This window comes from Esox lucius, chromosome 13 (assembly GCF_011004845.1).
Source record: "Esox lucius isolate fEsoLuc1 chromosome 13, fEsoLuc1.pri, whole genome shotgun sequence".
In the NCBI taxonomy this organism is placed as follows: domain Eukaryota; kingdom Metazoa; phylum Chordata; class Actinopteri; order Esociformes; family Esocidae; genus Esox; species Esox lucius.
In genome coordinates, this window is record NC_047581.1 from 7283320 (window position 1) to 7349762 (window position 66443).

Here is a 66443-nt window from a genome sequence, read left to right on the forward strand (position 1 = left end):
AAAGCTTCAAAACTTTTTGGAGCAAATTCCAACACCAAGGAGCAACATAACTAAAAGCAGTCTTACCAAATTCAGTTGTTACACGTGGGATATTCAGAGTCAGAATGTTATTGGAGCGGAGATTGTAAATGGAATGTTTCCTGGTTAACAAGCTAATAAGATAGCTGGGTAAAATACCATTGATAGCTTTATAAATAAAAATGTGCCAATGGAACCATCTACGCAGACCTAAAGAGCTAAAACCAGTCGCCTCATAAAGATGACAATGATGAGTGCGTGTCTTGGCATTAGTAATAAACCGTAATGCACCATGGTAGACTGTGTCAAGTGCATGCAGCATGGTAGAGGCAGCATGCATATAAATAACATCCCCATAGTCCAAGACTGGTAAGAAAGTGGCACTGATCAATTTCTTCCTAGCTTGAAGAGTAAAACAGGATTTATTTCAGAAATAAAAGCCAAGCTTTACTCTCAGCTTTCTCACTAATTTATCAATATGAACTTTGAAGGTTAGCTTTTCATCAATCCACAGACCAAGATATTTATAAGATGAAACATTTTCAACACACTTCCCATCCAGTGTGGAAATGGCTAGGGCGGTTGATACGGGTACTATGCGAGACTTTGTGAACTGCATCACCTTTGTTTTACCAATATTTAATACCAGTCTAAGTTCAATGAAGGCGGCCTGCAATAAATTAAAAGACTGCTGTAGTGATTGATAAGCTAGAGCTAGGGTGGGTGCAGAACAATATAGTACGGTGTCGTCTGCATAGAGGTGTATTTTGCCATTATCTGCTACAGAGGCGATAGTGTTTATGTAAATGGTAAACAGGACCGGACCAAGAATAGACCCTTGAGGGACACCTTGCCGGACCCCCAGTGGGGCAGAACTATGCCCATCGACAACTACAGTTTGTGTTCTGTTGGCGAGATAGTTTCTGAACCAATCAACTGCCTTAGTCCCCAAGCCAATGTCCCGGAGCCTCTTGAGCAGGATACAGTGATCAACTGTGTCAAAGGCTTTTGACAAGTCAATAAACAGGGCAGCACAGCTCATCTTATGATCGAGGTCACAGATGATGTCATCAAGCACCTTAGTAGCTGCTGTAATGGTACTATGCTTAGCCCTAAAGCCTGACTGTTCTGGGCAAAGTATGTTATGATTTTGTAGGAAGCCTTTAAGTTGGGTATTTACTAAAGACTCTAGGACCTTTGCAAGTACAGACAATTTAGAGATTGGCCGGTAATTATCGAGAATGGAGGGGTCCCCCCCTTTCAGCAGGGGTAGCACGTGGGCTGATTTCCAAACATCTGGTATGTCATTTGAAGACAGGGACAAGTTAAAAATGTATGTAATAGGTTCCACTATGATAAGTGCAGATAGTTTCAATAAAGCAGGATCTAGGCCATCAGGGCCAGCTGATTTCCTAGTGTCAATTTCCTTAAGAGCCTTAAGCACTGCAGACGAGGGAATGGATTCAAAATCAAAACCTTCACTGACCAGAGAAGCAGGTGAATTGTGTTGGAGGGGTGAGGAGACATAGCGGTGTAAGATCTCTTCAGGATATGATTGTTCAAATATATCCCCTGCCTTAATAAAATGATCATTGAAAGCATTAACAATATCATTCTTGTTAAAGATCTGTTGGGTATCTTTAACTATATGCTTGGGGAGAGCCGAGTCACTGGGAGGTAGTTCAAGGGATTTTATTGTCTTCCAAAATTTAGATGGATTATTTAGGTTTGTGGTCATTGATTTGAGATAATAGTCAGATTTGCACTTTCTTACAAGGTAAGTGCACTTGTTCCTAAAATACCTAAAGTTAGTCCAGTCAGATTGGAGGTTTGTGGTCTTTGCCAAGACCCAGACTGCATTTCTCTCATGGATCAGAGAAGACAGTTCATTGGAGAACCAGGGATTATCACGCCCTTTAATTCTATAGCATGTGAAGAGTGCGTGTTTATCAGCAATCGAAAGAAAAAGTGAGCAAAAATAGTTCCATGCCACATTGATATCTGGTATAAGACTAATTCTAGAAAAATCACAGATGTTTAATTCATGTAAAAATGCTTGTTCTACAAATCTTTTAAAATTTCTTTTAATGAGAATGCGAGGCTTGTATTTAGGGAGCTTGGTGTCCCTAACACATGCTACGGTGCAATGGTCACTAATGTCATTAGAGAATACCCCTATTCCTTTATATTTCTGTGGGGTGTTAGTGAGTATTAGATCTATTAGGGTTGACTTATCTGGAAATTTTATATTAGGACGGGTAGGGGAGGAAACAAGCTGAGTAAGATTTAGCTCATTACAGACATTTTTCAGGCAATCAGAATTAGCCGAGAGCCAGTCCCAGTTCAAATCTCCCATAAGCACAATTTCCCGATCCTGTAATTCGACTAATACATCAGCTAGAGAATTTAAGGCCTCCTTAGCAGCAGAAGGAGGCTTATAGCAGGCAATGACAGTAAGAAGTGATGTGGAGGAGAAAGAAATATCAATAGACAAAAACTCAAATAATTTAGGACGGGAGATAGATTTAGTTACTCTGCAATTAAACCTGGTTTTAATGTAAATGGCAACACCACCACCCTTACTTTGACGGAATCAGAAACAGATTTCTTCAACCAAGTCTCAGATAAAACCAAAACATCAGGGTCTGAGGTAGACACCCCAACCCTGACTAGGTCCATTTTTGACACAAGACTTCTAACATTCATGTGGAGGAAGCCTAGACCATTTCGTTCTTTAAAATCAGATGGAGTAGGTAAATTAATACATGGGGGTGTAGGCCCAGGATTTGGCTTAATGTTACCTGACATTAAAAGAAGTAGAATTATTAAAAGACGATATTTTAATCTAACAGCTTTGGAACAGTGAGAATCATGATTATGAGATTGGCCGATTGATATTAAAACATCAATGCTTTCCATGACAGTCTTACCAAGAACACAGAAATGTATATTACAAGAAAATAAATTGTATTTAATGACTGGCTGGTAGAATGCAGTGCAAGAAAAATGCATAAGTACAATATAGGAGAGTTCAGGATGGAAGCCATTTATATCGTCAGGGACTTGGTCAAATGAAACCGTATAAAATGAGGTAATATTAAAAGTCATTAATAGGAGAACAATGCGAAGCAGGAGGTATATGGCATGCATTGTTGGTCTTTAGCAATGTGCCCAGGATAATCCACAGAAACAGGAAACAACTAATTGAGTTTGTTCTGTGAAACGTGGTCGTTTGCTTTTCATACAAGTTTGAGTGCGAAGTTAAACCACTCCAGATAGACGATTAGCCCAAACTTTGTGTTGAGTGCAAGGTGGAAGATGCTCACGTGTCAGCTTAGTAAGAAGAGTTTGAGTGCGTTGATAATTCATCCATGAAATGCTAACAAAGTCAGCCAGTTTTCGTTACATTCCACAACAAGCGTTTCTGTAGCGAATGTTGTTTTTGTTGCTCCTCATTCAATCGTGGTAATAACTTGATGTTAGCAAATTTTCCCCAGCCACGACAGCTTCCACTTGCTAGCGAGACGAATGGGTCATGAAATGCAGGTGTTAAGATAGCATACTTAACTGTAGTTAAAGTATTCCATAGATAGTGTCACATATGAGAAGGCCTTGTCGTCCAAGCAACATCTTCAATTTGGTTAAAGGAACAAGAGAACATGCAGGTGACTCCAAATAAAGGAGAGGGTGTTGGATCTCACTGGACGTGACAACAATAGTAGGAGGTCCCTTATCTTTCCTTGCTGATAAAACTCACTCTCATCCATATGTATTCTAAGCGGATATTGCTCCTTACTTCAACACTGTGGCATTATACAGAATCAAAGAGCAGCAGGAAAAACCTTTGCGAACAGGCAAGCCCATTTTTTTAAGTTTAAAAGACCAATATTGTTGTAGTGGTTGGGTGGGTGGGAGATAATATTTATTTTATAAATATATATATATATATATATATATATATATATATATATATATGTACATATATATAGATAGAGTTTGCAAACAGTTTGAGCTAATTTCATTTAGTTACTATTTTTAGATATAGTTCTATTAAAATAGAGAAGTTCCAGTTTAGCATGTGGATAGAGAAGAGACACACTGTGAACCTCCTACACAATACCCAATTTCTTTATCATTTTCATCTAGCATTCAACCTTGTACGATATCAAATTTCCTAAATTACGTTTATAAATTAGGTAACCTTTCTCTTTGGATGCAGTGGCTCCCACAGAAATGTAAATGTAAAATAGAAGCGAATTGCACTGTAGCTATGAAAAGCATAGACTTCACCAGCTGTCTCCGTAGAAATAAGAGACATGGATCCGGGTTAAACTGTTGGAGGGAGGGATACTTGTGTGTTTGTCTATGTGTCTCATGTTTGTTCTGGCTTTTGTTCACCACTTTTGTTTACTATTGGCTAACACTACTAATGTGGGTATTGGTGGGGCAGGTACGCCCAGGTTTGCCTCCTATACAGTTTATATCTTGGAATGAACATCCCTGACAAGAGGAATAGAATATTTTCGAATTTGAAGAAGCTTGATGCAGATCTTTGAGTCTCCTTAATGTGAATGTGAACATTGTTCTTTAATGTATCTGAATGGGAATACCTATTTGGAGTTCTTAAAAAGTTTGAATATGGGTTTAGTTTTAGTTCTTTGGTTTCTTGTATGCATTTTCTCAGGCCAGTGTCTCCACCAATGACTCCCGATCACATTATTAAATATTGAACATAGGTTTTGAGTATATGCAGATTATTTAGTTCAAGTTCATTTCTGCTTCTTGGTTGTTTCATTTCAAATCCATTGTGGTGGCATACAGAGCCAAAATAATGAAAATTGTGTCAATGTCCAAATATATCCGGATCATAACAATGTAAACAGGCAGTCATTTTAAAGAGTATGGATGGGAATATGAAACAATAATGGGTAGAAGTATTGTGACGTTCTCCTCCGGCTTGCGTCCGCAACCTAGCTCCCACGCCCATGAACACACCTCAAGCTCCAATGCACCTGAACGTCATCAGATCCCAATCACCCTCATTCTAATCACCTGTTTCCCCACCGGCATATGGTTTATTTCCCTATTTATTTCTGTTCAGTTCTCCCTAGCCTTCGTGAGGTATTCTTTGTTTTCGCCAACTCTTCTGAGCCTGTTTATTTCCGCTTACTGTTTATTGATATTGTTGTGTACAAGTTTCTGCCTGTTTAGCTTCTACTCCGTTATTGCCTTGCCCTTACCTGTGCCATCACCTCTCCATCCTGTGTTTATTGGGTATGACCTATTGCCTGCCTTTGGACCATGAGTTCAGCATTCTCCTGGGAAATTAGCTAATAAAGCTGCTGCGCTCTGCGCTTGGATCCATACCTGCCCTCCTGTGTATTCATTACAAGTATTGAATATTAGCGATATAGCAAGTATAGCAATAATTACCATGGCAATGTAACTAGCAGCTATTTTAAAAAAGAGTATGATGTAAACTATACAGTACATAACAATATACACCAATCAGCAATAACATTATGACAACCTCCCTAATATTGTGTAGGTCCCCCTTTTGCTGCCAAAACAGCCCTGACCAGTCGAGGCATGGACACTAGACCTCTGAAGCTGTGCTGTGGTATCTGGCACCAAGACATTAGCAGCAGATCCTTTAAGTCCTGTAAGTTGCGGGGTGGTTCTTCCATGGATCAGACTTGTTTGTCCAGCACATCCCACAGATGCTCGATTGGATTGAGATCTGGGGAATTTGGAGGCCAAGTCAACACTTTGAACTCATTGTGTTCCACAAAACATTCCTGAACCATTTTTGCTTTGTGGCAGGGCTGAAAGATGCCAACGCCATCAGGGAATATCGTTTTCCATGGAAGGGTGCAGATGGTCTGCAACAATGCTTACGGCCATCCACGTGATGTAAACGTGATTCGTCTGACCAGGCCACCTTCTTCCATTGCTCCGTGGTCCAGTTCTAATGCTCACGTGCCCATTGTAGGCGCTTTCGGCAGTGGACAGGGGTCAGCATGGGCACCCTGATTGGTCTGCGGCTACTCAGCCCCATACCCAACAAACTGCGATGCACTTTGTGTTCTGACACATTTCTATCAGTACCAGCATTGACTTTTTCAACAATTTGAGCTACAGTATCTCGTCTGTTGGATTGGACCACACGGGGCAGCCTTCACACCCCGCGTTGTCACAATTCCCGGGACTCAGGACAGAGGTAGGATCCAGAAGCAGATACAGACACCGGGGTAAAAGGACAATGATGATGATTGTAGCAGAGGTACGAAGTCCGGGAGGCAAGAATGGTCGAATAGTCAGGCAGGGTTCAGTTAACAGAGTGGGGAGTCAGTCCAGGCGAAGGTCGATAACGGGAAGGCAGAAAGGTGGTTTGGGAGGGAGGCACAGGACGGGTCTCGGAACAAGGGGCTGGAAACGAACGGGGGAGAAAACACGGTGAGCAGAAGATAACAAAAACAAGATACTCAGGAAATAGGATAGCTTGCTTAATTAGGTAGAGACCACTGTAATAATTACATGGCTGTACAATAATCCGGCAGGGACTGAAAGCAGAACTCTCCTATTTATAGGGAGAGTGGCAATCCGCCCCCCAGGTGTGTAGACTGGTGCAGGTGCTCAGGATCAGTGGTGATTATGGGTGCCTTCGTGGAGTGCTGGGAACAAGGAGACTGGTACTTGGGGAGATGTAATGACAGACACAGCTCAGGAGGGCTGAGTCCTGACACATGTATATCAATGAACCTTGGCCACCCATGACCTTGTCACCGGTTCTCCGCTTTTTGCTTAACTAGTTGTTTCATTTGGGAGGATCCAAGGAGACTGGGTCAAAATGAGTCTACTGCAGGGTGTCATTAATTTTGTCAATTCCATTTCTGTTGATTTTCTGATTTAAAATGATGTATTAGGTTCTGTAATATTAACAGCGGAATAAAAATATTGGTGACCAAATATTCAATGTGATTTAGAGACAGTGTGAGCTATATGAATGATGTGCAAGGGTGACAATCATTTTGGCTCAACTCTGTATAGACCATAAGGCATACATAATGGAGCAGCCAGTCTACATGGTGGCTCTCCCATTTTTATTATTTGGAGTAGAACCATGTATACTGTATATCCTATATACAGGTGCTGGTCATAAAATTAGAATATCATCAAAAAGTTGATTTATTTCAGTAATTCCATTCAAAATGTGAAACTTGTATATTATATTCATTCATGACATGACATATTTCAAATGTTTAATTCTTTTAATTGTGATGATTATAACTGACAACTAATGAAAATCCCAAATTCAGTTTCTCAGAAAATTAGAATATTGTGAAAAGGTTCAATATTGAAGACACCTGGTGCCACACTCTAATCAGCTATTTAACCCAAAACACCTGCAAAGGCCTTTAAATGGTCTCTCAGTCTAGTTCTGTAGGCATCACAATCAAGTTTTACTTATTGAATAGAATTACTGAAATAAATCAACTTTTTGATGATATTCTAATTTTATGACCAGCACCTGTATATGTTTTATCTTCATCTGCTGTACATTAAAAGTGTTAATTTATCTTCCCCATCTTACTTTTCTTCCTTTTACTCACAGGGTTTTGACTGAAGGAGAGGGATGAGAATCAACGTTTCTCATATGTTCTTTGTGACTGGTCTGTGTACAGGATTTCTGTCCATTTATTACTTTGTATACTACAACACCAGCACTGCAGAAGCAGCTTTGTTCTCACTGGGTCACACCAGTGGAGTTGATTATGACAGATGGATTCAGAAAAACTTACTGCCAGGTAGGTAATTGAATTTTTAAAAAGATATCCAAAGGCTACCATGCCTCTCAGTAGCAGTCACAACCTTGACTTTTTATTGACTGACAACATGAAATCATAATGGATAATAAGGACATTTTGCCAGTGACCACAAAAAAAGTACATAATGTCAAAGGGAAAAATAAAACTGGAAAATTGTTCTCAGTTTATTACAAATATAAAACCGCATTTACAAGGATTCAGGCCTTTTAATATGACAAACATGAATGAGCTGTTGTGCAACTAATTTTCTTTTGAAGTTATGGAATTACTTGAATGGAGTCCACCTGTGTTCACTTAGGGTGTTTCACTTGATTTCAGGTGAAATATACCCGTGGCTGGTTGGTACCAAAGTTATTTAATTTTTGAAATTCCTTTCAAAAACTATATCATAATTAATACCAGGTGAAAGAAGATTATATGGTCTAATGAGACAAAATACTGTGTTTGTATAAGTCTAACACTGCACATCTTTGTGAGGACACCATCCTTACCGTGAAGCTTGGTGGTGGCAGCATCATGCTATGGGGATTCTTCTTAGTGGCAGGGACTGGTAGACTGGTCAGGATTGAGGGAAGGATGAACAAAGCAAAATACAGAGAGGTCAATGAAGAAATCCCTAATCCAGAGTGCACAAGACCTCAGACAGGGCTTAGATTCATGCATCAGAACAACACTTACCCAAATCACACAGCCAAAATGCTACAGTGGCTCCGGGAGAAGTCTTTGTATTTACTTGAGTGGTTCAGTGAAAGTCTGGACCTAAATCCAATTTAGAATGTGTGGAAAGACTTGAAAATTGTTGTTTAGCAAAGATCCCCATCCAACTAGACGAAACTAGAATGGGCAACAATAATCTGCCAAATATTGACTGAATGGGGTAAATCCTTATCAATAGTTGTCTGTTTTGTATTTGGAATTCATTTAGAATAATTTCTGGATGTTATTATTCTCTTTTACATTATGGACTTTCCATTATAATTACATATTAATAATAAAATGTTTTATAAAGCATGAAGTTACTAAGGTTTTTGTCAGGGCCGATCTGTAGAGATGCCCTCTATATATCCTTATGTTTAGTTTTGTTGGCAGCTGCCAACTGTTGGCACTAATTGGGGATCCTATTTCAGTTGCCCTTTTCCACATTGTTTTGCTTGTTGGCTTGGCTGCGACCGTGGTTTTGGTTTGTTGTTTTGCGTTTAACTCTAAAAGGAATGTCTATATACTACAGCTCTGTGCCTCGAGCCCTGCCTCTGCACTGTGACAGTCTTCTCCTCTTGCAATGATGATGTAGGGCCAAAGTCTAAGAACAAAGATTTGCCTTTAACCTGGAGTTATATTGGATGTGTTTCAGAGAGCTGTGCTGGAAAACAATAATTACTCTAATTGGAGTCACAATCAAACACTCTGGAATACAGCTGCTAAATTATCTGCTAGATGAGTACACATTATATTAGTTACTGTGCATTGAAATGTTCTCTTCCAGATGAGGATGGGAGTGCTCTGTCCCAGAATGTTCAAGTTCTATGTTGGATCATGACTGGACCCAGAAACCTGGAGTCTAGAGCCAAACACATTCGGGCAACTTGGGCCAAACGATGTAACAAGATCTTGTACATGAGCTCAGTGGAGACAGATTTCCCCACAGTGGGACTCAACGTCTCTGAGGGACGAGACCAGCTTTACTGGAAGACAATCAGGGCCTTCCAGTACATTTACCAACACCACCGAAATGACTACGACTGGTTTCTCAAAGCTGACGATGACACGTTTGTGGTTATTGAAAACCTCCGCCACATCTTGTCCAAACAAGACCCAAAGAAGCCTGTGTATTTTGGGCGAAGGTTTGCCCCATTCGTGCATCAGGGTTACATGAGTGGTGGAGCTGGCTATGTTCTCAGTAAAGAAGCCCTCAAACGATTTATTGAGGGATTTGACAAAGGGAAATGTACCCATTTCTCCACCATAGAAGACATGGCTCTGGGGAAGTGTATGGAGACCATGAATGTAGAGCCCGGGGACTCGAGAGATGTGAAGGGAAGACAGACGTTTCACCCCTACCCACCAGACAAGTACCTGATCAAACAGCAACCTAGGAAACGGCCCTGGTATCTCATATATGACCACTACAAACCCAGAGAAGTAAGTGTAGCCTAAACCTAATCACCTGTACTCTTACTCAAAAAACCATGTTACCATTAGTTTCAGAGCAACGTGTAATGCCCTTCTAATCATGTGTATATGAGAGAGGTGTCATTGGTGCTTAGGGTTTGGCATTCACAGTGGTTTATGAACATACAGATTGACTAGCAAATATTTACTCATGGCTTTGTAGTTTCTGCTTGAACATGTTCTTGACAGGTTTCATTATATACTCAATAAGACAATTGTTCTTTCCCCCAGGGCCCAGAATGTTGTTCAGATCATGCTGTGTCATTCCACTATATCTATCCTGTACAGATGTACATGCTGGAATACTTCACCTACCATCTACGGCCCTACGGATACAAGTACAGATACAACCCTGATGTTACAGCAACTGAAGTTGAGAGTAACAACACCACAACTGTCTCTGATTAATACAGAGACATCAACAACAGACGACTGCACTTGATTGTGGACAAAGACTTAAAGATTGCAAATACATATAATCAAGTAAGAGATTGATAAGAACCAATGGGTGCAATATATTTTTTTAATTAAATGTTGTACCCTTGTTTTATGAGGTATGTTGACTGAGAACACAATCTCACAGAAATGTTTCATTACTGCAGTGCCTTTGCGAAAGTATTCAAACCCCTGAACAATTCTAAAACTTTACAAATGTTGTTCTGTTTGTAAACACTGACTCTGAATCTATTATTGTAAATTGGTTTGTTGATGATGGTAGGGCACTGTTTCCCTCCACTGGGGATGTCGTCGGGCGGTGGAAGGAGTACTTCGAGGATCTCCTCAATCCCGCCGTCACGTCTTCCATTGAGGAAGCAGAGGATGAGGGCTCAGAGGTGGACTCGTCCATCACCCGGGCTGAAGTCACAGAGGTGGTCAAGAAACTCCTCGGTGGCAAGGCACCGGGGGTGGATGAGATCCGCCCTGAGTACCTCAAGTCTCTGGATGTTGTGGGGCTGTCTTGGCTGACACGCCTGTGCAACATCGCGTGGCAGTCGGGGACAGTGCCTCTGGGATGGCAGACCGGGGTGGTGGTCCCTCTTTTTAAGAAGGGGGACCGAAGGGTGTGTTCCAACTATAGGGGGATCCCACTTCTCAGCCTCCCTGGGAAAGTCTATGACAGGGTTCTGGAGGGAAGAATATGGCCGATAGTAGAACCTCGGATTCAGGAGGAACAGTGTGATTTTGTCCAGGCCGTGGAACACTGGACCAGCTCTATACCCTCTACTGGGTGATGGAGGGTTCATGGGAGTTTGCCCAACCAATCCACATGTGTTTTGTGGATTTGGAGAAGGCATTCGACTGTGTCCCTCGCGGCATCCTGTGGAGGGTGCTTCGGGAATATGTGGTCCTGGGTCCTTTGCTAAGGGCTGTCAAGTCCCTGTACGACCGAAGCAGGAGCTTGGTCCGCATTGCCGGCAGTAAGTCAGACTTGTTCCCTGTGCATGTTGGACTCCGGCAGGGCTGCCCTTTGTCGCCGGTTCTGTTCGTAATTTTTATGGACAGAATTTCTAGGCGCAGCCAGGGGCCGGAGGGTGTCAGGTTTGGGGACCACACGATTTCGTCTCTGCTCTTTGCGGATGATGTTGTCGTGTTGGCCCCTTCAAGCCAGGACCTTCAGCATGCACTTGGACGGTTTGCAGCCGAGTGTGAAGCGGTGGGGATGAAAATCAGTACCTCCAAATCCGAGGCCATGGTCCTCAGTCGGAAAAGGGTGGCTTGCCCACTTCAGGTTGGTGGAGAGTACCTGCCTCAAGTGGAGGAGTTTAAGTATCTAGGGGTCTTGTTCACGAGTGAGGGAAGGATGGAACGGGAGATTGACAGACGGATCGGTGCAGCTTCTGCAGTAATGCAGTTGATGTATCGGTCTGTCGTGGTGAAGAAAGAGCTGAGCCGCAAGGCGAAGCTCTCGATTTACTGGTCAATCTACGTTCCTACTCTCACCTATGGTCATGAGCTTTGGGTCATGACCGAAAGGACAAGATCCCGGATACAGGCGGCCGAAAATAGCTTTCTCCGCAGGGTGGCTGGGCGATCCCTTAGAGATAGGGTGAGAAGGTCGGTCACCCGGGAGGAGCTCAGAGTAGAGCCGCTGCTCCTCCACATCGAGAGGGGTCAGCTGAGGTGGCTTGGGCATCTGTTTCGGATGCCTCCGGAACGCCTTCCTGGGAAGGTGTTCCGGTCCCGTCCCACCGGGAGGAGACCCTGGGGAAGGACTATGAGGGACTATGTCTCCCGGCTGGCCTGGGAACGCCTCGGTGTCCCCCCGGAAGAGCTGGAGGAAGTGTCTTTGGAGAAGGAAGTCTGGGCATCCCTGCTTAGACTGCTGCCCCCGCGACCCGGCCCCGGATAAGCGGAAGATGATGGATGGATGGATGGGTTTGTTGATGAGAAATACTTGTAAGTAAAATAAAATACTGAAATAAGATGCTTGAGTCAGTATTCAACCACTACACATTAAGATGTGGTAGAACCACCATTTAAAACCATTACAGCTTTAACAGTCTGTTTTGCACACAGTGTCAGAATGATTTCAGCCTATTCATCTTGGCAGATTTGCTCCAGGTTGTTCAGCATTAATGGATAACATTTTTTAAATGTTTCCCCAAAACTTTACCTTCACCTCTATTGACTTTTGTTAAAATATGAAAACTACAAGAGTCTATTGTATTTATGTCTTCTTCAGAGTTATGGAGTCTAGCTCAGGATGATAACACAGGATTACTGTTACAAATTATCAAAGTGTGGAATGTGTCCGAAGTGTGGTATAAACAAGCTTCTCTGTCAGTGTTGGGTCAAGAGAACCTTATAGTGTAACTTGGAACTAACATTAAATGGTTGTAGAAGGAACAATTTATGTTTCTTCATGGTAGTACATAAAGAATCAATCATTAATTATATTGGTTTCAGAGGTCCCATGTTGGATCCTAGTAGACCCATTTGTAACGGGTTCTTCTAAGATCCCATATTGGTTCTAAGTAGACCTTAATTTGTATGCTCCTCATCTTATCTCACATTGGTTCTTTGGAGACTTCACTAACAATGGTCCTTTGTGGATCTTATATCTGTCCAGAATTGAACCTACATAATGGTTGTTGATATTTCCAATAATAGTGCTTCGGAGACATCATTAAAATGGTTATTCATGGTTCTCATATCAGTTCTAGATGTAACCTATATGTAATGGTTCTAAAATATACAACAACAGTTCTTTGGATTCCTTGTACTACATTGTTCTTTATTAATCTTACATCTGTTCTTGAAAGGAATCGACAGTATATGTAATGATTCTTTATATGTCCTTTATTAGTTATTGATGGTACACAATTCACTTGTGGTTCCAAAGTTGATTCTTCGAATAACAAAGAAAAGCTAGCCAAACCTTTGTTTGTTGTTATTTTAATTTCAATGAATTAGCTCTAATGTCATCTCATTAGGTAGACAAGATGTATATATACAGTGGGGCAAACAAGTATTTAGTCAACCACCAATTGTGCAAGTTATCCAACTTAAAAAGATGAGAAAGGCCTGTAATTTTCATCATAGGTACACTTCAACCATGAGAGGCAAAATGAGAAAAGAAAATCCAGAAAATCACATTGTAGGATTTTTTATGAATTTATTGGTAAATTATGGTAGAAAATAAGTATTTGGTCACTAAAAGTTAATCTCAATACTTTGTTATATACCCTTTGTTGGCAATGACAGAGGTCAAACGTTTTCTGTAAGTCTTCACAAGGTTTTCACACACTGTTGCTGGTATTTTGGCAGCATTCTTTCTCCTCCAAACACGACGAGTTGAGTTTTTACCAAAAAGTTCTATTTTGGTTTCATCTGACCATATGACATTATCCCAATCCTCTTCTGGACCCTCCAAATGCTCTCTAGCAAACCTCAGACGGCCTGGACATGTACATGCTTAAGCAGGGGGACATGTCTGGCACTGCAAGATTTGAATCCCTGGCAGCGTAGTGTGTTACAGATGGTAGCCTTTGTTACTTTGGTCCCAGCTCTCTGCAGGTCATTCACTAGGTCCCCCCGTGTGGTTCTGGGAGTTTGGAGTGTGACTGTTTGAGGTTGTGGACAGGTGTCTTTTATACTGATAACAAGTTCAAACAGGTGCCATTAATACAGGTAATGAGTGGAGGACAGAGGAGCCTCTTAAAGAATTTAAATTTATTGAGGGATTTGACAAAGGGAAATGTACCCATTTCCTCACCATAGAAGACATAGGCTCTGGGAAAGTGTATGGAGACCATGAATGTAGAGCCCGGGGACTCGAGAGATGTGAAGGGAAGACAGACGTTTCACCCCTACCCACCAGACAAGTACCTGATCAAACAGCAACCTATGAAACGGTCCTGGTATCTCATATATGACCACTACAAACCCAGAGAAGTAAGTGTAGCCTAAACCTAATCACCTGTACTCTTACTCAATAAATTATGTTACCATTATATTTACTCATAGTTGTGTACCCTTGTTTTACTTGTTAAGTTGACTGAGTACCAGATCTCATTAATAGAGTGCATTGAAACAGTATTCAACCCCCTCCATTCTTCATGGCAAATTTGCTCCAGGATGTTTAGACTCATTGCACAAAGCTTGTGGACTGTAGATTTCAAACTGTTGCAGATTCTCAATGAGATTAAGAACAGGACTTTGACTGGGCCACACTAGAACAAATCACCTTTTTGTCCTTGAGCCACTCCAATGTTGCTTTGGACTTGGGTTCATTGTCCTATTGAAACTAAAGCAGGTTCTCTTTTGTTTTTTTTTGTTCCTTACACCGCAGTTTCTCCAATGCTCTGCCAGGTGGGATGGGGAGGATTGCCACACAGCCATTTTCAGGTTTATCCAGAGATGTTTGATTAGGTTCAAGTCCAGGCTTTGGCTGGGCCACTCAAGGACATTAACACATTTGTTCTGAAGCCACTGCGGCGTTGTGCTGACTGTGTTCTCTGAAACAGGTTTTCAAAAACAATTTGTCTCTACTTTACCCAGTTCATCTTTGCCCTCACAGTCCCTGCCGCTGAAAAATATATCCGCACAGCATTATTCTTCATCGTAGGGATGGTATTGGTTCCTTTTGGCAAACTCCAAGCGGGCTTTCATTTGACCTACTGAAAAGTGGCTTCAGTCTGGTCAACAATAGGCATGAATTGTGGAGTGCTTCAGAGAATATCCTTTTGGAAAGTTGTCCCATCTCTGCACAGGTTCTTTCACACCCAATTGCTCAGCTTGGCTCTAAAAAGTGTGTTGGTGGTTCCAAACTTCTTCCATTTAAGAATGTAGGCCACCTTTTTCTTGGGGACATTCAGTGATGCAGAAATGTTTTGGTACCGTTCCCCAGGTCTGTGATTCATTGCTTGTCATATAAAAGGGTCTGAATACTTATATCAATGTGATATTTCAATTTTTCGTAAATTAATTGCAATAGATTTAGAAAACCAGAAATTAATCTAGTACGTATTAGAATAAGGCTCTAACACATAAAACGTGAATTGATGTGAAAGGGTCTGAATTCTTTCCAAGTGCAATGTATTTAAGTTTTTATATATATATTTATTTTATATATATTTATCATTGTCACCAAATGATATTGAGTGTCAGTAAACATCAAACAAAACTGAATTTCAATGTAAGTTTGTAAGTTAGTAATATGAGAGAATTGGACACTAAAACAATAAACATCAACATTCCTTTTAATTAACATGGCACGGTATTTCCTCTTCCAAACAGTACTGTCCATATTACCAATCAGGGACATCACTAGAAAATCATGGATATGGGGCTAAACCTCGTTTTTGGGGGTCTTGGTTAAAGCCCCCCTAAAATAGGCCTGGTGACGTCCCTGTTACCAATCCGTAATTATATATGTTATAATTACAAGTGCTCATGTTTTTGTTTTTGTTTTTTAAAGCCGAACTCAAAGAGTAACATAATTATACAAAACTAAACCTGTACCTTAATTCCGTCAGACATCAAAGGCATGCAGGACACTTCTCCTCCTCATTAATACATTTAAATGCATTCATTGCCTTCTTTTTTTTTTTATTCAAAATCTTTTCATCACACTGTACTTGTGCGTCTGTGTATCTACAGACGTATATGATATGGCCAGATGCACATTCCAAGTCCTGTATAAAGGACTCTAGGAGGAGTTATCGTCTGCACAAGGAACATGTTACACAAAGTGAAAGAAAATACCATGTTTCCACCCCGAATCCCAAGTGATACCACCTCCCCAATGTTTTGCTATTTAATGCAAGTTTGTCCTGTGCTAAACCTCCAGTGACCACCACAGACCACAACACCATGGCCAGCACCATACATACAGTTAGGAAATAATTGGACATTGACACAAGTTTTGTTATTTGGGCTGTTTACCAAAATACCTTCAAGTTACAGCTAAATAATGGCTATGGGCTGTAAGTGCAGTCTCTCAGCCTTAATTTGAGGGTATTCACATTCAAATTGGTTTAGGAATTACAGCTATTTAATATGTAGGCACCTCTTTTTCAAGAGAACAAAAGTAATTGCACAATTGACTCAAAAGCTGGAACGGTGGTGACAAAAGTGGTGGATGAAGACAACAGTGGTGGATGATCATAAGATCCTTCCCATTGTACAGAAAAAGCTCTTCACAACATCCAGCCAAGTGAAGAACACTCTCCAGGAGGCAGGCATATCATTATCCAAGTCTAACATAAAGAGAAGACTTCACGAGAGCAAATACAAAGGGTTCACTACAAGGTGCAAACAATGCATAAGCCTCAATGATAGGAAGGCCAGAATAAACGTTGCCAAAAAAACATCTAAAAAAGTCAGCCCAGTACCGGAACAAGAGTTTTTGGACAAATGAAACTAAGATCAACCTGTGCCAGAATGATGGGAAGAAAAAGGTATGGAGAAGGCTTGGAACGGCTAACAATCCAACGAATGCCATATCTGTAAAACATGGTGGCAGTGTGATGGCATGGGCATGTATGTGTGGAAGATTAATTATATTATATATTAAGGATGCATAAATATATATGCATAAATTAGGTTTATTAAATATGTGGTTAAAAATGTGGGGACTTAACAGCTATAATTTGTCCCCCTCTCCGTCAGAACTCTTGCCAGCAAACCTGTCTTTTTGTGTGTGTGTGCTTGTTTGTGTTAGTCAAAATGTTGTCCTGTTGTGTGTTATGTCATGACTGATGTTTCTAGAAGGTGCACTGTTACGATATTTTACTAATACAAAAATGTTCATGAATAAATAAAAACAAATAGTACCTTTGTTTGGCAAACTAAACTGCAACTAATGGCCGCGCCTTAAAAAAAAAATCCTCTAACCCAGTCCAGGCCGGCTGTTTTGGGTGTGTGTGTGTGCGTGCAGGGAGTGTGTGGAAATGCTGGCATTGTTTGTTTAGGGAGAATGAAAGTTGTTAATGTTTGTTGAAATTCTAAGATTGTAACAGATCAGCGAATCATGAATGACTTTATTTAACAGAATTGACAGTTATGTTTTCAATTATTTTGGTTAACAGCCATCGTCTGCACGGCTATTATTTGTATGTACGTATCAAGTATGTAATAATTATTGAATAGGTTTTGCTGGTCCACTCTGGGCTGAGTGTAGAGGAGTTTAGATATTGAATCGAAGCAGGTTAGATAGAAAGTGTGGAACGGTGTTAGTCCGTTTTATTACGACTGTGTATTGTCCACGGTGTAAAGCCCTGAGGTGAAGAATAAAAATAGCTGTGACAGGATGGGTTAAGTGGACAGGGTTGTGCACTGAGTGAGTGTGTGAGTGAACAGGAAGTTGAACTAGGAGACTGCCCAGATTGTATCTAGGGGGAAGTGCCAAGAACTCAAAGCTCCTCCCAAAACATGCCTAATATATAAGAGAATGGGACGGCTACTGAGGACAAGACACCCCTAGAACTTTTGATGTATAAATACCCTGCCTTTGCTAAAGATTTAAAACAGCTTAGTGTGAAGTGGGAACAATGGACTAAAGATATCACACACCCATGGCCATCTGCTGGCAGCCTGTCAAAGCCACACTTGAAAACAGTTCAACAGACACTAGAGGACTACAGAACAAGAAAACCAGAGACAAGACAACTGCTGTTACTAGCAACACACTCCTTCAGATATGGAAGTCAGAACCAACTTTACAATTGGAGAACAATTAAGAATGATAATAAATTAAATACCTCAAAAGATGCTACCCCATCAACAACCCCACCGCCACCATATGCAACGAAGCTTACATCAGGCATTTATCCATCCCTGTCTGAATTTTACCCCACACTGTCAACAAGTGAGACTGAAGGTGCCACTGTGCATCTGGAAGGACAGATGATATTCAAGGGAAAGATGGAAGCATCCTGTCACGGCTCCCTCTCCTGAGGCTCCCACTGCTGGTGCACTGGGGCTCCTGCGGTCGGCGTCACTAGCTTTCTGAAGCCACCGCCTTCCCTGTGCATCATCACTAGACGCACCTGTTTCTTGTTCTGTGATTAGTGTAGGTGTATATCTGTCTGTCGGTGAGGTTGGGGTTCTATGGGTTATTGTTTGGTTGTCCACGTTCCAAGAGCTGTGTAAGTCCTACCTGTAGGACACGTTTCAATTATAGCCGGGACCTCTGTTTTACCCAGTGTTTTGTGTTGTGCCTGCTTTGGCCTACTGAGCTTGCTTATCCTCAAAGAATAAACAAAATCAAACCACTCTCCTTCGTCTGACTCCCGTGTTCTGCCTCGGAGCGTGACACATCCAATGAAGCTACTGGTCCAACAGCAGCTCAGATGGAGCCTACAGCCTATGGGACAGGAGGTTTTCCTGCAGCTGCAGACCACAGCACACCAAGAGATCCATATGCAGAAGGATGTGTCACATTCCCTTCTGGTGCAGTAGCAGCACCCATCAAACATAAGGTGAAGCCCTTATCACCTACTACCTCCCAAGAATTTACAGAAGAAGAGTATGTGGACGCCAAGAGGGAGAACAAGCAAAGAGAAACCATATATGAAAGTGATGATTAAGGTAATGAAACTGAAGAGACAGTGCAAGTAAGAATAGAAGAGAAAATGACTACCAAAGAAAAGAAGAGGACTAAAGTGCCCAGACAAAGCTCTCTGCCATTTGTAGACCTGAATAGACATTGGGAAAAAGCAGACAATTCCCTGATAACAATTACAGAAATAGAGGATCTATTGCATAACAGCCATCTGGAACCTGATGTGAGAATGGCCCTAGAAAACAAAAGAGACAGGCTCATGTAAGGTATTAATGAAAATGTGCAGGCAACTGACAAGATCATCAGACAGTCCCACCAAATCCAGGGACAGGCACCTGACCCCCAAGCCCGATGGAACTCCTACCCAACCCCAACGCACCTAATGCACCATTTGTTCAACATGTACCCTGGGGAGTGAGAGACTTACAGGCCATGCTCAACAACCTCCCTAAACATTCTGAGGGGGGAGGAGAGTGGATTACCGCATTTGAGCAACAGACCGCAGGACAGCCACGATGTGTTTGTGATATCTGTCAAGTAATGGCCCAAACGGCAGGCACAGAAGCAACTACTGTCCTCGCAGCTGGAGGTATAGCTATAACAGTATTAGATGGAGGGTCATTTAACCACTACAGGAATGCGTTGTGGGCCACAATGAGAAATCAGTGGACTAAGCAACAAGACATGACCAAGCTAACTGATATGACATTGAAGGATGACATGAGCTGTGAACAACTCATTCAGGACCTCCAAGAAGCCTGGATGGTGTAGACAAAAGAAAGATGGAACTCCAGTAGGACTACACAACTGCTGTTCTCCCACACTTGGGTGAAGAATTTGCTGCAGCCAGTCCAAGCCAAAGTGAAATATGTAGTGGGCTTCAATGCCATGGATTGGAAACTGAAGAAAAGTCACATCAAACACCTTGTCAAGTGTTTCCGAGAGGCTCAAAAGGAAAAGACAGAAAACCTGAAATAATCACAGGCCAAGCTAATTAGAAAAGAACTAGCAGAATTGGAGGAGAAAGACCGCAAGGAAGCAGCAATAACACAAGCAGCCATCTTAATACACCAGCCCTCCCCTCTGCACCAACCGACACCCCTGCAGCAGATATGGACGAAGAACAGCAAACAGGGGTGCCCAAGGAAACTATGCAGGACAGCCACAAAGACAGGCAGGAAGAGGCAGACCACCAAATGGACAATCCAACGTCTGTTGTTGCTGTCAGCAGTCTAGACACAGACGTAGCGAATGCTCTATTAACCCATGGCAACCACCTTACCAACAACAGTACCAACCGCCACAACCACAGGCCCCTGGTCCATACAGGCAAGGCCCCATTTGGTATCCCCCAGGAAGAGAAGCTAGAGGATATTGACAAGACCCATGAAGACCCACAGGCAGGAACCAATCCCCACATCAGATGAAATTATATTTAACCAGATGGTCACTCATCTACCAGTCCCATCCAAGAACCAATAATTATGCTCACCATTGGTGGAAAATAATGCAGCTTTTTGATTTGACACTGGTGCTACACATTCTTGTGTTGGATCAGATGGGGCACACCTGCCTGTAACAAATCATACAGTTCGGACATATGGTTTCTCTGGGATAGTACAACATGTTCAATTCACCATGCCTCAAAGCATTCAAGTTGGAAACAACCAAATTGAAGCTACACTTCTCTACTCCCCAAGGTCACCAGTCAACCTTCTTGGCAGAGACTTATTGTGCAAACTCAATGCTACTATTTCATGTACAGCAGATGGAGTGATCTGTGACTTCCCAGGGGTCCCACATCCGCTCATAATGTGTCAGCTTGATCCATCTACTAATAATGCACTAGCATACAGTTTGGCCCTCCCCAAAGAAAATGTTCTAACTGCCCTGAAATAGAGAACCTTTCAATTAATCGTAATTTGACACATAAGAATGGACTACACTGTACAATGAACTTCGATCAGTTTCAAACAGAATTCCAAGAATTCCAATATGTGGCTGAACGAAAAGGGATGGGAAAAGTGTCAGCCATATATGTAAGTAAAGAAGGTGCAGCAGCTTCTGTTAATCTGTCAGAAGAATAGTACCAACTGTCAGACACAAGTGTGCCTCAAATCACTTATACCATGGCCCTCACAAGTGTGATTACATGATCCTTACGACTAAAGTGATCCCCACAGTTGCTGAAATTATTGAGCTCTCCGTACCCTCCATAATGGTACTGACAGAGGGGAAGAAATACTCAACGAAGTCTCAGAGAGATCATGAGCACAAGGAGGTCACGACGTGGGCCTCATCAAATCAGCAAAAATGTACTTAAAGAGTGCGATATAGGCCCTCGACAGAAGCAGTACCCACTCTCCTCAGAAGGAGATAAAGGGGACAACAGTATATAGCCGCTTACATCAAGGCTATTTTGAATCCCCTAGAATCTTCAACAGAGTGGTCATGGCTGATCTAAATGGTCTTCATTTACCAGGAGGGAGCACATTGATTCAGTACGTGGATGACCTTTTATTATGCAGCCCTAGCGAAGAATCTTTTGCACAGTTGTCTATCTATTTGCTGACGCAATTGGCTGAGAAGGCTCACAAGGTCAGTAAATCTAAACTGCAATTTGTCCAGCCCCAAGTTACATATCTGGGACACACTCTCACATGTGGCTTAAAAGCTCTTTCGACTGATAGTCACAGCCATCCAAGTAGTGCCGAAAGCATTACACTGTCAAGGACATGCAGTCATTCCTAGGGATGACTGGATACTGTCGCCAATGGATCTGTGACTATGCGGAAATGGCAAGACCTCTAAGGAACCTGTGCCTAGCTGAGAAATGCACTGTGTCTGTTGTTTTGACTCCAGAAACAGAACAGGCATTTATACAGATGAAAACATCACTTCAGAGCACACCAGCATTGGGCCTACCTGAGAAACAGGGATTAGCAAATGTTGGATTAACTAATGGCACTGTCCATAAGCCAATCTCATCTTATAGTACTCAACTTGGAGTCTTAGCAGCCACAGCATGTGCTCTGGAGAAGTCTGCACCTCTCATTATGGGACACCCAATCATGGTTCATGAGTCCCACTCAGTTAATGCCCTTATTACTTCCTATAACTCTCTGATAACCCCAAGAAGAATGGGTGCCGTGAGTAGAACTTCATAGCCGCTCAATGTTGTCATTCAGAGATGTTTGGTTGTCAACCCTGCTGAGCTACTTACCACGGCAGACGATTGCGACACCCACGACTGTATCGCCATTAGAGCAGTGGAGAGTCGGGCAAGAGGAGCAGACCTCCACTCTGAAGCACTTCCTGAAAGCGACCTAACCCTGTTTGTTGACGGCTCATCCTTTATTAACCGAGACACTGGAGAACGACACTCTGGCTTTGCATTGGACATCATATTATGGAAATTTTGAACTAAGGTGGTTTTGAGAAATGTCTGTCTTTCCATTGGCTGGTATGTAGATCTTTACTTTGATTGTGACACACATGTCTGTATGATATCAGAGGATTAACAGGTATTTGGGCCATGTCCTCCTGCCTAGAAGAAGAGTGTCAGTCTTTTGTTCCTCGGGAATGTGGTCCTTGGGGGGAGTAAGGTCAGTTGGCCCCTTTGGGTAAACACTACAGTAAACATTATGGCAGGAAGGATAAGGTGGGGGAAGATAGCATTTGACTTGTGTGATAGAACAAAGGTGTTTGATTGACATGAGACAGATGGCAGCATCTTACCACACCCCTTTTTCTATGTAATAAATACTGTTGAAGGACATGTTTTGAGTTAGAGACTCCTCAGACGATTATGTGTGTGTAAGCGATTGACGCGTCTCTCATATGTGCATAATAGTTAATAAAGTGCCAAGAGATCTTTGTCTCTGTGTCCCTTACTCCGAGTGTCGATACATGGAATTTCCATCACAATCACTAGGCAGATTTACCATTGCACACTCAGCTCTTGCAGTAGTCAAATGTGCTGCACATATAGGAGGTAGAGACATTGTGTCTCATGCAAAAAGCAGCAGTCTCTGAACACCTGTTCTGGGTTTTGTTGAAGTCTAACACTTCCCCGAGTTGGTTTATTGGAAAGGAGAATAACACACCAGGAGTCAGGTCAATTCCAATTCCATATCATCCGTTTATTACAGAAGCTTCTGGAGACAGAGTGTCGCCCCACAATGTCCGAAGATCAACAGTCACATCAGCATTATTTATACTTCAAACACGCCTAAAAGTGGAGGCGTTAAGCTAGCCAAGCAAGTGTTCCATTGGTCCAATTTATGTTCTATACCTTATATGTGTAAATGAAGCCCAAGCGTCATCTTTGCCCTTTATGTTTTCCTGTCTTGTCTGTCAGACTATGTGTGTGTGTAGTTAACCTGTTTCTCAAAAGACAGACATGCTAAATCTTTCTCTCCCCGGCAACAGCTTGAACAGGATTTCCTGTTCTCCTACTTGCACCTTTAGTTTTAGCTCATGTTACAAACACTTAATATTTTGCTTCATTGCTTACAACAGTTCAATAACTTATACAATCAATATATCTACAGTTTCCAGAGGATGCATACAGGACCACGACTCCGGCCTATGGCGCCAGGCGAGCCTTGAGATAGTGGTTGCCTCCACGGATTTGATAACCTTGTTGTGTAGAACGGCACACTGTGTTTGCCACTCTCCGGGGGGCAAACACCAATCAAATAGATGTGCAAGAGCTTAAGTATCAAACAAAAATTCTCATGTGTTTACCATCCACATAAATTCTCATGTGTTTACCATCATCTGCTTTAAGACGTGTGTATTCACAAGTAAGACAATCTTATGGTCCACCACCAGAAAACCTGGACACTGTTGTACAACCAGGTGATCAGGTACTTGTAAAGGTCTACAAGCGCAAATGGAGACAGCCAGGTGATCTTGAGCACACCAACAGCGGTCAAAGTGGAGGGCCAAAAATGTTGGATTCACCTGAACCATTGCAACAGGTTAAAAGATCTGAAAGAGGGGACCGCAAATGGAGAGGAAGAATCAGAAGTCAACAGAGAAGTATGAGCTGTGGAGGGTTCTTGTCATTGACAATAGGACTGACAATAATGACAATACTGACTATTGTAGGTCTAGAGCCTCTCTTATTCCATGATAAAGACTTAATGGATACTCAGACCTAATAGGGGGATACACATGTGCGACATAGACAAAGTGGAAGGCTTTCGGCTTTGATGCCTCAGCAGTATAAATTGCAGACCCATTGGCTGGTAGAAATATGTGGTTTCAACAACTGACCCATTCTGTAAGAATGGTAAGCAATAATGGTTACCCCTGTATAGTGAGAATTCCAACTCTTAGCAGATGGCCTACAATTATGGAAACAATACCAGAACCATTGGCTGTAGTATGTCAATTTACAGCACTGTCATGGTTATTTTATCAACAATACTACCCTACAGACGATTGGGTATTCACTTCATTAGGTTTATATAGACCACCATCCCAATGTCAATGGTTAAAAACCTGTTAAGTAATTTTCTGCCTAAAATGATGTACCCATATCTAAATGCTTGTAGCTCATGGCCTGAATATAGCAGAAACATATGTTTTGTTCCATTCGAAAGGAGACGCTCTGTAATTTGTAGGAATTGTGAATTAATGCAGGAAGGTATAACAAAATAGATTTGGCAGAAGATAAAACAAACCAAAAACATGTTTTTTTGTAAAACAAGAAAAAATCCTCATTGTGTGTGAATTGCTGTGGGGAAGGCCAAACATGGAGTAGGAAAACACTTCCACTAGATCCACTAGATGTCAGGAAGGTCTGGGTAAAGTTTCAAGCCATTTGATATAAAATTCAGTGATCTACTTACTCATTTGTAAAGCAAAGGTCAGCATGTCCTTTACAGATTGGCCATTTTGTGCCAAATTAGACACTTGAATTTTCAAGTTCATACCTACACAGAACATACCACAATGCAAAGGTGATTATAAATAAGGGTTACACACACCCAGGAATGTTATACATGATGGAAAATGAGCTTCCCAACATAAATGTACTAACTGGAGGCACGACAAGAAGGCGGATCCAATGCCTCTTTACACATAGATAAACCTTTTACAATAAGGGCCAATTTAACAGCCAACACTGATCTAACATCAAATGTGCAAACCCCACAGTCAACACACAAAGTGGAAACAGTACAATTTAGACACCATTTACACTATTTAGATTGTTCTAATTAGTCCCACAGTCGTGTCTTTTTGTACTATACTTTTCTCAGTTGTAAGCAAACAGTTGGAAGGAGTATGAAGTAAAATAGTAAAAGGGAATAGGAGAAAGAAGGGGGAGACTTATCGACTTCTGGGAAAGCTCTGAAATAGCCAGCCAGATGATGACGTCACAGTGGGGTGGGGGTGGGCTTGCTTGAGCAGGGGGACCTTGCGTGCGCTGCAGGATTTTAATCCATGATGGCGTAATGTGTTACTAATGGTTTTCTTTGAGACGGTGGTCCCAGCTCTCTTCAGGTCATTGACCAGGTCCTGCCATGTAGTTCTGGGCTGATCCCTCACCTTCCTCATGATCATTGATGCCCCACGAGGTGAGATCTTGCATGGAGCCCCAGACCGAGGGAGATTGACCGTCATTTTGAACTTCTTCCATTTTCTAATAATTGCGCCAACAGTTGTTGCCTTCTCACCAAGCTGCTTGCCTATTGTCCTGTAGCCCATCCTGTAGCTCTCTGGTCTTGGCCATGGTGGAGAGTTTGGAGTCTGTTTGATTGTGTGGACAGGTGTCTTTTATACAGGTAACAAATTCAAACTGGTGCAGTTAATACAGGTAATGAGTGGAGAACAGGAGGGCTTCTTAAAGAAAAACTAACAGGTCTGTGAGAGCCGGAATTCTTACTGGTTGGTAGGTGATCAAATACTTACATTGGGGAGAACAAGTATTTTATACACTGCTGATTTTGCAGGTTTTCCCACTTACAAAGCATGCAGAAGACTGTCATTTTTATTATAGGTATTCTTCAACTGTGAGTGACGGAATCAGAAATCCAGAAAATCACTTTGTATGATTTTTAAGTAATTAATTTGCATTTTATTGCATTTATTGTTAGACATAGCCTAACATAGCTTAATATGCTAATGCTAACATATTGTAAGTCTTGGGTAATCTATCTTACTTTACTTACCAAGTTGCTTGACTCACAGTCCATGATTTCTTCCAAAATTCTAGTCCAAATTGGTCTCCTATGTTGCTTTTAAACTTTAAATGCTGAGTATGGTTTCATGAGTAGCGACAGCTATGCGTCCTGCGCAATAGTCAAGTTTGGTTGACGATTTGGTTGGGGTGGTGCGCAATGTTGGTGTGTCCTGTGTGTGTTTCTGAAGGTGATCGTTCAACAATTGCTGTAAAGTGTGGCTCATGTGCTCTCAACCCAGCTTGTTTCAAATCCATTGGATGTCATTGGAGGAAGAAACTGGCCATCAAAACAGGAGCTTGTGTGTAATCAGTGCCACACCCCATGTATTTGCTGATGTGGTGCAAAGCATATAGGCAACGTAGAAGGATAAAGTATGTCTGGTTACTTCCTAGAGACTCTCTTCTTTTCAGAAATACCAATAATTGCTTGGTTAAAACCTAGTAAGGGTTTTGAATATCATGAAAAGTTATTCTCCGAGTTGATAGAGTTGGATTTCTTTCTACAATGCTGTGAAGAACACAAATCATTTTTTAATATAAAAACGGAGAGACAGGGGATGCCTGTTACACATTGATACCTGCACTAGAACATCACAGCACTAGAACATATTAGGGATGCTTTTGGTCCATCTAAAGATGCAGGTTGTTCTGCAACAAATTGGTTACAGGATAAATTGGGACCATGGGGAGCAACTTTAGTCCAGATGTTATGTATCTTCATAGTTTTTGGACTTCTGTTTTGTTGTTGTACCATAATGTTGACCTGTGTGAAAACTGTGTTATTGAAATGGGTCGGTGTAATGATGAAAAATGGAAAAGAGGTAAACATGCCGCTATTATCGGCTGAATGCTCCTACCAAGATGACCCTGTTGAAATTGGTGATTACAAGTAAGAGGACTGTATGTTTGACGATGACTTTTGACAAGAACCCCGTCCAGGTGTATCGACTAAAGAAGGAATAAGGTAGGTTGGGTTATTGAGTGAATTCTAAATTACTCCGAAGGATATAGTGTTTATTTTCTCAACATTTTGGGGTCTTTTCAGATGTGTTCTGGAGATTATGTGATCCACTGGGTGTGGAGCAAGCTAGTCCGGGATCCACAGACTCTGGTTTTCTGTCTTCTTCTCATCGGATCCTGACCTGGATTCTACATCACCTGGTGTCATGGAATCTCAGCCTGGCTCCTTTCATATTTTACACTTATACATTCTTACACATTCATAATGGGGATTGTTTTTTCATGTTAGTGACAAAGGACTCGATTTTATACTTTCACTTACAGTATCTCACAAAAGTGAGTACACCCCTAAAATCTATTCAAATATTTGATTATATCTTTTCATGTGACAACACTGAAGAAATGACATTTTGCTACAATGTAAAGTAGTGAGTGTACAGCTTGTATAACAGTGTATATTTGGTGTCCCCTCAAAATAACACAACACACAGACATTAATGTCTAATCCACTGGAAACAAAAGTGAGCACACTCCAAAGTGAAAATGTCCAAGTTGGGCCCAAAGTGTCAATATTTTGTGTGGCCATCATTATTTTCCAACACTGCCTTAACCCTCTTGGGCATGGAGTTCAACAGAACTTTACAGGTTTCCACTGGAATGACGACATCACATAGCTGGTTGATGTTCGAGACCTTGCACTCCTCCAACTTCCATTTAAAGATGCCCCACAGATGCTCAGAAGGGTTTAGGTCCGGAGACATGCTTGGCCAGTCCATCACCTATACTCTCAGCATCTTTAGCAAGGCAGTGGTCGTCTTGGAGGTGTGTTTGGGGTCGTTATCATGTTGGAATACTGCCCTGTGGCCCAGTCTCTGAAGGGAGGGGATCATGTTCTGTTTCAGTATGTCACAGTACATGTTGGCATTCATGGTTCCCTCAATGAACTGTAGCTCCCCAGTGACGGCAGCACTCATGCAGCCCCAGACCATGACACTCCCACCACCATGCTTGACTGTAGGTAAGACACACTTGTCTTTGTACTCCTCACCTGGTTGACGCCACACATGATTGACACCATCTGAACCAAATAAGTTAATCTTGGTCTCATCAGACCACAGACCATGGTTCAAGTAATCCATGTCCTTAGTCTGCTTGTAATGAATGTGCAGTGTTGTGGGAGCAAGGAACCAGGTGCAGGCAGGGGTAGTCAGTATTGAATCTTTAACATACAAGAAACAAACAAACACAGCACAAAAAAACACACAAAAGCAAAGGGCTGACTTCAGCAGCAAAAATGAAAGTACACAGGTATAAGGTACTTACAATAACCAGCAACACATACAACAGCAAACACAACAACAACAATGACCCACACTGTGGGGAGCAGAGGGGAAACCTTTATACATATACAAACGATATGAATTGGGACCTGGTGTGAATGATTGAAGACGTGACAGAACAAGTCTGGGATGTGTTCATATGAGTTGGGAAACCAAAGGTGCACGGAACGGTGGCGCTGCTGCTCACCTTACCGTGACACTGCTTGTCTTCAGCAAATTGTGTGCGAGATTTCTTGTGCATCATCTTTAGAAGAGGCTTCCTTCTGGGAAAACAGCCATGCAGACCAATTTGATGCAGTATGCGACGTATGGTCTGAGCACTGACAGGCTGACCCCCCACCCCTTCAACCTCTGCAGCAATGCTGGCAGCACTCATATGTCTATTTCCCAAAGACAACCTCTGGATATGACGCTGAGCACGTGCACTCAACTTCTTTGGTCGACCATGGCGAGGCCTTTTCTGAGTGGAACCTGTCCTGTTAAACCATTGTATGGTCTTGGCCGCTGTACTGCAGCTCAGTTTCAGGGTCTTGGCAATCTTCTTATTGCCTAGGCCATCTTTATGTAGAGCAACACTTCTTTTTTTCAGATCCTCAGGGAGTTCTTTGCCATGAGGTGCCATGTTGAACTTCCCGTGACCAGTATGAGGGAGTGAGAAAACAATAACACAAAATTTAACACACCTCCCCGTTCACACTGAGACCTTGTAACACTAACGAGTCACATGAAACTGGGGAGGGATAATGGCTAATCGGGTCCAATTTGGAAATTTTCACTTAGGGGTGTACTTACTTTTGTTGCCAGCGATTTAGACATTAATGGCTGTGTGTTGAGTTATTTTAAAGGGGACAGCAAATTTACACTGTTATACAAGATGTACAATCACTGCTTTACATTGTAGCAAAGTGTCTTTTCTTCAGTGTTGTCACATGAAAATATATAATCAAATATTTACAAAAATGTAAGGGGTGTACTCACTTCTGTGAGATACTGTATATATACAGCTCCGGAAAAAATTAAGAGACCACTGCACCTTTTTCTTTCCTTTCCAAAAAGGTTGGAAAGGAAGGTTTTGAGTGAAGAACAGAAGGATTCAAATTAAGAGACCACTGCAAATTGAACACTTCTGTTCCTCAATTCTTTTCAGGGCTGTATATATCTACAGTGGGGCAAAAAAGTATTTAGTCAGCCACCAATTGTGCAAGTTCTCCCACATAAAAAGATGAGAGAGGCCTGTAATTTTCATCATAGGTACACTTCAACTATGAGAGACAAAATGAGGAACTTAAATCCAGAAAATCACATTGTAGGGTTTTTATGAATTTATTGGTAAATTCCTCTGTAAAATAAGTATTTGGTCACCTACAAACAAGCAAGATTTCTAATAATAATAATAATACATTTTATTTATATAGCGCTTTTCATGGACTCAAAGTCACTTTACAGGGCAGGTAGATTATAAAAACAGAACAAAACAAAACAAAACAAACAAAACAAGACAAGATTCAGACACAGATGAGAAGGGAGGGGGGCTACGGATAGGCAGAGGTGAGAGAGAGTTGCAGTAGTCCAGTCGGGAGGAGATGAAGGCGTGAATGAGTCTTTCAGCAGCGGGGGGTGTAAGAGAGGGTCTGATTTTCGCGATGTTGCAGAGGTGAAAGAAGGAGGTTTTAATGACTTGACGGATGTGAGGCTCAAGGGAGAGGGTAGAATCAAAGATAACACCAAGGTTGCAGGCCTGCGGAGTTGGGGAGACAATAGTGGGGTTATTGGTTTTGCTGAGTGTGGATTTGGAGCCTATGAGGAGAAATTCTGTTTTGTCGCTGTTGAGTTTGAGGAAGTTGTGTTGCATCCAGGTTTTAATAGCTGACAGACAGGAGTTGATGTGGGAGAGGGGAGGATTGTGGGGGGATTTGGTGCTGAGGTAGATTTGGGTGTCATCGGCATAGCAGTGGAAGTCCAGGTTAAAGTGGCGGAGGATCTGACCAAGAGGGAGGATGTAGATGATGAAGAGGAGTGGCTCTCACAGACCTGTAACTTCTTCTTTAAGAGGCTCCTCTGTCCTCCACTCATTACCTGTATTAATGGCACCTGTTTGAACTTGTTATCAGTATAAAAGACACCTGGCCACAACCTCAGTCACACTCCAAACTCCACTATGGCCAAGACCATAGAGCTGTCAAGGGACACCAGAAACAAAATTGTAGACCTGCACCAGGCTGGGAAGACTGAATCTGCAATAGGTAAGCAGCTTGGTGTGAAGACATCAACTGTGGGAGCAATTGTAAGAAAATGGAAGACATACAAGACCACTGATAATCGCCCTCGTTCCGGGGCTCCACGCAAGATCTCACCCAGTGGGGTCAAAATGATCACAAGAACGGTGAGCAAAAATCCCAGAACCACACGGGGGGACCTAGTGAATGACCTGCAGAGAGCTGGGACCAAAGTAACAAAGGCTACCATCAGTAACACCCTACGCTGCCAGGGACTCAAATCCTGCAGTGCCAGACGTGTCCCCCTGCTTAAGCCAGTACATGTCCAGGCCCGTCTGAGGTTTGCTAGAGAGCATTTGGAGGGTCCACAAGAGGATTGGGAGAATGTCATATGGTCAGATGAAACCAAAATAGAACTTTTTGGTAAAAACTCAACTCGTCGTGTTTGGTGGAGAAAGAATGCTGAGTTGCATCCAAAGAACACCATACCTACTGTGAAGCATGGGGGTGGAAACATCATGCTATGGGGCTGTTTTTCTGCAAAGGGACCAGGACGACTGATCCGTGTAAAGGAAAGAATGAATGGGGCCATGTATCGTGAGATTTTGAGTGAAAACCTCCTTCCATAAGCAAGGGCATTGAAGATGAAACGTGGCTGGGTCTTTCAGCATGACAATGACCCCAAACACACCGCCCAGGCAACGAAGGAGTGGCTTCGTAAGAACCATTTCAAGGTCCTGGAGTGGCCTAGCCAGTCACCAGATCTCAACCCCATAGAAAATCTTTGGAGGGAGTTGAAAGTCCATGTTGCTCAGCGATAGCCCCAAAACATCATTGCTCTAGAGGAGATCTGCATGAAGGAATGAGCCAAAATACCAGCAACAGTGTGTGAAAACCTTGTGAAGACTTACAGAAAACGTTTGACCTCTGTCATTGCCAACAAAGGGTATATAACAAAGTGTTGAGATTAACTTTTGTTATTGACCAAATACTTATTTTCCACCATAATTTACCAATAAATTCATAAAGAATCCTACAATGTGATTTTCGGGATTTTTTTACATCACTGTATATCTGTCATGACTATATAAAAGTGTTATGTGACCTATGATTGAAGTAAAGATCAGGTACACTTTGATAAGGCGGAAAAGAGCTGGAGCAGGCCAAGATCGGTCACAAACGACAGTAGGTTCAGTGGCCGGTTTGACTGGTCATGAGGGGAGTACTATTTGCCAGCACAGATGTTACTGACATGTTGCCGATTAACCTAATATATTGTGAGATGTTCCACCAGGCTTTTTTAGCATTACACAACCTTTCCAGTCTTTCGTTGCCACTGTCCCAGCTTTTTTGAAATGTATTGCTGACATCAAATCAATGTGATATGCACTGATTTAAAGACAACCTTAAATCATCCATATTTAGAGACATCACAGATAACCATATAATGCTGATAACAGAAACACAAACTAAAGCAAAATCTAATTATGTTGATCATCCACAAGAGAAGGGACACTCTGCCCCAGCAGAGGAATACCAGCAACCGGATTCGTCAGTTGTGAGGGGTGCCTGCAATCTTCAGGAAACTACATTGTACCGGCTCCGGCGCGGGACCCCATGGAGGCGGATCCAGAAGTACGAAGAGGACGCCCGGCCCGGCAGCTGCCAATGAGTTCCTGCACTGTCCCCACCGTCCATTCGTCAGCCCCGGTGCAAAGCTGACCCCTTCTGGTCCTTGTTCATGTTTTCAGGCTCGGCTGTTCTGGTTGCTCACGGAGACCTTTTTGCAAGGCTCCATGGCCTGAATGTGACACTACCCCCCCCCCCCCCCCCCCCCCCCCCCCCACCCCACCCACCAAAGGTGAGGCACCAGCCAGAAAACAAGGAAAACAGCTGCTAGGGCAGAGCGCCAGTGCCAGAACACCCTCGTTCCCATATTTAACCACAAACACCTGTTTTCTTCATTAATTGCTAGCACCTGTTTTCCATCATCACAAACCCTATTTAAGATCCAGCTTCCCCATTGTTCCCTGTTGGTCTTTGTTTTTACCTTAGGTAACATTGTTTTGTCCTGTCTATTCTTCAGTTTTTTTCTGTTATCCCAGTCCTTTTATCCAGTTTTCTATTTTTGATTTTGTTCAGGTATAGGGTAACTTGGGGTAAAATGCCCCCTTAAGGGAAATCTATATTTTCTGACCAAAAAAAAGCCTTGATTGGTCAGATTTTTATATGAATATATTGACTATAATCATACAAATTAATTTTAAAAAATTATATTGGGCAGAATGATTCTATGTTATTGCATCTTAATCAAATGCCAAATTATGTAAATGGGAGTTTCTGTTATATTTCAGCAAATTCTTGTTGTAATTTTGTTGTATTTTACGAATATATTCTCAGGGGTAAAATACCCACCGGGGCATTTTTCCCCAAAGGAGAGGGGGTGTTTAGCCCCAAACAGGATCAACACAAAAAACAGGATTGCTGTAAAAAAGTATTCAAATTTTTCCCCCAAAGATTATAATTACTTAGCCTTTCCTATTGACATATCAAAACTCAGTTTAGAAGTCTACCTTCTTCACAACGCATGACAATGTTTTCTAAATGACAAAAACTAAGATCAACTTATGTCCAGATAGTTTTTGTGGAATTTCTTGCTAAGTTGAGATGATTCAACTAAATTTTCTAGATGAACAAGAATAGTGGCAACCAAGGAATGTGTGGAAATCAAATTTGCCATCATTTTGTGGTTTGGTGGATAATTACGGGTGTGGGGGATCGTTTAACCTAGGGAGGCGTTTAACCCCAAGCTACCCTATATTGTCATGATTCCCGGGACTCAGGACAGAGGTAAGATCCAGAAGCAGATACAGACACCGGGGTAAAAGGACAATGATGATGTGTATCGTAGTAGTCGGAGATGATAGTGGAGATTCGTAAGAATTACGTAGGCGGGTATGAATGTATTGTTGGAGGGTTGATAGTGGGTAGCAGTGGTACGAAGTCCGGGAGGCAAGAATGGTCAAAAGGTCAGGCAGGGTTCGGTCAACAGAGCGGGGAGTCAGTCCAGGCAAAGGTCGATACGGGAAGCAGAAAGGTGGTTGGGAGGGAGGTACAGGACGGGTCTCGGAACAAGGGGCTGGAAACGAACGGAGGAAAAACACAGTGAGCAGAAGATAACAAAAACAGGATACTCGGGGAATAGAATAGCTTGCTTAATTAGGTAGAGAACACGGTAATAATTACGTGGCTGTACAATAATCCGGCAGGGACTGAAAGCAGAACTCTCCTATTTATAGGGAGAGTGGCAATCAGCCCCCCAGGTGTGTAGACTGATGCAGGTGCTCAGGATCAGTGGTGGTGCCTTCATGGAGTGCCGGGAACAAGGAGACCGGTACGCGGGGAGATGTAATGACAGACAAACAGCTCAGGAGGGCTGAGTCCTGACATATATTAAATGGCCTCTGTTCTCCCAGTGAATGTGTCCTGTCTATGGTTTCTTTATTTATGAACTTTGAAACCAGTTAATAAACCGGTGTGATAACATTCCTTGTGTACAGGTACAGTAGGAGGTTCTTTATTTGTTCTCTTGCTTATAAAACTCACTTTTGGTTTAAGTCGATGTTGCTCCATACTTCAACGAGAAGACCAGGACAAATCTTTTGTGAACAGGCAAGCCAATTTTTTCCAGTATACGTGACCAATTGTCATGGTAGATGGATTGGAAATTATGTGCTAACTATCAATTCCTGCTAGCTAGAGCCTCAACATTTTATCTAAAAATGAAGAGAGATTATGTTTGAATTACACAATTTAAAAAATTATTCTAAATGTTCTTGTTGGTCTTTGTTTGGCATATGCCTTATGTTTCAGTTGTTTTGTCCCATCTCATTTGAAGTGTTTCTTTTGGTTATAGTTCAAGTTATTTTATTAAATGCGCCTGGGAAACTGAGTCTTTCTGAACCATTGAGGCTTGTTTCACAAAAACGCTTTATTGCTCGAAGCTTTCCAACACAATGCACAGCACAGACATCTGTTGTACAACATGTAACGTCACATGTTTATTTAGAAATGTTGTATTTAGCGCAGAGCGGTACACATTTTTGTGGGAATCGTGGCAACCAGCCCTTACCTCAGTCATTATCGGTGCATACGGAGTAATGATTAGATTAGATTCAACTTTATTGTAATTGAATAAGTACAAGTACAGTACAACGAAATGCAGTTAGCATCTAACCAGAAGTGCAAATAAGACAGGGCAGATAATGTACAAGTATTAAGTAAATAAAATATTACGTGGAATGTATAAGTGGAATGTATAGATGTGCAATGAAGGCACATGCAGCACAAATGGCAATACTAAATGTGCAATTAAGTCAAATAGAGGAGGGTAGAACATTTACAATTATTAAGTATAGTGTAATGTTACAAGTGATAATAGTTGTGTGTGTACAAATGCAAGTACGATAGCAACGCTTGATGTGCAATGAAGGCAAACAGAATGTGCAAGGTGCACGTGCACCTGAAATGCAGGGATAGGAGCAGTGAGTTTCCCGAGGTAGACAGGTACCTGTAACAACTGAAAGCGTCCATTATCGGACTTAGCAAGGCAGTGTCAGACTCCGGTAGTACAAAGGGAGTAGTGTAGCAAGGTGGTAAGGATTAATGAATAATGGAATAATGGAAGAGAGGCTGACATTTTGCATTCAACAAAATCATTTTACCTGAAACAGGTAGGATCAAACTGTAACCATGTAAACATCAGTCTGGAATAGTACGGTTGCGCCACAGTATCAGACGTGTTGATTCGGTATTAGGTCATTTGTGCACTGTAGGGTATTGTGGTCCGGTTTGAAAAGAACTTGGTCAAATGAAGCTTTGGATGTCATCGATCACATGATATTATACTAAAATAACTTTCAGTTTTAGTCACATTCATATCATTTGAATAACAGTTGTGTATAGTTATTGTCAAATTTACCAATCACAGATATTTACTCATTAACCTATAGTAGTCTAAACATATCACCATATCAAATAAGGCTAATGGGACATATCATAATGTTTGACTTACAATGTTGATTTTACCTACAATTAGACCTATTTATTAACATTTTAAGTGCAGCATTGTGCACATAATGAAAGCATGAAATTAGTGAAATGTAATGAGCCAGTGGAAAACACATGTTGCACATGCCTTATTGTTCGAGGAGTTTAATTCATATGGATGGAAATATCAGTTTGAAAGGTAAGAATGAGGGGAGAATAGAAGATTCAAAAATGTTTTGATAGTTAACAAATTAGGGTATATCCATATCTCCAGGCACCAACCCACGGTATTTGCCTGTGCATATATCGTATGTGGGTGATTAGAACTGCAATTTATACCATGCCTGTCATGTATGTTGTAAGTTTGTGTGGGTGGTGGGCTGTACAAACTGACACTTAGCCATGGGCTGGAATACTACGTGACGGTGATTGCGGAGTGGCAGGTGCCTGGGAGCCGACGGATTAGTGCAGATGGACTTAGCCCAAGGACTTACAAAGTGGACGACAAGGAACAGAATGGCAAGGGGGGAACGTGGAGAGAGGTTGCAGGCATGGTATAAATTAAAGTCCTAATCACCCACATACGACACATACAGTTGTGCTCAAATGAAAATGGGTGTGCCTTTAAAGCTCATCAGTGAGCCACCACCATGCTTCACAGTGGGGATGGTATTCTGTCCAATATAGGCCTTGTTGAACCCTCTCCAAACATAGCTTCTCAAAACGTAACTTTCAAATCAACAGAGTGAGCTACATTACATAAGGTATAGTGTATAACAGTTATATAGGTATAATAGTTATTAGGGCAGACATAAGTCTATGAAATCACTTCTGAAGATTTTCACTCAAAGCAAATCAATCAATCAAATGTATTTATAAAGCCCTTTTTACAACAGCAGTTCTCACAAAGTGCTTTACGGACACACCCGGCCTTAAACCCCAAGGAGCAAACAACAGTAGTGTTGAATTTCAGTGGCTAGGAAAAACTCCCTAAGAAGGTCGAATTTTAGGAAGAAACCTAGAGAGGACCCAGGCTCAGAGGGGTGACCAGTCCTCTTCTGGCCAAATGTTGGTAAAATTGCAGTCATCTAACTTCATACAGTATATTTTTTGTACTACGTGCTTGGGGTCAGCCCAGAGCCAAGAAATACATTTTTAGGGCACATCAGTGAGGCTGCATCTGCGCTTGGACTTGTTGAATTGTAGCATCGGTTGACAGTTTTTGTATTTCGCTGCATGCTTGCTCTGGAAGTGCCTCTGCAAATTGTACTCTTTAAAACCTGTCACTGTCAAGGGGTAAAATGTAAATTTTTGGAGGGGGAGGGATGGCATGTGAGTGGTGAATCATGATGATGATTAAAAAGGGCGTTGCTGTATTGGTTGAGCACAATAAATCCCTCAGACCGTATAGAATCAGTTTCATTCTTATTGTCACTCACCAATGTAAATGACACAAACCTTTATCTCCACCTCTGTTCACAGCTAAACTGCTTGGAGCCACACCCTAATTTCACAATTTTGGCCACTTGCATTCCTCATGACAGACAACCACAGAGGCTAAGTGTAACACTCCATGATCCACCCATCATGTCAACCCCGTTTCCATGTTGGGACACTTGCAAAGATAACCAGTTTGCAATAATGTGCACATTATTTAATCACTATATTTAATTGACAATAGTGCAAAGACAACATATCAAATGTTGAAACTGAGAAACGTTATTTGTTTTGGAAGAATACATGCCCATTTTGAATTTGATGCCAACAACACGTTTGAAAAAAGTTGGGACAGGGGCATGTTTACCACTCTGTTGCATCACCTCTTCTTAACAACACTCTGTATGTGTTGAGTGTGTTATTGAGGAGACCAATTGCTGTAGTTTTGACATTCTTGCTTGATATAGGATTTCAGCTGCTCAAAAGTTCGGGGCCTCCTTTGTCGTATTTTACACTTATAATGCGCCAAATGTTTTCAATTGGTGAGAGGTCTGGACTGAAAACAGGCCAGTTTAGCACCCAAGCTCTTTTACTATGGAGCCATGCTGTAGTAATACGTGCAGAATGTGTTTTGGCATTGTGTTGCCGAAATAAGTGAGACCTTCCTTGAAAAAGACTTTGTCTGGATGGCAGCATATGTTGCTCCAACTCCAGTATATATTGTTCAGCATTAATGGTTCCTTCAGAGATGTGCAAGTCACCCATGCCATGTGCACTAATGCACCCCTGTACCATCACAGATGCTGGCTTTTGCACTGTGGGCTGATAACAAGCCGGATGATCCCTCTCCTCTTTAGTCCGAAGGATGGGGCGTGATTCCCAAAAATAATTTCAGATTAAGATTTTTCAGACCACAGGACAGTTTTCCACTAAGTCTCAGTCCATCTTGAATGAGCTAGGGCCCAGAGAAGATAGCAGTGTTTCTGGATCTTATTTATATTTGGTTTCTTCTTTGCATGCTAGAGTTTTAACTTGCATTTGTGGATGCTGCGATGTACTGTGTTTACAGGCAATCTTTTTTGGAGGTGTTCCTGAGCCCATCCAGTGATGTTCACTACAGAATTGTCTGTTTTTAATGCAGTGCCATCTGAGGGCCCGAAGATCACAGACATCCGGTATTGGTTTTCGGCCTTGTCCCTTTTGAACAGAGATCTCTCCCTGGATTCTCTGAATCTTTTAATTATATTATGTACCGCAGATGATCAGATCCCCGAAGTCTTTGCAATTTTAGGTTAACATATTTTTATCTCAAATTGTTGTACTATTTGCCAGCACAGATGTTACTTGCATGTTGCCGATTAACCTAATATATTGTGAGATGTTCCACCAGGCTTTTTTAGCATTACACAACCTTTCCAGTCTTTCGATGCCACTGTCCCAGCTTTTTTGAAATGTATTGCTGACATCAAATCAATGTGATATGCACTGATTTAAAGACAACCTTAAATCATCCATATTTAGAGACATCACAGATAACCATATAATGCTGATGACAGAAACACAAACTAAAGCAAAATCGAATTATGTTGATCGTCCACAAGTAGGTCTCTAGTATTAATGTGAAATTGTTTCAGGCTACCAGGAATGGATAAGGTTGGCAGCCTGACAGAATGTTTGAAGCTGAGAATCAGTCTGACCCTCAACCAGCAAAACATGTTATGTTGTAAAGGACTGCTCGAATGGTGGAGAAAGCACCTTGATGAAATGCCAAAAAGATTCAAGCTGACCTTTAGTCACAAGGTAAAAATGGTTCAACTTATATGCTCCCATTTATTATGCTTGCAATCAGAGTGTCACACTTAGTACAAGACCAATGAAGAACTTGGAAATCTAAGCTAGGTAAACCTTCAGTTATATAGGAACCATGGTGTAACAATTGTAGAGGGGACAATGGCATGACATTTTCTCAAGAGCAATTCTTGAGGGGGACATCAAAAGTAGTGCTGTCCTACTGTTTCAGTTTGCACCATCGGTTTTCTCGTTACTGTGTGTGTGAACAACCTAAAATAAACCAACATAAAACTAACTGATTGGATTAACATCATGTTAGTTACGTGCATTGAGTGCCTTTCAGATGGTTGACAGGGACACAGTTATCTTGCCAGATTAGGAAGACTACATACATTGCAAGGCAAGCATCTCTCATTGACTCATATTCAAACAGCTGCAAACACTGGTTGATGTTACATTAGCTTGCTAGCAAACATCAGCTAACTGCTAACCAACATAAAGTGTGAACTGTAATTCAATGTTGACGAAAATGAAGGAAGGTGACGGTTAGAAATGTGTTTTATCATTGTATTGAGTGGTAGAAATGAATAAATATCTAACATCCTTTTCAACTACTTACTGAAAGTCAGCCACCAACGACTGTCAATTTCTGATGGGTGGGCAGTGGATCAAATCATTGAGGAAAAGGGCAGAGGATCGCAATCTTTTGAAACTTAAAAACACGGTGTAAAGTGTCTATAATCAGCACAAGTGACTTCATTGCGTCTTATTCATTTTATTGAAATGACATGTTTACAGTGATATTTTGGGCGGAGACAAATTGGGAGGACAAATCATAGTTTTCCTCAGAATGGGGGGGGGGGGGGGGGGGTCGGTCTCCCAACCCCGCCGCCTATGCTGACCTGGCTGGAGGCCTCTTGGCATTTCTATGCCTTTAGGCATCTCTGTGCTGGTATTTTTGATTGTCCCCAATAAGAGGCAGCTGCCCGTCGTTGCCTCTAATTAGGGACTCTATTTAAGTCCAGCAGTTTCCACACCTGGTGTGGATAATTGTTTGTGCCAGTTGTGTTGTGCCGCAGTTTGCGGTTTGCCAGCGCTTTTGTTGTTTTGTTTTACAAAAAACATTAAAAGAATGTTACCCTTCTCTCGCTCTGCGCCTCATGTCATGCCTTCCTTGAACTGTGACAGTACCACCTAGTAGGTGTCCTGTGCATCCAGTGCCACATTGAGCCGGGACAGTGCTGACAGAAACAGCCCTGGAAATACAAGACAGAAAATACATTGAGTGAGATTCCGTTACATGGTTAATAGCCTGTAAAAGGTACTTAAAACCAATGTATAATGCCAATCCCCCTCTAAAGCGCCACTACATTGGGAGGTTGTGCGTCCACAAGCTCTCGCTGGAAAGTGCCTGTCGGCAGAAATAGTTGGGTGGTTAATACTTGGATAAGAACTGGGATTGCATAATTCCAATGAAATTGGTTTAGGAAAATTATCTGCATCTTAGAAGATCTGTACTTTAAGTGAAAAAGTTGCTGTGGTCTTATTTGTACTTTAACATCTACAATATAGGACAGTTGGACAAGTAGGATGAATTCACAGTGGAAGGAACAATGACATTGAAAATTGTGTGTCTGTATTATTTCCACAATTCCATTCACACATTTTCAGAAATGACTTCCCAAATAACTTAGTTATGTTTGAGAAACGGTTCCCTTGTTCCACCACTTTCAATTGTGCGTTTGCTTGGCATTTTGTTTTGCGTAAATTTATGAAAGGAATGAAAGATGGTGTGCATCAAAGGTACCCATGCAATAAGTGCTTATACAATCAATTGTTTTCTGTTTTGTATTTGTAATACATTTTGAATAATTTTTAGATTGTTTTGTTCACTTTTTGTTCACAGGACTGTGCACAATGGACTTTCTAGTGTTAAGTGGCTAAAACAGCTAATAGAGTGTTAATTTAATGTGGAGAAGTCCAAGATTAATAATTGTGAGAGGTACTGCATGTTTTTATCTTGTCAGACTGGACATAAACATGTATTTTATCTTTCCCATCTTTTCTCATAGGGTTTGGTCTGAAAGATGGGGATGGGAATCACACGTTCTCATGTGTTCTTTGTGACTGGGCTGTGTGTAGGATTTCTGTACATGCATTACATTGTGTACTCTGACCCCAGTACAGCAGAACCAGCTTTTTTTCCTCTGGGTCATACCAGTTCACCAAAAAACATTCTGTTTGGTAGGTAACTAACATTTTATTTAGTATTTTTATTGAACTTAATGCTAAATGTATGATTTTTTATTTAAACCATACATTAAGGTTTTCTCTTGCTAAGATGATGTAATGAAAATGATGAATGTTCCATTATTGATGTTCAAATGTTCTCATCCAGACAAGAATGAAAGCACTCTGTCCCAGAATGTTCGAGTACTATGTTGGATCATGACTGGACCCAGAAACCTGGAGTCTAGAGCCAAACACATTCGGGCAACTTGGGCCAAACGATGTAACAAGATCTTGTACATGAGCTCAGTGGAGACAGATTTCCCCACAGTGGGACTCAACGTCTCTGAGGGACGAGACCAGCTTTACTGGAAGACAATCAGGGCCTTCCAGTACATCTACCAACACCACCAAAATGACTACGACTGGTTTCTCAAAGCCGACGATGACACGTTTGTGGTTATTGAAAACCTCCGCCACATCTTGTCCAAACAAGACCCAAAGAAGCCTGTGTATTTTGGGCGAAGGTTTGCCCCATTCGTACATCAGGGTTACATGAGTGGTGGAGCTGGCTATGTTCTCAGTAAAGAAGCCCTCAAACGATTTATTGAAGGATTTGACAAAGGGAAATGTACCCATTTCTCCACCATAGAAGACATGGCTCTGGGGAAGTGTATGGAGACCATGAATGTAGAGCCCGGGGACTCGAGAGATGTGAAGGGAAGACAGACGTTTCACCCCTACCCACCAGACAAGTACCTGATCAAACAGCAACCTAGGAAACGGCCCTGGTATCTCATATATGACCACTACAAACCCAGAGAAGTAAGTGTAGCCTAAACCTAATCACCTGTACTCTTACTCAATAAATCATGTTACCATTAGTTTCAGAGCAACGTGTAATGCTCTTCTAATCATGTGTATATGAGAGAGGTGTCATTGGTGCTTAGGGTTTGGCATTCACAGTGGATTATGAACATACAGATTGACTAGCAAATATTTACTCATGGCTTTGTAGTTTCTGCTTGATCATGTTCTTGACAGGTTTCATTATATACTCAATAAGACAATTGTTCTTTCCCCCAGGGCCCAGAATGTTGTTCAGATCATGCTGTGTCATTCCACTATATCTATCCTGTACAGATGTACATGCTGGATTACTTCACCTACCATCTACGGCCCTACGGATACAAGTACAGATACAACCCTGATGTTACAACGACTGAAGTTGAGAGTAACAACACCACAACTGTCTCTGATTAATACAGAGACATCAACAACAGACGACTGCACTTGATTGTGGACAAAGACTTAAAGATTGCAAATACATATAATCAAGTAAGAGATTGACAATAACCAATGGGTGCAATATTTTTTTTTAATTAAATATTGTACACTTGTTTTATGAGGTATGTTGACTGAGAACACAATCTCACAGAAATGTTTCATTACTGCAGTGCCTTTGCGAAAGTATTCAAACCCCTGAACAATTCTAAAACTTTACAAATGTTGTTCTGTTTGTAAACACTGACTCTGAATCTATTATTGTAAATTGGTTTGTTGTTGAGAAATACTTGTAAGTAAAATAAAATACTGAAATAGGATGCTTGAGTCAGTATTCAACCACTACACATTAAGATGTGGTAGAACCACCTTTCAAAGCCATTACAGCTTTAACAGTCTGTTTTGCACACAGTAGTCCAGAATGATTTCAGCCTATTCATCTTGGCAGATTTGCTCCAAGTTGTTCAGCATTAATCGATAAAAAATGTTCAATGTTTCCCCAAAACTTTACCTTCACCTCTATTGTCTTTTGTTAAAATATGAACTACAAGAGTCTATTGTATATATGTCTTCTTCAGAGTTATGGAGTCTAGCTCAGGATGATAACACAGGATTACTGTTACAAATTATCAAAGTGTGGAATGTGTCCGAAGTGTGGTATAAACAAGCTTCTCTGTCAGTGTTGGGTCAAGAGAACCATATAGTGTAACTTGGAACTAACATTAAATGGTTGTAGAAGGAACCATTTATGTTTCTTCATGGCAGTACATAAAGAATCAATCATTAATTATATTGGTTTCAGAGGTCCCATGTTGGATCCTAGCAGACCCATTTGTAACGGGTTCTTCTAAGATCCCATATTGGTTAAGTAGACCTTAATTTGTATGCTCCTCATCTTATCTCACATTGGTTCTTTGGAGACTTCACTAACAACGGTCCTTTGTGGATCTTATATCTGTCCAGAATTGAACCTACATAATGGTTGTTGATATATCCAATAATAGTGCTTCGGAGACATCATTAAAATGGTTATTCATGGTTCTCATATCAGTTCTAGATGTAACCTATATGTAATGGTTCTAAAATATACAACAACAGTTCTTTGGATTCCTTGTACTACATTGTTCTTTATTCATCTTACATTTGTTCTGGAAAGGAATCGACAGTATATGTAATGATTCTTTATATGTCCTTTATTAGTAATTGATGGTACACAATTCACTTGTGGTTCCAAAGTTGATTCTTCGAATAACAAAGAAAAGCTAGCCAAACCTTTATTTGTTGTTATTTTAATTTCAATGAATTAGCTCTAATGTCATCTCATTAGGTAGACAAGATGTATATATACAGTGGGGCAAACAAGTATTTAGTCAACCACCAATTGTGCAAGTTATCCAACTTAAAAAGATGAGAAAGGCCTGTAATTTTCATCATAGGTACAAGATGTATATATAGAGTGGGGCAAAATGCTTCTTGAAATGCTTCTTACGAAGCCACTCCTTCGTTGCCCGGCCGGTGTGTTTGGGATCATTGTCATGCTGAAAGACCCAGCCATGTTTCATCTTCAATGCCCTTGCTGATGGAAGGAGGTTTTCACTTAAAATCTCACGATACATGGCCCCATTCATTCTTTCCTTTACACGAATCAGTCGTCCTGGTCCCTTTGCAGAAAAACAGCCCCAAAGCATGATGTTTCCACCCCCATGCTTCACAGTAGGTATGATGTTCTTTGGATGCAACTCAGCATTCTTTCTCCTCCAAACACGACGAGTTGAGTTTTTACCAAAAAGTTCTATTTTGGTTTCATCTGACCATATGACATTCTCCCAATCCTCTTCTGGACCCTCCAAATGCTCTCTAGCAAACCTCAGACGGGCCTGGACATGTTTCCTGGCTTAAGCAGGGGGACACGTCTGGCACTGCAGGATTTGAATCCCTGGCGGTGTAGTGTGTTACTGATGGTAGCCTTTGTTACTTTGGTCCCAGCTCTCTGCAGGTTATTCACTAGGTCCCCCTGTGTGGTTCTGGGATTTTTGCTCACCGTTCTTGTGATCATTTTGACCCCACGGGGAGTGAGATCTTGCGTGGAGCCCCGGATCGAGGGAGATTATCAGTGGTCTTGTATGTCTTCCATTTTCTTACAATTGCTCCCACAGTTGATTTCTTCACACCAAGCTGCTTACCTATTGCAGATTCAGTCTTCCCAGCCTGGTGCAGGTCTACAATTTTGTTTCTGGTGTCCTTTGACAGCTCTTTGGTCTTGGTCATAGTGGAGTTTGGAGTGTGACTATTTGAGGTTGTGGACAGGTGTCTTTTATACTGATAACAAGTTCAAACATGTGCCATTAATACAGGTAATGAATGGAGGATAGAGGAGCCTCTTAAAGAAGAAGTTACAGGTCTGTTAGAGCCAGAAATCTTGCTTGTTTGTAGGTGACCAAATACTTATTTTACCAAGGAATTTACCAATGAATTCATTTAAAATCCTACAATGTGATTTTCTGGATTTTTTTTCTTCTCATTTTGTCTCTCATAGCTGAAGTGTACCTATGATGGAAATTACAGGTCTCTCTCATCTTTTTAAGTGGGAGAACTTGCACAATTGGTGGCTGACTAAATACTTTTTTGCCCCACTGTATGTCCCACAAACTTTGTCATGCTTTTGTCAAACATTAGCTCAGAAATTAAACAGTAAAACTGTTTATCAAATTGATAAAAAAAAACTTTTTGCTTGGGTTTGTCATTATTAAGAGATACAAATGATAGTTCACTGAGTCTTCAGAAATGCATCTTTATACCATGGGACTAAAATAAAACAAGACAATCTAAAAATGTTGGGACACTTTGTAAAACAGAATGCAATGATGTGCAAACCATTTAAAACCCTATTTTCAATAGAATATTATACCTGTACAAACACAACATATCAAATGTTGAAACTGAGAAATTTTATTGTTTCTTGAAAAGCATATGCCCACATTGAATTTGATGCCAACAATATGTTTCAAAAAAGTTGGGACAACAAAAGATTGGAAAAGTTATTTAATGCTAAAAACATTAGCCTGGTGGAACATCTCACAACTAATTAGGTTAATTGGCAACAGGTCAGTAATATGATTGGGTATAAAAAGCATCCCAGAGAGGATGAGTCTTTCAGAGGTAAAGACGGGGAGGCAAATAGTGCATAATTTAAGAATAACATTGTAAAATAGCAAAGTGTTTGGGGATCTCATCTACGTGTACATAATATCTTTAAAAAATTCAGTGAATCTGGAGAACGGACAAGGCCGAAAACCATTATTAGATGGCCATCATCTTCTGACCCTCAGACAGCATTGCATTACAGACATGATTATGTAGTGGACATCACTGCGTGGGCTCACAAACATTTCCAAATACCGTTGTCTGTGTTGTCTGCATCCACAAATGCAACTCAACCATGCAAAGAAGAAACCATATATAAACAAGATCCAGAACTGCTGCCTCCTTCTCTGTGCCTGAGCTCATTTAACTGAGGTGAAATTGAAAACTGTCCTGTGGTCTGACAAATAATAATTGCACAACAGCATGGCTCCATAGTAAAAGAGTCTGGGTGCTAAACTGGCCTGCCTGCAGTTCAGACTTGTCACCCATTGAAAACATTTGGCGCGTTTTGTAATGAAAAATATGACAAAGACCCCAAACTGTTGAGCAACTGAAATCCTATATCAAGCAAGTTTAAGAAAACATTTCACTTTCAAAACTACAGAAGTTGGTCTCCTCAGTTCCCAAACGGTTACAGAGTGTTGTTAAGAAAAGGTGATACAACACAGTGGTAAACATGACCCGGTCACAACTTTTTAGAAATGTGTTGCTGACATCAAATTCAAAATGGGCATGTATTTTTCCAAAAACAATAACATTTCTCAGTTTCAACTTTTCTTTGTAACATTTGTACTATTTTTTATTAATTATAGGGTGAAATGATTTGCATATCATTGCCTTCTGTTTTTATTAGCATTTTACACAGTCCCACATTTTTTGGAAAAAGGTTATATTTAAACATCTGTGTTTCTAATCATTCTTAAATGATAAGAGCTGATAATGTAGAATCATGAGAACATGGTATAAACAGAATAGGCCTCTGGCCGGGTTTTAAGCAAAACCGATCAGATATGATATCATCCCACTAAAAACAGATGTATTACTTTGTTATAATATTATCCTACACTTCAGGCCCTCATTTCTCTCTGTATAAACTTCTTGTGATCTTAGTCCCCACTCTCAAAACAAGGCAGATTATTGGTGCTCGTGAACAGAGAGAGAGATGAGGAGAATATGGCGTCTCTTCATAATGTTCAGAACAGGCATCAGGAGAGAGAGTCTATATTATGTGCCAGTTCCGGAGTAGGGAGTGACCTGTGACCCAACAGTAGCCCCACCCGGCGTGTTAGGCAAATTACAGAACAGTGCAGAAAGGCTCTGATAGGAGCTAAGCTTTCGTTTTGGTTGTATTGTTACCCAATGTGTGGGTGTTTTCTGTTTCCCATTTTATTCTAGTGGAAGTCCTGGGCCATATCATTGGAGAAAGGACCAAAAGCTTGTGCTCCATCTCTTTCTGACCGATACAGGATAAGACAAATTTCTCTAAATTAATCTTTATGAGTGTAGGTGTGTAATTTCTTCAGGGTCGTTGAAGGACACCTCTGATCTTCTGTGGTCTCTTGTTCAGAGTGACAGTCTGACACAATCCATTGGTAAACTCACCACTATAGCCCAGTATAGCCCAGGATCCAATCCAGAACAACCCATAGTAATTTGCTGACTGTCCTGTGAGATGAGTACCTTGAAATAATCAACTGCTATTGCTGTTTGAGATTATTCTTCAAAATGTATTTTTCCTTGTTGCTTTCCACATTTTTTTAAAACCTGTGTACACTGTACAACGCCCCTTTTTGTTCTGTGAGATGTCCTCGGAACAAGTTAAACAGGTCTGTCAAATGAGTGACACACACAAGGTTTCCATACTGCCAAAGTTTATTCACAATGAAAGCACACTCAACCCCTATTAGGCCGCACCTAAGAGCAACACACCGGGGTTATAGCAGGGTGAGAAACTGTTAACTCTGCAATCTGAGCACACTTATGGTAACAATGGTGGAAAGATAACAGACTTGTGATAGAACACTCATTAGTAAATGGCACACTGACACTCATTAGAAATAGTATTGATAGATTCACATCTCTTGGGAAACAACACACAGTTAATGAAAACGGGTGGATACCTATGACTCACCCCTTCCCTCTACACAACTGTCCCCCTTCTCAGGTGTAGCTGATCAGGGGAAAGACCAAAGAAGTGGTGACAAACAAAATACCAAAGAAACTAAACATTTAACATGTAGAGAAAAAGAAACAAGTCCACCCGCCAAGGCAACCCCAGATATTTTGCCTGAATTACCACACAGCTGTTCAAGTGGACTAGACAGAAATAAACCCCCCAAAAAACTTCTCCTAATTCGTTTCAAAACAACAACACCTTCAAACCTTACATTTTAATACCAACTTCATTTAAACACAGTTAAAATCCTATACCTTCCTACACTGGTGAGTTATACTCGTTCCCAGCTCCCTCAATCCACTGTCTCTCCCAGCCACGTCTCCCTGACACTGGCAAAGTTACAAACATTCGTCAGTTACAAACATTATCGAGGTTCACTTGTCCCAGTTCCAACTCCTGTAGGCTCAAAGTCACATCCTTTATGATCCTCTTCATCCACCCCCTCCATGGATTCACTATTCTGGTCCCCTTCCTCTCGTTGACCACCTGCTTGGATACTTTTCAGTTCCTTTTGGTGCACCTGCTGGATCAGCCCCTCTTGTCCTCACGTGGCAATACCATACACCACTCCCTTGCCCTCTGGGCATTATACATCCTGATAAGGTGTTGGGTCCCATTTGTCCTGGATCTTGTCCTCGGACTGAATGATTCCTGGTACAAACCATTTCTCAGTCCTGCAGTGGTGGATCACTCACTTTGATAGCACAGATCCTGGAGGTTCCTCTTTGCAGTTAGTCGCTGCTGCACATGGTTATACATGGTCGTGGAGGGTCCGGCTGAAGCGCTCACACTGCGCGTTGTCCTGAAGACGATAGGGGCTGGTGTGACTTTTCTGTATATCGTACAGCTGACAGAGTTGTTTGATCAGATTGCTCTCATAGTTTCACCCCTGGTCTGAATGAATCTGACTAGGGGGCCCAAACGAATGAAACCAGTGCTTAACCAAAAGGTCTGCCACAGTGCTGGCCCACTGATCCTTAGTTGGAAACGCTTGTGTGTACTTTGAAAATACATCAGTTATAACAAGAAAGTTCTCCCTCACATCACTAGCTGGCTTTAACACAGTGAAACTAGCGAAAACTTCATGTGGATGAGAGGCCTGAAGGCTCTCTATAAAGGGTTTGACTTTTGGTTGAACCGCTTTAGCTAAGATACACTGCTTCCACTCTCGGCACCATCTCTCCATGTCCTTGGACATGCCCCGCTAATAGAATCGAGACTGTAGAAGTTGTAAGGTGCGCTCCACCCCTTGGTGCCCATGGTTGTCATGCTAACCAGGATCCTTTTTCTGGAAACACTATGGCAGCACCTGCTGATGCATCTCCTTCCTCCACCTGTGGCTTAATCTTGAGGCTGTAGCCTTCTCCCAGTGTGTCAGGAACGTCTGATGACTGGATTCTGTTTCTGCACTATGATCAGGTCACCCGGCGAACATCCTGGAAAAGCAGAAATCTCCCCTTGCACATATGAAACTTTTCTCACCTGCTCCTCAGCTTCGCTCAACCCCACCTCCACTAGTGGCCCAGCCTTCACATACAGCCTTCACATACCCCCGGGCAGTACATTAGAGTAAGATCAGTTGAAGCCAGTTGGGAGGCCCCTAATTTAGTCTTATTTAAATAGCACTTACAGAAGCAATGGGTTATCAGTACATACTGTACAAGGAGCTCCTAACAAGTATTATCTGAATTTCTCTGTAACAGCCCACTTCAATGCAAAAAATTCAAGCTTCATGGAGCTGTACCATGTTTCTAAAAAGGCCTGCAAGCTTGTTTAGCAAACGCAATAGGTCAGAGATTTCCTACTTGGGCTTGGGAAAGCACCGCCCCCAAACCCTAACGCCTAGCATCAGTCTTTAGAAATAAAGGCTTCTGGAAGTTGGCTTAGTACTTGGATGCATGTGACGGAGCATTGTCCTGCATGAAGATCATGACCTTCTTGAATGCTGAGGTCATCTTCCTGTGCCACTGCTTCAAGAAACCATCTTAAAAAAACTGGCAGTAGGTTTGGGAGTTCAGTTTCAGTCCACCTTCAACCCAAAAAGGTCCAACAACCTCATCCTTAATAATAGCAGCCCATACCAGTATCCCTCCTCCACCTTGCTGGTGCCTGACTCAAAGTGGTGTTGTGTCCATTAGTGATCCAGCCACGGGCCCATCAATCTGGTCCATCAAGAGTTACTCTCATTTCATCTGTCCATAAAAGCTTTGAAAAATCTGTCTTCAGGTATTTCTTTGCCCAATCTATACGCTTCAACTTGTGAATCTTATTCCGTGGTGGTCTTCTTTAACCTTTTCACGCGTGAGTTTCAAATATTCCTTACCGACCCCCCAGCATGAGTTTTTTTGCACGTGACTTCAGTACTCTCCAGCATTTGAACTCACGCCAGCATTTGAACAGTCACCTTGCTAGGTAAGGAACACTACATGCATTGCATTGCAAGCTTCTCTCGTTGACTGGAATTCTAAGAGCTGCAAAAGTTGGTTGATTTATTACTGTAGCTAGCTAGAAAATGTCAGCTAACCGCTAGCAAACATCAGCTGCCCGCTAGCTAACAAATCGTGACCAGTTATTCAGTGCAGTGAAAATGAATAAACTATATAAAATGCATACAACGGGGAATGTAACTTCTAGAAAGTTTTTGCAATGGTTTTGATCGGTAGTAGTCGCTAATATAATTTGTTTTTGTGTATTAGTGTTGGCTGTCTGTTGGTACGTAAGTAACACTTCTTGTCCCGATTTGAATGCTTTCTACCTGGTTAATATCATAGTATGGTCTTGAAACAATTACAATCAGGAAATAAAGTTATAAACACTGTTTGAGCTAAATGTGAGTAAATAATAGTGGAGTTTTACAAGCCAGGCGTGCTAATGGTGCGTTCTAAATATGACGTTCTAATCACACCAGTGTGATCGTACGCTTCAGGGACCACTCTAGATTGATCACACCGGTGTGATCGTACGCGCCAAAGGGTTAAGCCTTCTTGACCTTGGCCATGTCTCTGAGAACTTGACACCTTGTACTTCTGGACACTCCAGGTAGGTTGCAGTTCTGGAATATGATGACATTGGAGGATAATGGGTTCCTGGTGGCTTGACCGTCTTTTGCAGTTAATGTGTCTTTTCCTCTCCATGCATTTTTTGCACTGAGGTTGGCTATTCGCAACAAAACATTTGATTGTGAGTAGTCAACTGGGACGCATCAATAGTTCAGCAATTTTAAGAGTGTTGCATCCGTCTGAAAGGCATTTTACAACTTTTGACTTTCAATCAACTCAGCAATTTTGTGACCTCAAGCGGTCTCTTAGACAAAATTCAGTCAGGATTCCGACCTCACTACAGTTCTGAAACGGCCCTGATTAAAGTTTTAAATGATATGCGGCTGAATACAGTTTTTTCTAAAAAAACAGTTCTGGTTAATCTCAGTGCAGCATTTGACACAGTAGATCATAGAACACTTATAGATAGGCTGGAAAATTGGGTAGGACTCTCCGGGACAGTCCTTGATTGTTTCAGATCTTATCTAGATGGCTGGAGTTACTTTGTCACCATTGGTAATCAAGGGTGGCTATGACATGCGGAGTTCCACATGGATCAGTTCTTGGACTGCTTCTTTTCAATCTCTATATGCTACCTCTGGGCCAAATTCTACAAAACAACAACATTAACTACCACAGCTCTGCCGATGATACTCAAATATATATAGCTCTCAAACCTTGTGACAACAGCTCAATATACTCTCTGTGTCACTGTATAGAGCACATAAATGCCAGGTTGAACCGAAATTGTCTACAATTAAACCAAGATAAAATATTATTGTGTTTGCCAACAAGTATTAATAAAGAGCTGGATTCACAGGCACCTTAAAACAAGGGATCAAGTGCCTAATCTTGGTGTTCTGATACAAAGTGACACTGACTACAAAGTGATGCTTTTAATTTATAAATCTCTGAATGGTTTAGGACCCGAATACATTTCTGATGTGTTTGAAGAATATAAACCGAGCAGGGCTCTTAGATCCATGAACACAGGTCAGCTAGTAGAGCCCAGAGTCCAAACTAAACATGGAGAAACTATGTTTAGCACTTATGCTGTACACAACTGGAATAAACTACCAGAAGATCTTAGACGTGCCCCAAACGTATACATTTTTAATTCCAGGTTAAAAACATTTCTCTTTTCATGTGCCTATGACTGAGCACTTAAACCTAACCCCACTGTTTAGCCTTATAGCTTCCTATGTTTTTATCCCATTTTTAATCTTTATGTTTTCTTATTGTATTTTTTTATTATGATGTTTTCATTTGTTTTGATGTTTTCATTTCAGTATTTGTTTTTATGTTACTGTACTTTCATATATTTGCTTCAATGTATAAATTGTGCTATATACACTCACCTAAAGGATTATTAGGAACACCTGTTCAATTTCTCATTAATGCAATTATCTAATCAACCAATCACATGGCAGTTGCTTCAATGCATTTAGGGGTGTGGTCCTGGTCAAGACAATCTCCTGAACTCCAAACTGAATGTCAGAATTGGAAAGAAAGGTGATTTAAGCAATTTTGAGCATGGCATGGTTGTTGGTGCCAGACGGGCCGGTCTGAGTATTTCACAATCTACTCAGTTACTGGGATTTTCACACACAACCATTTCTAGGGTTTACAAAGAATGGTGTGAAAAGGGAAAAACATCCAGTATGCGGCAGTCCTGTGGGCGAAAATGCCTTGTTGATGCTAGAGGTCAGAGGAGAATGGGCCGACTGATTCAAGCTGATAGAAGAGCAACTTTGACTGAAATAACCACTTGTTACAACTGAGGTATGCAACAAAGCATTTGTGAAGCCACAACACGCACAACCTTGAGGCGGATGGGCTACAACAGCAGAAGACCCCACCAGGTACCACTCATCTCCACTACAAATAGAGAAAAGAGGCTACAATTTGCACGAGCTCACCAAAATTGGACAGATGAAAGACTGGAAGAATGTTGCCTGGTCTGATGAGTGTCGATTTCTGTTGAGACATTCAGATGGCTTTGTGCGGTGGATGTGGGCATTGATAGGATGCTATCCTATCAATATGGGCCAACATTTCTAAAGAATGCTTTCAGCACCTTGTTGAATCAATGCCACGTAGAATTAAGGCAGTTCTGAAGGCGAAAGAGGGTCAAACACAGTATTAGTATGGTGTTCCTAATAATCCTTTAGATGAGTGTAAATAAATTTGCTTGCTTGATAGTGTCAGTTAAATAACTTTTTGGCCTGTTTTACTTGAGGTCATGAAGCTGCCTAATAATTCTGCACACCTTGATATAAGGTGTAATTAACTTTCACCACACCCTCCCTCATTACACAAATATGTATCACCTGAAAATGACTAAATTCAATGAGCATTCAAGTTTATATGTTTGGAGTTGGAAAATGTGTATAGAAATAATGATACAATCAGAATACTCTCCAAAAAATGTGCACACAGTGTATAATATTAACATTAATGGTGCCTTCAAAGATGTGCTAGTCACCCATGCCATGTGCCCAATGTACCACCATACCATCACAGATACTGGCTTTTAAATGGACGATGCTCTTCAGTCCGGAGGATGCAGTGTCACCGATGCTCTTCAGTCCGGAGGATGCAGTGTCACCAATAATCTTCAGTCCGGTGGATGCAGTGTCACCGATGCTCTTCAGTCCGGAGGATGCAGTGTCACCGATAATCTTCAGTCCGGTGGATGCAGTGTCACCGATGCTCTTCAGTCCGGAGGATGCAGTGTCACCGATTCTCTTCAGTCCGGTGGATGCAGTGTCACCGATGATCTTCAGTCCGGAGGATGCAGTGTCACCTATGATCTTCAGTCTGGAGGATGCAGTGACACCAATGCTATTCAGTCCGGAGGATGCAGTGTCACCGATGCTCTTCAGACTGGAGGATGCAGTGTCACCTATGTTCTTCAGTCTGGAGGATGCAGTGACCACAAGACAGTTTTCCACTTCCCCTCAGTCCATCTTAAATGAGTTAGGGCCCAGAGAAGGCAGCGGCGGTTCTGGATCTTGTTTATATGTGTTTTCAACTTTAACTTGCATTTGTGGATGCAGCGACATACTGTGTTCACAGACAACGGTTTTTGGAAGTGTTCCTAAACCCATGTAGTGATTTCCATTACAGAATCATGTCTGTTTTGAATGCAGTAATGTCTGAGGGCCTGATGATCATGGACATCTAATATTGGTTTTCGGCCTTGTCCTTTGAGGTACTCAGGGCGGATCTCATCTACCCCCGGTGCCTTGCCATCTAGGAGTTTCTTGACCACCTCAGTGACTTCAGCCCGGGTGATGGACGAGTCCACCTCTGAGCCCTCACCCTCTGCTTCCTCAATGGAAGATGTGACGGCGGGATTGAGGAGATCCTCGAAGTACTCCTTCCACCGCCCGACGACATCCACAGTTGAGGTCAACAGCTGCCCACCTCTACTGTAAACAGCGTTGGTAGGGCACTGTTTCCCTCTCCTGAGGCGCCGGACAGTTTGCCAGAATCTCTTCGAGGCCAGCCGATAGTCCTTCTCCATGGCCTCACCGAACTCCTCCCAGGCCCGAGTTTTTGCCTCCACAACCACCCGGGCTGCAGTCCGCTTGGCCTGTCGGTACCCGTCAGCTGCCTCAGGAGTCCCACAAGCCAACCAGGCCTGATAGGACTCCTTCTTCAGCTTGACGGCATCCCTTACTTCCGGTGTCCACCACCGGGTTCGGGGATTGCCGCCTCGACAGGCATCGGAAACCTTACGGCCACAGCTCTGAGCGGCTGCTTCGACAATGGCGGTGGAGAACATGGTCCACTCGGACTCAATATCTCCAACCTCCCTCGGGATCCAGTCGAAACTCTGCCGGAGGTGGGAGTTAAAGATCTCTCTGACAGGAGACTCGGCCAGACGTTCCCAGCAGGCCCTAACAGTACTCGGCAGGCCCAAGCATTTTACACAGTCCCAATTTTTTTGGAAGCAAGGTTATATTTAAACATCTGTGTTTCTAATAATTCTTAAATGCTAAGAGCTGATAATGTAGAATTATGAGGACATGGTATAAACAGAATAGGCCTCTGGTGGGTTTTTAAGCAAAACCGATCAGATATGATATCCTCCCACTAAAAACAGATGTATTACTTTGTTATAATATTATCCTACACTTCAGCCCCTCATTTCTCTCTGTACAAACTTCTTGTGATCTTAGTCCCCACTCTCAAAACAATGCAGATTATTGGTGCTCGTGAACAGGAGAGAGAGTCTCTATTATGTGCCAGTTCCGGAGTAGGGAGTTACCTGTGACCCAACAGTAGCCCCACCCGGCATGTTAGGCAAATTACAGAACAGTGCAGAAAGGCTCTGATAGGAGCTAAGCTTTCGTTTTGGTTGTATTGTTACCCAATGTTGTGGTGTTTTCTGTTTCCCATTTTATTCTAGTAGAAGTCCTGGGCCAAATCATTGGAGAAAGGACCAAAAGCTTGTGCTCCATCTCTTTCTGACCGATACAGGATAAGACACATTTCTGTAAATGAATCTTTATGAGTATAGGTGTGTCATTTCTTCAGGGTCGTAGAAGGACACCTCTGATCTTCTGGGGTCTCTTGTTCAGAGTGACAGTCTGACACAATCCATTGGTAAACTCACCACTATAGCCCAGTATAGCCCAGGATCCAGTTCAGAACAACCCCTAGTAATTTGCTGACTGTCCTATTGCTGTTTGAGATTATTCTTCAAAATGTATTTTTCCTTGTTGCTTTCCACATTTTTTTAAAACCTGTGTACACTGTACAACGGCCCTTATTGTTCTGTGAGATGTCCTCGGGACAAGTTAAACAGGTCTGTCAAATGAGTGACACACACAAGGTTTCCATACTGCCAAAGTTTATTCACAATGAAAGCACACTCAACCCCTATTAGGCCGCACCTAAGAGCAACACACCGGGGTTATAGCAGGGTGAGAAACTGTTAACTCTGCAATCTGAGCACACTTATGGTAACAATGGTGGAAAGATAACAGACTTGTGATAGAACACTCATTAGTAAATGGCACACTGACACTCATTAGAAATAGTATTGATAGATTCACATCTCTTGGGAAACAACACACAGTTAATGAAAACGGGTGGATACCTATGACTCACCCCTGCCCTCTACTCAAATGTCTCCCTTCTCAGGTGTAGCTGATCAGGGGAAAGACCAAAGAAGTGGTCTTTCCACGACCACCCGGGCTGCAGTCCGCTTGGCCTGTCGGTAACCGTCAGCCGCCTCAGGAGTCCCACAAGCCAACCAGGCCTGATAGGACTCCTTCTTCAGCTTGACGGCATCCCTTACTTCCGGTGTCCACCACCGGGTTAGGGGATTGCTGCCTCGACAAGCACCGGAGACCTTACGGCCACAGCTCCGAGCGGCCGCTTCGACAATGGTGGTGGAGAACATGGTCCTCTCGGACTCAGTATCTCCAACCTCCCTCGGGATCCAGTCGAAGCTCTGCCGGAGGTGGGAGTTAAAGATCTCTCTGACAGGAGACTCGGCCAGACGTTCCCAGCAGACCCTTACAGTACGCTTGGGCCTGCCGAGTCTGTCCAGCTTCCTCCCCCGCCATCGGATCCAACTCACCACCAGGTGGTGATCAGTTGACAGCTCCGCCCCTCTCTTCACCCGAGTGTCCAAGACATACGGCCGCAGGTCAGATGAGACGACAACAAAGTCGATCATCGACCTGCGGCCTAGGGTGTCCTGGTGCCACATGTACTGATGGACACCCTTATGCTTGAACATGGTGTTCGTTATGGACAAACTGTGACTAGCACAGAAGTCCAATAACTGAACACCACTCGGGTTCAGATCAGGGGGGCCGTTCCTCCCAATCACGCCCCTCCAGGTGTCACTGTCGTTGCCCACGTGGGCGTTGAAGTCCCCCAGTAGAACAATAGAGTCCCCAGTCGGAGCACTTTCCAGCACCCCTCCCAGAGACTCCAAGAAGGTCGGGTACTCTGCACTGCCGTTCGGCCCGTAGGCACAAACAACAGTGAGAGACCTATCCCCGACCCGTAGGTCGTACCTCAAGTCTCTGGATGTTGTGGGGCTGTCTTGGTTGACACGCCTGTGCAACATTGCGTGGCGGTCGGGGACACTGCCTCTGGGATGGCAGACCGGGGTGGTGGTCCCTCTTTTTAAGAAGGGGGACCGGAGGGTGTGTTCCAACTATAGGGGGATCACACTTCTCAGCCTCCCCAGGAAAGTCTATGCCAGGGTTCTGGAGAAGAGAATACGGCCGATAGTAGAACCTTGGATTCAGGAGGAACAGTGTGGTTTTCGTCCGGGCCGTGGAACACTGGACCAGCTCTATACCCTCTACGGGGTCTTGGAGGGTTCATTGGAGTTTGCTCAACCAATCCACATGTGTTATGTGGATTTGGAGAAGGCATTCGACTGTGTCCCTCCCGGCATCCTGTGGAGAGTGCTTTGGGAATATGGGGTCCTGGGTCCTTTGCTAAGGGCTGTCAGGTCCCTGTACGACCGAAGCAGGAGCTTGGTCTGCATTGCCGGCAGTAAGTCAGACTTGTTCCCAGTGCATGTTGGACTCCGGCAGGGCTGCCCTTTGTCGCCGGTTCTGTTCATAATTTTTATGGACAGAAGTTCTAGGCGCAGCCAGGGGCCGGAGGGTGTCAGGTTTGGGGACCACACGATTTCGTCTCTGCTCTTTGCGGATGATGTTGTCGTGTTGGCCCCTTCAAACCAGGACCTTCAGCATGCACTGGGACGGTTTGCAGCCGAGTGTGAAGCGGTGGGGATGAGAATCAGTACCTCCAAATCCGAGGCCATGGTCCTCAGTCGGAAAAGGGTGGCTTGCCCACCTCAGGTTGGTGCCCACCTCTAGGGGTCTTGTTCACGAGTGAGGGAAGGATGGAACGGGAGATTGACAGACGGATCGGTGCAGCTTCTGCAGTAATGCGGTCGATGTATCGGTCTGTCGTGGTGAAGAAAGAGCTGAGCCGCAAGGCGAAGCTCTCAATTTACCGGTCAATCTACGTTCCTACTCTCACCTATGGTCATGAGCTTTGGGTCATGACCGAAAGGACAAGATCCTGGATACAGGCGGCCGAAATGAATTTTCTCCGCAGGGTGGCTGGGCGATCCCTTAGAGATAGGGTGAGAAGCTCGGTCACTCGGAAGGAGCTCAGAGTAGAGCCGCTGCTCCTCCACATCGATAGGGGTCAGCTGAGGTGGCTTGGGCATCTGTTTCGGAAGGTGTTCCGGGCCTGTCCCACCGGGAGGAGACCCCGGGGAAGACCTAGGACACGCTGGAGGGACTATGTCTCCCGGCTGGTCTGGGAACGCCTCGGTGTCCCCCCGGAAGAGCTGGAGGAAGTGTCTGGGGAGAGGGAAGTCTGGGCATCTCTGCTTAGACTGCTGCCCCCGCGACCCGGCCCCGGATGAAGCGGAAGAAGATGATGATGATGGCCTTGTCCCTTGCGTACAGAGATTTCTCCAGATTCTCTGAATCTTTGAATGAAATTATGTCGCGTATATGATAAGATCACCAAACCGTTGGCAAATCGTTTTTTTCTCCCAATCCCACTTTATGACCTTGTGCCACCGCTAAAACTGTCCCTGCGGAGTCGGGAGAGTCGTAGATCACAACAGGCCTCCTCCAAAACCTGTCCAATTAGCCAGTCTGCTTTTTTACCCCCCTTCCCTTTACCAGGAAGTCAATGTGAGCCAGCACGTTGGAGGAAACGCTTGCTCACATTGGTTTGTGCATGGCCAGGTCAGTGGGACCCGCCCTGCCAGAGACGTTGCTGGAACCTAGTGGCACAAGAATATCCCCATGCCGATTAACTCCCCCAAACGACACCAGCCCATTATGTACTGCCGCACCACCCTTTGCAATTTTACATTGAGAAACAATTCTTAAATTGTTGCACTATTTGCACATACCCCTCCCTATCTTTACTTCTGTAAGACTCATCCTCTCTGGGATTTTTATACCCCGTCATGTTACTGAAATGTCGCCAATGTTGCCAACCTAATTAGTTATGAGATGTTCCACCAGTTTTTTTTTTTAGCAATACACATCTTTTGCAGTCTTTTGTTTCCCCTGTCCCAGCTTTTTTAAAACGTATTGCATGAATCTGATTCAAATTGGGTATTTTATTTTTCAAGAAACAATAATACTTCATCAATACAGTTTCAACATTTGATCTTTGTACTATTTTCTAATAATTATAGGGATTAAATCATTTGCACATCATTGCATTCAGTTTATATTTTCATTTTATTCAGCATCACAACTTTTTGTGATAAGAGAATGCGATGAGAGATAAAGGATTAGGGATAGATTGATATACCACCCTTACACATATGCACGCACACACACCTCAATAAAATCACCTCACTGACAAAGATACTTCTGAATGGTAGATCTGTATATCATGGTGGATGGCATCACCAGCTACTCCAATACTAAAGTATGGCAACAGTTTCTCAGTAAATGAATCTTTATGAGTGTAGATGTGTGTCATGTCTTCAGGGTCGTAGAAGGACACCTCCCCTCTGTCATAGTCCAGATGAACTCTGATCCTCTGGGGTCTCTTCTTCAGAGTGATAGTCTGACACAATCCATTGGTAAACTTACCACTCCTATGCACTATAGCCCAGACCCCTTACTGTGGGGTTATAAATAACTCTTCCTTCCTGTTGACTGACTCTTTGACCACACCTATATTCCAATCAGGATGGTCCCCCACCTTCACCTCCCAGCTGTGTTTTCCTGAACTGAACCCCTCAGAACATAGAACTATGGCATACTTTGTGTTCCTCCCTGGGTTGTCAGGAAGTTGCTGCCCTTGGTCTAAATATTTCACACTGGTCAGATCATCAGACAGAGAGAGCCAGGGGTTAGCAGTGTTGGGGTCCAGAATCACAGGAGTGTATTTAATGATCCCCTGCATCTTCTCCCAGACTCTGAACTGCAGGTTGCCCAGGTGTTTGGCCACGTCTATCAGTGCTCCTGAGACCAGCTGTGGATCTGGTAGTTTGTACTGGGCTTTAAGGCTTGTCTGGGGTCGCTTTGTAGCTCTGGAGAAAAGGCACTTCGTCTTTCAAGAGTTCCTGTTTCACAGCTGTGATACTTTCAGTGAGAGAACTGATCTGGTCCTGAATGTTCTTAATCTCTCTGGTGATCATCTCCTCCTTCTTCTCTTCCTCCCTCAGTGCAGCCAGTCTAGCCTCCTCTTTCTTTCAGGAATTGGTGAAGCTTCTCAAATTCTCTTCTGATCTTTTCCTCTGTGAATACCAGCTGTTTCTTGGAGAATTGTACTATTTCATTGTACTTCTTTTGAATGTTTTTACATTTTTCTTGTTTGTTGTTTAGTGACTCTAAATCTGAAGCCAACTTTTCTTTCAGATCTTTCACTGCCTGTTGAATGGGAATCACTTTGTGTCTCTGATGTGCAGGAAACTCACAGACATGACATACAGCTCCCTGCTCCACCTCACAGAACCATTTAGGTTCCTCTTTATGTTTTGTACATACCAACTCTCTGTTGTCATTTGGAAATACAGTCCTTTTACTTTCTTCTGTCTTTTCCTCTGATTCTTCTTCTTTCTCTCTGCCTACATATGAGTCAGCTAGAGCCTTCAAAGAAAAGTTAATTCCTGGATCATTCTTAGAAGATCTCCTTTTACAAACCGGACAGTTCTTGTTTTTGGCTTGACTCCAGAAATTGTCCAGACAGCTGGAACAGAAGCTGTGGTGACAGACAAGAGAAACAGGCTCTCTGAAAGTCTCTGAACAAATATAACAGGGGAGGAAATTATTAAGGAGTGCTCTCTCTGCCATTTCCTGTAACAATGCAGGTAGTATCCTTGAGTCCTTTAAAAAACATAAAAAACTGTGTGAAGAAAGTCTCAATACAAATATCTCTGTAAATGACAAAAATAAGTATAATAAAAGCTATTATTATTCCAGTTGATCCTAAGATGTCTCAGTAATGTTTACACCCTTATGAGGTCTGTTCAGCAAATTCAAACATTTACTTTCTGTGTCTTAACTTCTTTCATTTGTCAACAGCACCTGAGTTTGAACTGTAGGTGGTGCTGTTGTTTTTGGGTTGTATTCGATTTGTTCATGATGAAATCCAATCATTTGGATTTTGGACTCTTTCACCATATAATAGAAGGTCAGTCAAATGTGTAACTTTTCAAATTTCATATCTTGTCCTTTGGTATCAGAGCCATGAGGTATTGCTGAGCTCAGACCGGGTACACAGAAGAGAGTTATTATGAGAGGAGAACCGCGGTAATTCAAATCTATACTGGAGACAGGAGGATCTTCACCTCCCAGCTGTGTTTTCCTGAACTGAACCCCTCAGAACCCAGAACTATGTCATGCTCTGTGTTCCTCTCTGGGATGTCAGGGAGCTGCTGCCTTTTGTCCAAATATTTCATACTGGTCAGATCATTACACTGAGAGAGATTAGGGACAACTCAACTATTGTTTTATCACAAGAAAGATAGGACAAACAAGCACTCTTTAACACAGCAAGTTCAAAACAATTTGATGTTCTTTCCTTGTGAGGAATTAAGACCTGAAATTCATGTTCGTTATTCTCTAGGCCTTTATCAGATAACCACATACACCCACACCACAACACTTTATGATCATGTGACCCAAGCCTTACCAATGCCTATTACATTGAGGCCCTATATACCATACGCTGTCTAACAGGTAGCTCCAGAATCTCCCATTAGTGTTCAGTTGGGTTGAGTTCTGGTTACTGTGAAGGCCATAGGATATGATTCACATCAATTTCGTCATCAAGTCATTCAATAACCACTTTGTGCCCTTTAAATGGGGGCATTGTAATCATGGAAGAGACCCAATATTAAACCTTTTTTAAATAATGTAGATCCTTTCCTCTTCCCAGCTTGATCCAAAATGGTCTACAGGGCTGATCAGCATTTCTATCCATGACACAGAGCAAGACAGGATTGTGTAATTGTATAATGTAGTACACTTGTATGGAAGCATCTGCGTTAGTTATCTTCCTCCCCTCATTTATTCAGTTTTTTTTTTTTATTTGTCACCTGTATACATCTGTCTAGACATAGGAGTGATCCTTTCATTACCAGATAGGGAGCTTCACATTTTTCTAGGAGTGCTTTTGCTGTCAAGAATAAATGGTAGAAAAAGAAGTCCTGGAAATGTACCTGTCATATGTTATATGTATATGCATATCCAACCCTAATAATTTCATGATTGGAACCAGAAAAAATCTGCATTGGAAAAGTGGCATTAGACAAATCTACTCCTTATCAGCTGGTTGTCCTGTATGTTATAACACGTGAGTGAACTCTAGTGGAATTATGTTGGAACTGCAGGCACTGATCACATGCTGTTGAGGAAGTAGACTATGGTTTTCCTTTTATCCACTAAGTGGGTTAATACTAAATGACACTTTTTCACAGTCTTCCATTTACAATAATGCATGAAGTCATGCTTGACTAAGAGAAAGTCTGACTTAAGTGGAAGTTTGGATGTTTCCCCCGAGTAACATGCAGTTTGAATAGATCAGGATTTCCTGGAGACACCTCTGTGAACAGCCAGCCTCTTTAGCAATGACCTTTTGTGTCTTGCCCTCCTTGTGCAAGGTGTCAATGGTCGTCTTTTGGACAGCTGTCAAGTCAGCAGTCTTCCCCATGATTGTGTTCCCTACAGAACTAGACTGAGAGACCATTTAAAGGCCTTTGCAGGTGTTTTGGGTTAATTAGCTGATTAGAGTGTGGCACCAGGTGTCTTCAATATTGAACCTTTTCACAATATTCACATTTTCTGAGGTACTGAATTTGGGGTTTTCATTAGTTGTCAGTTATAATCATCAAAATTAAAAGAAATAAACACTTGAAATATATCATTCTGTGTGGAATGAATGTATACATTATACTTTTTGAATGGAATTACTGAAATAAATCAACTTTTTGATTATATCAAATTTTATGACCAGCACCTGTATATTGTTTCAGTAGTTGGGTCACTCTTAGCTTGATACCTCATGAGCAATGGCGTATACACATTGGGGGGTCAGGGTAACTGGATCCCATGATTTTCTCTCTTTTCCAGGAGGGTCACATTCACCTGTCTGTAATATTGTGGGGGTAAACCCTCCCTGTTCCCCCCTAATTTACCCCTGCTCATGAGTAATCTAGGTTCACAAATTGAACCTCAAAAAGGAGATAGGAGGGTCATCCAGGCTTGGCAGGGATTTTGAAACATGTTTTAAGTATGATTTTGTGGCCACATGATGAACTAAGTGTTTGACCATCCGTATCACTATATTCTAGCAGTTGTTGGACCTCTGTTCATCCAAGGCTTCTGGTTGGGGAAGGTTTCAATTAGTTTATGGGTGGTGACATTGTTGAAGCAGATGTTGATGAAATCCAGAATAGTCTGTATTGTAGTCAAGGGTGGCTTAAGAGGCAAACAAACTCCAGTCTGTGTGTTGAAACTGGTGCTGTAGAAATGAATCTGCCCCTTCAGGCCACGCATTGACTGTCCTCACTGATGGCTTCACATGTTTAATGAGGGGTAAATACTTGGGGAGTAGGAACAATGAAAGGTGAATGTCCCGGGTGGGGGAGGGGAATGGCTTTGGAAGCCTCTATTTGTCTCGTTTGTTGGGGCAAGAGACATTTTGATGGAATTTGGGACAAACTATTTCCAGATTTTAAATAAATATCACATTTAATGTTTATATTATGCACACATTGGTGAAAACACTTTTCACAAGATAATACACAAGTGATGATAGTGGTTAGAAATTAGCAAATAAATAAATAAATATCCCAGGGTCACCTCTGTGATCTACTCTCATCAGTCTCCCGCCGGAGCAGCAGACCAGGTTAAACTCATGGGGGAGTGGTGATGGAAGAAACAAAACTAACCAACATTTAACATAAAAGAAAATAAACTAGTCCACCAAGGCAACTCCAAAATGATTGCGTGAATACCACACAAATTGCCGACATCAACTAAACGTGTGAATATGCATCCATTCTAATGTTTCAAGTTTCAAGGTTTTATTGTCAAAGGCACCATAGAACACAGCATTATCCTGCACAATGAAATTCTTGTGACATGGCCCCCGACAACTACATAACGAGAATTAAGAAGAAAAATATTGAAGCAAAAATGTAGCCAAACAAAAAATTAAGCAGTAATATACATAACACTGTACATTGATGTTTTGTATTATTAAGGCAAGAGTGTCATACACACAAAATAAAACAAACAACAATAAACAGTATCGCTTGCGCTCAAAAAGTTAAACATGATCTGGATACGCTGCTATATTATTGTTCTGGGGGGTATGAGGAATGCACTTTCTAACTTTTCTCAGTCTCCTCCAGTTTAAAATTTTAGGAGGAGATGAGGTCCTGGTCCACACCTGCGGAGTACATGGTTTGGGGGGCCCGTTGCTGTCCCTGTCCTTGTCCACCTGGTCATACTTCTGACCTAGTCTAAAATCAAATAGTCTCTGGATTTAGCCCAGATAAATGTATTCATTATTCCAATTGGACTCTTAATTTCTCACCCGGCACAGCCAGAAGAGGACTGGTCACCCCTCTGAGCCTGGGTCCTCTCTAGGTTTCTTCCTAATATTCGGCCTTCTTAGGGAGTTTTTCCTAGCCACTGAAATCCAACACTACTGTTGTTTGCTCCTTGGGGTTTAAGGCCGGGTGTCTCTGTAAAGCAATTTGTGACAACTGCTGTTGTAAAAAGGGCTTTATAAATAAATTTGATTGATTGATTCAATCTTTTTTTTTTTTACATGTAACTGACTGTCATAAAAGAGTAATGTAGATTCACACAATTATTTTACAGTAGATTCTGTTTTCTTTTTGAAAATGATCAGGAAAGGTCATATTTGATACACTTTGATAAGCAATGCATTTACAGATAATATACAGTGAATATTTAAACATCTGTGTTTCTTATAAATCTTAAATGCTAAGAACTGGTAATGTATTATTTCATGATGAAATAATATAAACAGAATAGACCTATGGAGAGTGTTTAGGCAACACAGATCAGATATAACATCCTACCACTAAAAACAGATTTACAACTCTGTTATAATATTATCCTGCACTTTAAAATTGTGTTCTTAATCTCCACTCACAAAACACTGCAGACTATCTGTGCTAGTAAACAGAGAGAGATTAGGAGAAGGTACAGTGTGATTAGCAATGTATTTACACTGATCCTCTGGGGTCTCTTCTTCAGAGTGACAGTCTGACACAAACCATCGGTAAACTTAATTACCACTCATATGTACTATACCCCAGAATCCATACCGTGGGGATGTAAATGATTCCCCCTTCCTGTGTACTGACTCTTTGACCTTTAGCCCAGTCAGGATGGTCCCCCACCTCCACCGCCCAGCGGTGTTTTCCTGAACTGAACTCCTCAGTTGAAAAGGAAAGTTCTGAGTGAGGAACAGAAGCGTTCAATTGGCAGTGGTCTCTTAATTTTAACCCTTCTGTTCATCACTCAAAACGTCCCTTTTTGACTTTTTTGGAAAGGAAAGAAAAAGGTGCAGTGGTCTCTTAATTTTGTCTGGAGCTGTATATCAGTTTGTAACCAGCATTACAGTGAGAAGAGAAGATATGAGATTAGGTGAGATGAGCTTGAGTTTTTAAGATTGAGTATGGAGCCGGTAACATCATGAACCATAGACTGTTAAATGCTGCAATAAATAACTGAATTACTCTCTCCCTTGACGACCGTGTGCGCAATGATTATTTCACCACTATACAAACGGCTGATTTCTAACAGTATTTTAGGGTCAGAAGGTGGTAGGAGTTTCTTCCAGGCTTGGCAGGGATGTTTAAAGATGTATTGAATCAGTATGATTTAGTGGACACATGAAGAAATAAGTATTCCAAGTATTTTCGTCTGGACCGTATCAATAAAAATGACTGTATCACCTTGCATCTCAAAATGGGACTCCTAAATGTTAGATCCCTTGCTCCAAAGGCATTTGCAGTAAATTAATTAATCTCTGATCATAAATATAGTTCTGTTATTGGTTTATGTGAAACGTGGCTAAGGCCTGATTAATTAATTGCCTTATATGAGGCCTCTCCTCCTGGCTATACTAGTGATCATATCCCTCGTGCATCCCGAAAAGGAGGGGGTGTTGCAAATATTTATGACAGGAAATATAAATGTACTCTCAAACACATCACTGATTTTAATTATTTTAAAGTTTTACTCATGAAAGCTACTATTTATAGGCCCCCCGGGCCATACACAATGTTCCTCAATGAGTTTCCAGAATTATTTTCTAACCTTGTAGTCATGGCAGATAGTATTCAAATTTTTGGCGATTTCAATATTCATATGGAAAAGTCCAATGATCCTCTTCATAAAGGCTTTGAAGCCATAATTGACTCAATGGGTTTTATCCAACATGTCTCAGGTCCAACACATTGCCACAATCACACCTTAGATTTAGTCCTGTCACAAGAAATATATATTGTCGATCTAATAATTTCCCCCCCAAATCCTGGATTAT

The 66443-nt window shown here is 42.0% G+C and overlaps 2 protein-coding genes and 1 pseudogene across 8 annotated transcripts; 2 read left to right on the forward strand and 1 right to left on the reverse strand.

Annotated features, from left to right (window-relative positions):
• Positions 1-3795: 3795 nt before the first annotated feature.
• LOC105009699 (glycoprotein-N-acetylgalactosamine 3-beta-galactosyltransferase 1-like) lies at positions 3796-10737 on the forward strand. 2 transcript variants are annotated; one of them, XM_013136596.4, is made up of 4 exons: positions 3796-3872; positions 7634-7826; positions 9331-9986; positions 10248-10737. In XM_013136596.4, exons 2-4 carry the CDS (start codon positions 7655-7657, stop codon positions 10422-10424), a joined length of 1005 nt encoding a protein of 334 aa, XP_012992050.2. In that variant the 5' UTR covers positions 3796-3872; positions 7634-7654; the 3' UTR covers positions 10425-10737. The 2 variants fall into 2 exon arrangements, with proteins under 2 accessions (XP_012992050.2, XP_012992051.2); XM_013136597.4 differs by having other exon boundaries at positions 10305-10737.
• A 23579-nt stretch (positions 10738-34316) lies between these two features.
• On the forward strand, positions 34317-42844 carry LOC105008800 (glycoprotein-N-acetylgalactosamine 3-beta-galactosyltransferase 1). Of its 6 annotated transcripts, none has more exons than XM_029124446.2 (6): positions 35320-36337; positions 37266-37346; positions 38855-39020; positions 41084-41255; positions 41410-42065; positions 42327-42844. In XM_029124446.2, the coding sequence occupies exons 4-6, from the start codon at positions 41099-41101 to the stop codon at positions 42501-42503; spliced, it is 990 nt and encodes a 329-aa protein (XP_028980279.1). In that variant the 5' UTR covers positions 35320-36337; positions 37266-37346; positions 38855-39020; positions 41084-41098; the 3' UTR covers positions 42504-42844. The 6 variants fall into 6 exon arrangements, with proteins under 6 accessions (XP_028980282.1, XP_028980279.1, XP_019907780.2 ...); XM_020052221.3 differs by having other exon boundaries at positions 35320-35467; XM_029124447.2 differs by lacking the exons at positions 35320-36337; positions 37266-37346 and adding an exon at positions 38082-38395.
• A 16291-nt stretch (positions 42845-59135) lies between these two features.
• On the reverse strand, positions 59136-60706 carry LOC105008801 (annotated as a pseudogene).
• Between the last annotated feature and the right edge of the window lie 5737 nt (positions 60707-66443).

Coding starts and splice junctions, on each gene's coding strand:
- LOC105009699 (XM_013136596.4), top strand. CDS start 7,655: ATGAGAATCAACGTTTCTCATATGTTCTTTGTGACTGGTCTGTGTACA. Junction 7,827..9,330: donor TCAGAAAAACTTACTGCCAG/GTAGGTAATTGA, acceptor GTTCTCTTCCAG/ATGAGGATGGGAGTGCTCTG. Junction 9,987..10,247: donor ACCACTACAAACCCAGAGAA/GTAAGTGTAGCC, acceptor TCTTTCCCCCAG/GGCCCAGAATGTTGTTCAGA.
- LOC105008800 (XM_029124449.2), top strand. CDS start 41,099: ATGGGGATGGGAATCACACGTTCTCATGTGTTCTTTGTGACTGGGCTG. Junction 41,256..41,409: donor ACCAAAAAACATTCTGTTTG/GTAGGTAACTAA, acceptor GTTCTCATCCAG/ACAAGAATGAAAGCACTCTG. Junction 42,066..42,326: donor ACCACTACAAACCCAGAGAA/GTAAGTGTAGCC, acceptor TCTTTCCCCCAG/GGCCCAGAATGTTGTTCAGA.